Source organism: Dromiciops gliroides, chromosome 4, assembly GCF_019393635.1.
Source record: "Dromiciops gliroides isolate mDroGli1 chromosome 4, mDroGli1.pri, whole genome shotgun sequence".
NCBI lineage: Eukaryota > Metazoa > Chordata > Mammalia > Microbiotheria > Microbiotheriidae > Dromiciops > Dromiciops gliroides.
The window spans coordinates 453591560-453663648 of record NC_057864.1 but is presented as its reverse complement, the minus strand read 5'-3'; the positions used below and the strand labels follow the sequence as shown (position 1 = coordinate 453663648).

The 72089-nt window shown below is 41.4% G+C and overlaps 2 protein-coding genes across 3 annotated transcripts; both read left to right on the top strand.

The window, feature by feature from the left end:
* The first annotated feature begins 26484 nt into the window (after positions 1-26484).
* Positions 26485-37215, top strand: TCHH (trichohyalin). Of its 2 annotated transcripts, XM_043999788.1 has the most exons (5): positions 26485-26527; positions 28868-29030; positions 30848-32700; positions 32941-33258; positions 33379-37215. In XM_043999788.1, exons 2-5 carry the CDS (start codon positions 28893-28895, stop codon positions 36101-36103), a joined length of 5034 nt encoding a protein of 1677 aa, XP_043855723.1. In that variant the 5' UTR covers positions 26485-26527; positions 28868-28892; the 3' UTR covers positions 36104-37215. The 2 variants fall into 2 exon arrangements, with proteins under 2 accessions (XP_043855723.1, XP_043855722.1); XM_043999787.1 differs by having other exon boundaries at positions 30848-33258.
* Positions 37216-63214: 25999 nt separating this feature from the next.
* On the top strand, positions 63215-66626 carry TCHHL1 (trichohyalin like 1). Its single transcript, XM_044003575.1, has 2 exons — positions 63215-63352; positions 64206-66626. The coding sequence occupies exons 1-2, from the start codon at positions 63215-63217 to the stop codon at positions 66624-66626; spliced, it is 2559 nt and encodes an 852-aa protein (XP_043859510.1).
* The last annotated feature ends 5463 nt before the right edge of the window (positions 66627-72089 follow it).

Here is a 72089-nt window from a genome sequence, read left to right as displayed (position 1 = left end):
AGAGGGATCACTAATGTTACTACAATACTCAGTGCCTAACTCTTACCTGTTCAACTATTTTATCAATGAGTTAGATGAAGACACATACAATGGAAGGTCTGACACAAGCCTAGGCCATCTCAAATGGCATCTCTCCAGGTGGAGGACACTAGAGTAACTGCTTCTGAAAGAATATTAATGACATGCAAGAGACTGTAGGTGTAAACATTCTGTAACTGGGTCTGGCAGTCAGTTGACCATGTGTTAAAGAAGAGGCTCTTTGATTGGTTTTTGAAGGCACCCAAATAAGTTTGTCAACTTCAACTACTATTGTTTTGCCTCATTCACCTGGGTGGGATTTCAGTGGCTCCTTCACTCATAGCATCTGGTGAAAGGAGTTTAGACTCCAATCTTGAGAGTTTCAAAACATTGGGAGAATGGGGCAGCTAGATGGTGCAGTGGATAGAGCACCGGCCCTGGAGTTCAAATCCGACCTCTGACACTTAACACTTACTAGCTGTGTAACCCTGTGGAAGTCACTTAACCCCAATTGCCTCACTTAAAATAAAAAAATTTTAAAAATTAAAAAACATTGGGAGAGCAATCCACAGGAAATTGGAAGTCAAAGCCCAAGCAGTTTCTCATTCAGAGAAGCATTGATGCCCTAGGGATCAAGAACCAATTTTCAGGAATAAAAGGACTCTGGCCCAGCAAAAGTATTCATCTGGTAGTCATGCTGCATCTGGAAATAAATGTGGTTGGATTGATGCTATGTAAAATTGAGCTCAGTGTTGAGATACTCTCCACAGAGACTGAGAGACTGAGGTAGTTTAGGGAGAGTACATCCCAGAGACATTGAGAGAAATGTTTGTACATTTGTTCTTGCTATATTTTTAATTAGTATCCCTTCATCAAAGCTAATTCAATGTTAAGTAGTTAAGTATAACTGGGGTGCTAGTCATTGCCCCCAACAAGTGAGGGGAACACAGCCAATAGAAGCTTAATCTAGGGGCAGCTAGGTGGCGCAGCGGATAAAGCATCGACCTTGGATTCAGGAGTACCTGAGTTCAAATCCAGCCTCAGACACTTGACACTTACTAGCTGTGTGACCCTGGGCAAGTCACTTAACCCCCATTGCCCCGCAAAAAAAAAAAAAAAAAAAAAGAAGCTTAATCTAATGGTAGAGAAAGAGAGGTCTCCAACCCCTACAGGTTAATCTAGAACCAGAACTCTGAGTAGAGTCAGAATATAATCATTTTTCTCATGGAAGACACGCTTTTTTTAGTTGTCACAAAGCTAGTAGAGATATGTAATACTCTGTGGGCTGCTAGATGGCACAGTGGTTAAAGCACTGGCCCTGGATTCAGGAGTACCTGAGTTCAAATCCAGCCTCAGACACTTGACACTTATTAGCTGTGTGACCCTGGGCAAGTCACTTAACCCCCATTGCCTAAAAAAAAAAAAAGTTATATTGATGCCTTTGGGACTTCTTTATGCTACAATAATTTCCCTATATACCCCACCAGAGGAGACTCCATTATAACAAAGAAAATATAGCCAAATTGCCCTACATAGCAATTGTTGACACAACATTCCAAATGCAAAGTAACCCATTTCTGTCCAAAAAGAAGGAAAATGTGTTTCCTCATTTATCCTCTGGGACCAAAATTGGTCATTTATATTTTGGATGACAGAATTAAATTCCAAAAGATCTTAATTGGCTAGAAGGATATGCCAAGTTTAACTAAATGAAATTGAATGAGTACAAATGTAAAATACTGAACTTAGGTTCAAAAACTCAACCACATAGTACAGAGTGATGGACATGTAACATGTTGGTCATTCATATGAAAAAAAGACTTTCAGGTTACTTCAAGTTCAGTGTGAGTCAACAGTATGACACTGCATGCAAGGAAGTTAAAGAAATCCTAGGCTATTTAATTGAAGTGTAATGTCAAGAACAAAGAAGGTAACAGTCTCACTGGAGGCTGCATTGGTCAGGCAACATCAAAAATAATAATTTGTGGTGCCACACTTTAAGAATGGTATTAAAAACCAGAGGAGATACAAAGGAGAGAAACCAGAGAAACTTAATGGAGATATGAAAGCTATCCATGAACTTTGAAAGATAGTTCTGAGACCAAGGAATTGGATATATCCTTACTAGACTAAGTTTAGCTCAGATGAACAGGTGGGCAGAGGAACAGGAACAAGGAGTTAAAGGGAGTAAATTCCAGAGTCTGACCATGTTGAACCAAGAGTTTGGGGAAACAGCAATAAGGGATGTTATAGAAAATATTTCCATCCTTAGTTGGATTAATTCCCTTCCAAAACTGTGCTAGTGTTCTAATGACTGATCTGATATCAGAAAACTGAGGCACAGGGGCAGATAGGTGGTACAGTGGATAAATCACTGGCCCTGGATTCAGGAGGACCTGAGTTCAAATCCAGCCTCAGACACTTGACACTTACTAGCTGTATGACCCTGAGCAAGTCACTTAACCCTCATTGCCCTGTCCCCCCCCAAAAACAAACAAAAAAACCCCTGAGGTACATTAATATTATTATTGTTATTATCACCACCACCATCATCATCATTACTATCTTTTGAAGCAACATAGAATAATTTTTCCCTCTTATGGATAAAAACATGATTCCCAGTCCAGTGCACTGATCAGACAATATCTGAAGCATTCCGTCCCACTCTTGGCACTATGTTTTAAAAGGAATATTTAGAAACTAGGACACATGCAGTGAAGAGCAATATGGAAGGTTTATCTATTAAATGTTGTGCTCACATACACGTATAAGTAGAATATAAGCTTATTGAGGGCAGGGACTATTTTTTCCTTTTGACTTTGTATCCCTAGGACAGCACCTTGCACATAGTAATTGCTTAATAAATATTTATTGAATTGAAGATGTTTAATCTGAATAAGAAACGACTTTATGACAATGTCTTAAAACATCTGAAAGCTTTCACGCACAAGAGGAAGAAATGTATTCTGTGTTGCAAAAAAGAGGAAATAATAATAATAATAACTAATCAAATTTAAGATGATGTCTTTAAACATCTAAAAGCTTTCATGCATGAGAGGAAAAAAATTATTCTATGTTGCTCCAAAAGAAAGGTTAGTAATAATAATAATAATAAATAATAATAATGTAACATTCTTTGCATAGCTAATAAGTCCCAGTCACAATTCACATCTCACCCCATTTTCTTGCCATCCACACTGCTGCCACTTGCCTATTTACTCCCTCCTGCCCATCACACTCCACCTCTACTTTCCAGCTCTAGAAATAATATTGCCATTCTTTGGGGGGGGGGGGGAAGCATGTCAATCAATTCCCCTGTAACTTCACTCACCATCACTATGATTTCTCCTATCAAAACACCTGCCTTGGCCACCATCCCTTAAATGTGCCATCTCTCCATATTGGAATGTAAGCTTCTTATGGATAAAAACTGTCTCACTTTTTTATTTTTATCTCCAGAAATTAGTGCTTCACAAATCCTTTCTAACTGATTCATTTGTAGTTTCCAAAGTACTTTCACATAACACTATTACTTGAATATCACAACAACCCAATGAAATGAGCAGGTATTATTATCACAGAGACCCATAGATAGAAAGGAATTTTAGAGGGCCTCTAGTCCAATGCATGCCTGAAAAAAAAATCTCTTCTACAACATAACTAAAAACGATCATCCAGTCTCTACTTGAAGACTTCCAATTATGGGAAGCTCACTACCTCCTGAGACAGGCCTTTCACTTTTGGAAGGCTCTGTTTGTGAAGATTGTTTTTTCCTGATATCAAGTATAAATGTAGCTCTTTGTGTTTTCCATCCATTTCTCCCACTTCTGCCCTCTAAAGACAAAGATTACAAGTTTAATCCCTCTTGCAGGTAATAGCTCTTCAAATACTTAAAACAGCTGTCATTATTTCTGTTTCAAAGACAAAGAAATGGAAACATGAGGGTCTGTGTTTGGCCCAAGGTCACACATTTATCAAGGGATAGGACCAGAATCTTCTAGCACCAGATTCAGCACTGTCTTCTTAGACCATGATTCTACCAGTGAGTGGCAATTAAAAGGAGGCTGAATAGAAAGAATTCTCTGAGAGCTGTCCCAAAATGGAATACCTCCTCTTGTTAGGTAGTAAGGTGGTTGTCACTTGAAGTATTCAAGAAGAGGTTAAATTACTATATGACAAAGAAATTGTCCTTTGGATAAAAGGATTAACTGGGCAAACCCAAAGCCATCCTCTTACTCTTAAATTCTGTGATTCTGCAAAGTCTTCTAAAATGCAATATGGCATACTGGTTAAAGGACCAACCTTTTAGTCAGGAAAATCTGGGTTCAAGTCCTGCCCAAGACACATTATCCATGTGACCATGAGCAAGCCACACACTTCCAGTGCCCCAGGCAACCTTCTAAGACTCTGAGTCACAGAAGAGTTGACTGTTTCCATCCTGATAGTACCCTATTTCAATGAAAAGATACAGGAACCTCACACACACACACACACACACACACACACACATAGTTCTACTTTCTATACAAGTTGGCCCAAATGTCTTAGTGCCATTAAAAGTCTTTTAAGTTATTAAAACTTAAAACTTCACTAAGAAAAAATAATTTTAATAAAAAATACTGCACTAAGACTTGTGGGACACCTTATATTATGCAGGAATAATTTCCAACTATCCCTAACAAATTATATCCTAAGTTCTGCTAGAAGCACATTTACATAATGAAAGTCTTGCATTTACACATCCATTTGACCTTTCTTACAACATAGATTTGCTCTATCCCATCCATCACAGATGAGGGAGGTGGGGTTAATAAGGCTTATCAAATTTGGCAATAACATAAAGCTAAGAATAACTGACATGTTGGATAACAGAGGATCGAAAAGCATTGGATTTTCATCTGTAATTTACAACAAACAAATGCAAAGTCTTACCCTTGGCTTAAAGAAATCAACTTGTTTGGTATTTAAACTGAGATTTGTTTTGGGTTTTTTTTAGTGAGGCAATTGAGGTTAAGTGACTTGCCTAAGATCACACAGCTAGTAAGTGTTAAGTGTCTGAGGCCAGATTTGAACCCAGGTATTCCTGACTCCAGGGCCAGTGCTCTATCCACTGCACCACCTAGCTGCCCCTGAACTGAGATTTGAATCTTGGTTCTGCCACTTACCATCTATGTTACCTTGAGTGAGTCATTTAGTCTCTTTGAGCCTCAGTTTTCTCATCTCAAATGTAAGAAGTTTGGAATAGATAACCTCTTGCTATTCAAAATCTAGAATTCTATGTTTCTATGAAGTATAAAAAAGATGGGAGAAATGTGGCAAGACAATAATTCATTTGAAAACAAGTTGGAAGCTTCGGTGGAATGAAGCCTCCATGTAAGACAGATAATACTAGAATTGAAAGCAAAAACAAATAAATAAACAAAACTTAATAGTGTATTTGGCTCCCAAGAACCATTAAAAACTTTTTGTAACAAAGGCATAGGGCAGAGGAAGACGTGCTCCCCCATGTGGCCTGATGGGAGAAGTTCCTAGACAATGTCATTCCCAAACCCCAGCTTCCTAGTTAGAGAAGAGAAGGGGGAGAATTTCATAGATAGCACTCACCCCAAGAGTTGCCTATCAGGTAATTCCACATTCATTCAAGATTCTGGCCTTCTATCAAGAGAAGGGAGGCGAAGGGTTCTCACCTGGAATTTTTGACATTTCAATATTCTATTAGCTCCAACTTTTGCTACTCTAATAAGAGTAGGTCACCAAAAAAATTCAACAAACCTTTATTTTTTATCATAAAAGTATTTTATTATTTTCCAGTTACATGTAAAGATAGTTTTCAACATTTATTTTCATAAGATTTTCAGTTCCAAATTTTTCTCCCTCCCTTCCCTCCCCTGTCTCCAAGACAAAAAGCAATCTTATATAGGTTATATATGTACAATCACATTAAACATATTTCTGCATTAGTCATGCTGTGAAAGAAAAATCAGAACACAGGGGGAAAACCACAAAAAAGAAAAAAATGTAAGAACAGTATGGTTCAATCTGCATTCAGAATCCATGGTTCTTTTTTCTGGATGTGGAGCATATTTTCCATCATGAGTTCTTTAGAATTGTCTTGGATCATTGCACTGCTGAGAAGAGCCAAGTCTATTACAGTTGATCATCACACAGTGTTGCTGTTACTGTGTACAATGTTCTCCTGGTTCTGCTCACTTCACTCAGCATCAGTCCACTTAAGCCTTTCCAGGATTTGCTGAAATCTTCCTGCTCATTATTTCTTACAGCACAATAGTATTCCATTACATTCATATACAACGATTTGTTCAGACATTCTCCAATTGATGAGCATTCCCTCGATTTCCAATTATTTGCCACCACAAAGAAAGCTGCTATATTTGTACATGTGGGTCCTTTTCCCTTGTTTATGATCTCTTTGGGATACAGACCTAGTAGTGGTATTACTGGGTCAAAGGGTATGTACAGTCCCACAGCCCTTTGGGCATAGTTCCAAATTGTTTGCCAGAATGGTTGGATCAGCTCACAACTCCACCAACAATGCATTTGTGTTCCAATTTTTCCACAGCTTCTCCAACATTTATTATTTTTTGTCATATTAGCCAATCCGATAGGTTTGAGGTGGTACCACAGAGTTGTTTTAATTTGTATTTCTCTAATCAGTAGTGATTTAGAGCATTTTTTTCATATGGCCATAGATAGCTTTGATTTCTTCATCTAAAAATTGCCTGTTCATATCCTTTGACCATTTCTCATTTGGGGAATGACTTGAATTCTTATAAATTTGATTTAGTTCCCTATATATTTTAGAAATGAGGCCTTTATCAGAAACACTGTCTGTAAATATTGTTTCCTGGCTTTCTGCTTCCCTTCTAATTTTGGTTGCATTGCTTCTGTTTGTACAAAACCTTTTGAATTTAATGTAATCAAAATCATCCATTTTGAATTTAATAATATTCTCTATCTCTTGTTTGATCATAAATTGTTCTCCTCTCCATAGATCTGAGAGGTAAACTATTCCTTCCTCTCCTAATTTACCTATGGTATCACCCTTTATGTCTAAATCATGTACCCATTTTGACCTTATTTTAGTATACATTGTAAGATGAACAAACCTGTATTAATTACCTACTATGTATCAGGCACTGGAGTTTAAAAGATTTTTTTTCTTTCTTTTTTTTTTCAGGGCAATGGGGGTTAAGTGACTTGCCCAGGGTCACACAGCTAGTAAGTGTCTGAGGCTGGATTTGAACTCAGGTCCTCCTGAATCCAAGGCTGGTGTCTTATCCACTTCGCCACCTAGCCGCCCCAAAAGATTTTTTTTTAAAGTTGTCTTTGTCTTCACAGGGCCAATTTCCAACTAGGGGTAATATATATATATATATACAAGATAATTAGAAGAGGGAGTAAGCATTTATACCTGAAGTGATCCAGTTATATGAACTTCCCATAGCAAATGGTATCTGAGCTATTAACCTTGAAGGAAACTCAGGATTCTAAGGGGCAGAAGAAAGGAAGAGGTACATTCCAGGCATGGGAGATAGCCTGTGCAGAAACAGAGACAGGAAATAGAATTCAACATATTAGAAACAATAACAAAAAAAAAGAGAGGTTAGTTTGGATGAATTGAAAAGTATGTGGAGGGGAGAAATATTCAATCTATCTGAAAAGGTAGGTTGGAGCCAGATTCTGAAGGACCAAAGAGAGGAGTTTATATTTTATCCTAGAGGCAAAAGAAAGCCACTGGAAGGTGGTATGTAGGGGACTAACATGATCTGACTTGTGTTTGAGTAATATAAATTTGGCAGCTGTGGGAAGGATGAAGTGAAGAGTGGAGTAACTAGAATCAAGGAGACCAATTAGAAGGTTTTTGCAATATCCTATGCAAGAGCTGATGAGGACCAAAACTGGAGTGATGGCTATATGAGTGTAGAGAAGGTAAAATGTTTGAAAGATATTGTGGAAGTAAAATCACCAAGACTTGGCAAAGGATTTTATGTGGGTGTAGGAAGGTAAAGAAGAGGAGGGTTGAGTATGACTCTGAAGTTTCAAAGCCAAGCGATTGGGAAGATGGTGGTAGCCTCAACAGAATAAGAAAGGAGTATGTTTAAGGAGGGAGTTAGAGTTCCACTTGGGATATATTTTATTTGAGATGCTAATATGATTTTAGGTGAAGATGGGCGGCCCACAATCAGTAATACAGAATAAGAGGTTAGAAGAGAGATTATGGCTGGATGTATTAAGATTATATTGGGGCAGTTAGATGGAGCAGTGGTTAAAGCACCAGCCCTGGATTCAGGAGTACCTGAGTTCAAATCTGGCCTCAGACACTTGATACTTACTAGCTGTGTGACCCTGGGCAAGTCACTTAACCCCCATTGCCGGAAAAAAAAAAAGATTATATTAGGGCTGGGTGCCATCTGCCTAGATGGGAGCTGATGGAATCAGCAAGATAAAGAGTATAAAGAAAAAGGGGAAGAAGGCCTACAACAGAGCTGGGAGGACACAGGTCTAGTGATAAGAAATGGCTGATGAGGGGGCAGCTAGGTGGCACAGTGGATAGAGCACTGGCCCTGGAGTCAGGAGGACCTGAGTTCAAATCCAGCCTCAGACACTTGACACTTACTAGCTGTGTGACCCTGGGCAAGTCACTTAACCCCAACTGCCTCACCAAAAAAAAGAAAGAAAGAAAGAAAGAAAGAAAAAAGAAAGAAAAAAGAAAGAAAGAAAAAAGAAATGGCTGACGATCCAGTGGAAAAAAGGAGAATCAAAAGAAAATAATGGCACAGAAAACAAGGAAAAAACATCTGGGCTATCAGACATAACAAGTTAGATATCCCAGGACAGCTTGGAAAGAGTGATTTCAGGAGAGTGTCAGGATTGGCAGCTAGTTCGACAGGGTTTGAGAAATGAAGGGGAGGTGGCAAAATGGAAGCAATGAGTGTAAGTGACTCTTTCTTGGAGTTGGATCATGAAAGCATAAATATAGAATAATAGTTTGAGGGAATATCAGCATTAACCAAAAGCTTTTCTAAGATGGGAAAGGGTAGGCATGTTTGAAGGCAACAGAGAGGAGCTAGTAGATAAGGAGAGGCTAAAGAGAGAGACAATGAGAATGATTGGAAGGATCACCTCCAGAAGGAGAAAGAGAAGATGGGATCAAGGGTAGAAGAAGTTAGGCTTCAGGAGAACTAGGCTCAATTTGGAGGGGGGGGGGAGTTATTTTCCTATGAAATGCAGGAAATGCAGGCTCAGATCCCTTTAAAGGAAACAAAGGGAGGGCAACTACTGACCTTGGATTCAGGAGGACCTGAGTTCAAATCCAGCCTCAGATACTCGACACTTACTAGCTGTGTGACCTTGGGCAAGGCATTTAACCCTCATTGTCCCAAAAAAAATTTTTCAAAATTAAAGGAAACAAAGGGAAAGAGAAATGAATTCTTCATAAAGTGGTTTATTGTAGATCTCTTATAAGTTGAGGATGTCCCTTGAGCTCCAGGTAAGACTTCACCTAGGAAAGATCAGTGAAGCTGTGGTGACCCAGTTCTACCCCCCACCCCCCAGAGAAGCAACGATGAAGTTGAAGAAGCAAAATACATTCACATGCAGCCACTACAGAGCTATATGCTGACAGGTGCAAAATAATGTTTTACTATTTACACAAAAGCTCAGTAAAAGAGTGATCGGGATGAGACGTATAAACCAGAGAAAGCTTCTTGGAGGAAATTCAGGAAGGAGCATTCTCCAGGGTGGGAAATAGTATTTAAGAGATTATTCTGACAGTACAGACCAAGTGATGAACTGTATATATGTGATCCTAGAACCAGTCAGGTTGTCCATAGGGTGATGAATTTTCTCACCTAGATATATCTTTTTTTTTTTTTTTTTTGGTGAGGCAATGGGGGCTAAGTGACTTGCCCAGGGTCACACAGCTAGTAAGTGTTAAGTGTCTGAGGCCAGATTTGAACTCAGGTCCTCCTGAATCCAGGGCTGGTGCTCTATCCACTGTGCCACCTAGCTGCCCCCCCCCAAAAAAAAACATATCTTTCTGTCCATGTCTCTCTGGCTCTGGCTTTGTCTGTCTCTGTCTCTGTCTCTATCTCTCTCTTTCTCTATATCTTTCTTTGCCTCTCTGTTTCTGTCCCTGTCTCTATCTCTGTTTCTCTCTTTTCAACATTTCCCTAATATTTAATCTTCTTTAAAAGGTGGAGGGGGCATCAGTTAAGGCCATTATAGAGTAGGACAATAGGCAGGAAACTTGATAGCCAGCTGAAATACTTGGAGTCATGATGCCCTAATTGATACATGAATTTTATTGAAAACCAATAACAAATGAGACAAGAAAAAGAATAGAACTGGCCTGGTGCTTGAGTGCTGGACAAATCTATCCACAGTGGCTGGTTGAAAAACATATGGTTTGATAGCTAGATCAGGGGAAAAGAATCTTGTACTCCCAAGTTTCCTTCCCTGTGCCCATGAGTCACTGCTTAAGGCCTGGGGCAAGTTCTTTACACCTGTCTCAGTTTCATCCTACAGAAAATGGACATCCTCCTTACCTAACCACGAAGAGAGGCATCGGCAGCATGGTGTTCTGACTGGGAAGGTACTAGATCCTCACTGTTAGGAGACAGATAATTTACTCTATAGTCTTAGATTTCTTAGATATTTGGCAAGAAATGGCCCATAAAGAGAAGAGGGGTTTTTTTGCTTATTTTCACTAAAGTGAGTTTTGTCAGGTAGGTGTTTTACAGGGTTACATGTGGAGACTTCACCCCAAACCCTGACACATAGTAGGAAGGAGATCTCTCGTAAATATGAAACAATTACACCCAATGAGTATTCCATAATAACAGAAGCTAATAAACATTTGCTAAACTAAGAAGAGATAAGAAAACTAAATGAAATTTTATATGATGACTTTAAGGAAGAATCCTCACAGCTGGTCTCTATCACCCTCATTTAAAGCCTCCCTCATGAAATGATATCAATACAGTTGCAATTCACTCTAATATTTTCTGACCTCACTTCTCTACTTCTACAACTCTTCCTCTTCCATCTTACTTTAATTGCCAAGGAATGAAAACTGTAATGGGGATGAAGGCACCTTCTACATCTTTCCCACCTTGCCTCCAAAGAGCTCAAGGCACCTTACATCCATGATCTCATTTGTTCTACAAACAACATCCTCAGGAGGAAGGGAGGGAGGGGATAGCAATCATTATGCCCATTTTACAGATACGGAGCTGGGGCCCCAAGTGATTAAGTGACTCACCCAAGAACTTTATTATCCAAGATAGAACTGTTGTATAGCCCTCCCCATATCCAAATTCAGGACTTCATCTGCAAGATTCCTTTAAATCATTCTCATGGTGGGTATTTGTTCCAATAAAGATTCACACTTAAAATCTATCTCTTCCCACAAAAGATCTGCACCCACAGAAGTCATAAGGAAATTGGAGGGGACCATTTCACATTATTTATTATGTTATACATATTATGTTGAATTATATTTTACCTATAGCAATTATTTGTATTATGTGTTATGTTATATATGTATAAATTTCCAGTAATATGCCTAGTATTCTAGTCTAGGATTGCCAAGCTTGAAAGACTATCCAGCTGTATCCTGGAGGTGATCCCAGACATACAGCTGCTTGTAACTGGGGTGATGGTGGTTTTTTTTTTTTGCGGGGCAATGGGGCTTAAGTGACTTGCCCAGGGTCACACAGCTAGTAAGTATCAAGTGTCTGAGGCCGCATTTGAACTCAGGTCCTCCTGAATCCAGGGCCAGTGCTTTACCCACTGAGACACCTAGCTTCCCCTCAATGCTATTCTTAAATGGATTCTATTGGACAGAAGAAAGAAGGAGGTATATTCCAGGCACCACCCATTTAAGACTCCCCAGGTATTTCAAGCTCAACATGTCCCAAATAGAACACTTTATCTTTTCCCCAAAACCCATCCCATTTTGCAAATGCCCTTACTTCTGTCAAAGGCATCACCATTCTTGCTCCTCACTCACTCCAGTCACTTGCCAGATCTTGCCATTCTTAGCTCTGTGACATCTGTCATCACATCTATACCCTTCCCTCTCTACCCACACAGCCATCACCTTGTCTCCTCTCTTCTAGGCTATAGGAACAGCCTCCTGTTTTGGCTCTCTTCCTCAAGTCCCTCCCTACTCTAATCCATTCTCCACCAAGCCACCAAAGTGATCTGGCGCCTTCACAACTTGACCCTAAACCATTTCCAGTGTGACTATACAACCCTCTCCTTCACATAGTCTACAGTCAATCCAAACCAGCCTTCTAGCTGTTTCCCACATGATACTCTATCTTCTATCTCCATACCTCTGCTTGAAATATACTTTCCCCCTCAGCTTGGCCTCTTAGAATTCTTTATTTTCTTCAAAATTCAACTCAAGCCCTCCCTTCTACATAAAACCTTTCTTGATTCCCTCCCTCTGACTGTTGGAGCTTCCTTTCCTCTCCTTGTCCCCCATTATCTTTCATTGATTTCTGTATGTATTTTGTATATATTTATATCTATACATGCTGCTGCCCCCAGTAGAATGTAAGTTCCTTGAAGGCAGGAATTGCTTCATTTTTTTTTGCAGGGCAATAAGGGTTAAGTGACTTGCCCAGGGTCACATAGCTAGTAAGTGTTTGAGAACATATTTGAACTTAGGTCTTCCTGACTCCAGACCCAGTACTCTATCTATTTAACCATCTAGCTGCCTTGTCTGGAACATAATAGGCACTTAAAATTATTGTTTATTGATCAATTGATTGATTAATAGGTCCAAACAGTAGGTATTCCCCAGATCTGGTCCTTGTTCTCTAAGAATTCACATTCTTCACTGGGTCCTTGCTCTCCACCCCTTAAGAGAGACCTTAAGACTGACTCCTGGGGGCAGCTATGTGGCACAGTGTATAAAGCACTGGCCCTGGATTCAGGAGAATCTGAGTTCAAATGTGGCCTCAGTCACTTGATACTTACTAGTTGTGTGACCCTGGGCAAGTCACTTAACCCCCATTGCCCCGCAAAAAAAAAAAAAAAGACTGACTCCTTAAATGTGAGCATTCCCTCATCTCTCCTCTTTCTTTCTAAGATTTCTCTGTCTTATTAACAATCTCAGTCCCATACTTTCAACCATCAACTCTATGCAGATGACCCTAAAATCTGTATTTCTTGCCCTGGCCTTTCTCCAACTGCCTAAAAGACATTGTTACCTATATGTTCTACCAGCACCATAAGCCCAACAAATTCCCAAACCAATACATTATCTCCTAACCTTTTCCTCCTTCTGACTTCACTATTTCCATCAGTGGCAGTACCAATTTTCCCATATTCAAAGTCTTGCTATTATCTTTGACTCTTTCCTTTATACTTCTCATATCCAATCAGTTACCAAGTTGTGTTGATTTTTCTCCTGCTATATCTTTCCCATCCCATCTTCTCAATTCTGTCTGTCATTACTCTACTATAGCTCTTCATTACAACCTGCCCAGACTACTTCAATGACCTCATAACCGGTCTTCCCACCTCCACTCTACCATCCACCCTGAAAACTAATGCCAGATTTGTCCTCACATCTTCTGTATCTACTCTAGTCTCCCACCTCAGTGTTTTGATTTATTCTATCCCTGGAATGCCCTTTCCACACCATCTGCTAAACTACTACTATTCTTTATTTTGTTTTGTTTTGTTTTGTCTTTTGGTGAGGCAATTGGGGTTAAGTGACTTGCCCAGGGTCACACAGCTAGTAAGAGTCAAGTGTCTGAGGTTGGATTTGAACTCAGGTCCTCCTGAATCCAGGGCAGATGTTCTATCCACTGCACCACCTCGCTGCCCCCTACTATTCTTTAAAGTGCAACTCAGATACCATCTCCTTCAACCAATCAACAAGTATTTATTAAGTACCTGGTGTGTACCATAAACTGGACAAAACAATGGAAATACAGAGACAAAGTAAAATACTACCTGCCCTCAAAGAGCTTATATTCTAAGGGAAGAATTACTTCTTCCAGGAAATCTTCCTTGATTCTACAGGCAGTGATAACTTTTCTCCAATCTCTGACTTCCTGTAATCCTTTGTTTGTACTTCTATTATAAGTTTATCGCGTGTCATTTTTCTGTAATTTCTATAAATGCTGTCTCTCCATACTAGACTGTAAATTCCATGAGAGTTGGGATTACAAGTGCCTAGCACAGTGTCTTATGTACAGTAGGTTCTTAGTACCTATATGTTCAATTTAATTGAACCCAGGGGCAGCTAGGTGGCACAGTGGATAAAGCACCAGCCCTGGATTCAGGAGTACCTGAGTTCAAATGCGGCCTCAGACACTTGATACTTACTAGCTGTGTGACCCTGGGCGAATCACTTAACCCCCATTGCCTTGCAAAAAAAAAAAAATTGATTGAACCCAAACCCTATCAGAAAAGGGCTGCTCATTAATGCTTTACAAACGGCTTAATGTGACCTGACAAAAATAATTCAATTGAAAGGATAACCAATCCAAATATCTTTCAGGGGGCAGCTAGGTGGCTCAATGGATAAAGCACAAGCCCTAGATTCAGGAGGACCTGAGCACAAATCCGACCTCAGACACTTGACACTTACTAGCTGTGTGACACTGGACAAGTCACTTAACCCTCATTGCCTCGCCAAAGATAAACAAACAATAAATATCTTTCAGGAAGTGGGGAGAGGGGGGAAGGTTAGAATTCAGTAAAGCTGAAAAGAGAAATCCCCTGAAGGTTAATAGAACAAGGAGGAAGATGCATCCATCTTTATCACAAGAAAGGATACTGCGGGGAGTTCTCTCCCCTTCAGGACTCCAGGAGGCACATTGGTAGATCCTGATAAACCAGAAAAAAAGAGAAAATGCCTGAACTTCTCTTGTTGGAAAGTGGCCACTCAGTGGAAATGTAGATTAAAAATAACAGCTCATGTTTATATAATGCTTTAAGGTTTGCAAAAATCTTAGCACAGAGCTCATTAGAGAGATAACTCAAGAGGTCTTCAAAAGGTAAGAGAAAAAAAATTAGAAAAGAGACAAAGCCTTGCTAATGACATCTCTAAGCAAGATAAAAGCACCAGTCTTGTGGTTCTCATATGGTCAGTGATCAGCAAAATTACCACCCACTACCTGAACTTTTTTCAAGATGCCGGAGACTCTGAGTGACTCATCCAAGACAGACCTGCTCCTCCTCTGACAAAAGGCAGAAGTGTGTATGTAGGTATATGGAAGGTTGGTGGAAGGTGGACAAGGAGTGAATGTGCAATGGGGTGAAGAAAGGTGGGCATGGCAGATAGAGATTTTGAAGGGGGATATAGTGCTCATCTCTTCCTAGCCCCTTTTTGCTGTCCAAATATTTGACCACCAAAGGCAATACTCACCTATGAATTTCAGCAGTTCTAAAGCACCAAGATCCCTCCATCAACAAACTGGCTCAATAGGCCAGACAACAGACAGACTCAGTCAGTAAATGTGAATCTTAATTCAACCACTGGGTGACCTGTGACAAGCAATTTGACCTCTCGGTGGCCCTGTTTCAACATCGTGGAAAATGGAGGCGGCAGATCCTTCCATCACAGGGTGGCTGAATGAGGAACAACTAATAAAAAGAAGATTGTTAAACCCTTTGCAATAGACTCAGTGTTATATAAAAACTTAATCATTATAATCAAGCCAGGGATAGAAGTCTCCACATTCCACATTCAGCACTTGGCAGTTATTGAGCTGGTATCTGATAACAGCTACAAACACCAAGAACCTATCTTCTTTGCTGCCATCACTCACCTGAGCAAACTGGTCCAGCCCAATTCTTACTTATTTACACAAAGTTCAAAAGGTGGATGAAATTATCCACTTCAGGTTGTCTTGCTCTAACCCCTGACCTCAATCATAAGCCACGGAATCTCCATGGGTGAGAAATTCTGAGTTTCTGGTCAGGAACCATAAAATTGATCTCCAGGCATTCTGTGCCATCATTGCCACCCTATTATAGATGACCCAGCATAAATAAAGATGAAAATAATAATAATAATCTCATATATGGATGTGCTCGTAAATATTTAAGAACCGACTCTCCCCAAAGGAAAATTATGTGTGACACATTTCAAAGTTTAATCTGCAATATTACCATTTTCTCCATCACTTTCTTAAGGCTAAACAATCACCAGAAAAGAATACATCAAATCCGGCTTTGTAGCATTTGCTTATTTTCAAGGTGTAAGTGCTCACACTAACAATTTAACATCAGCTCACAGGAACCTGTCTATACAGGCTCCAGCACACCCTTGATACGTTTCTTTAAGGTTTGTAAATCATTTCACACACATCTTATTTGATCTTCACAAAAACTCTATAAGTGCTGTTACTATCCCCACTTACAGAGTAGGAAACTGAGGTTAAGCAATGTGTTTAGGGACAAGATTTGGACTTAGGTTTTCCTGACTCCAAGTGAAGCTGTCTATCTAACATACTAGAAAGGATGTATATGGTCTAACCCTAAAGGTAAAGACAACATGACAGGATTAGGAGAGAAAGCTCTCTTCAATGACATTTTTTGAATTAAAAGTCTCATCACTAGGAAAATCAGTGATATAGGGGAAAGAGCACTGGATCTGTCCAGAAGACCTGGGTATGAATCCCCTCTGTGTCACTTACTTGCTAGATGACCTTGGAAAAGTAATTTAACCTCTCTGTCACTCAGTTTCCTCCCCTATGAACTGGATGATTTCTAAGTTCCTTACAATTCTAAAATCCAATGCTTCTGTGGTCTTCTAAGGACATAGAAAAGATCCCAAGGGGAATTATCAACAAAGCAGGGGATTCTACCAATGTTTCATAGCCAAATGCTATCCCTCCACTTCTCTCTTCCGTGGAATTCTGGATTCAGTCAGTTAATAAACATTTACTAAGCACCTACCTTGAGTTAGGCACTGTGCTAAGCACTAGGGATACAAAGAAAGGTAAACTGCTTTCAAACAGCTCAGTCTAATGGGGGAGACAATATACAAACAACTATGTACAAACAAGATAAAGAAAGGATAAATTAGAAAAAATCAGGAGACAGAAGGCACTAGAATTAAGAGGGATCAGAAAAGACTTTCTTGAGAAGGTGAAATTTTAGGAGGGACTTAGAGGAAGCTAAGGTTAGTAAGAGGCAGAGATGAGAAGAAAGAGTATTCCAGGCATGAGGAACAGCTAATGAAATGAGAGATGTATAGGATAGTGATCAAAAGGTTCTCCCTTGTCCACCTATTGCCCTAACATGGGCAAAAGTAGTCACTCCAGCTTTGTTTTGCCTATGGCAATAGGAAGCTTTCCTCACTATGCCAAATTTTGCTTATTCAAGATCTCTCATTCGAATAATAACAACAGCTCAGACTAAGCTCAGGTGATGCTTTTGAAACTGCAGTCCAAGGACAGATATGGAATCAGCCTCATGACAGGTGGAGTTTTTTGCCTCAACTCTTGTTTTAATCTCAAGAAGACAGGTCTGACCTGGTCACTGCAGCAGCAATTGCCCAGACCTCTCTCCATCTCTCTCTATCTCTCTGTCTCTCTGTCTCTCTGTCTCTTTCTATGTTTCTCTGTGTCTCTCTGTCTTTCTCCGTGTGTCTCTATTTCTGTGTGTCTGTATCTCTCTGTGTGTCTGTGTCTGTGTCTGTCTGTCTGTCTGTCTGTCTGTCTGTCTCTCTTCACCCCCCCCTCCCACCTCCAAGGCTTAACATGGCTACACTCCTCAATAAAAGTTTGCTCCTTGATTGAGGACACTGCCTCCCAATTGGTGCTACTATTCATGATAACTCTCCCTATAGCATATATATATATATGTATATATATATATGTATATAAATCCTTCCTTCTCTTGAAGGAACAGGAAAATGTCCCTGATCACTCCAGAGCCTATGGTGGGCCTCATTAGTTCTCCTACCTTGGACAAATCACTTACTCTTTCTAGACCCCAGTTTCTTCCTCTGTAAAATAAGGGTGTTAGGTGACTTTCATCTCTAAATCCTTGATCAGAGAAGATTTGCTTGCAAGTCAGTTGTTTGGAACTTGGAACATAGGCTAGTACAATAGAAAGACCTGCATTTGGAGTCAAAAGACCTGAGTTCCAATTTCAACTCTTCCCCTTAATACACATGTGACCTTGGACAGATCATTTAACCTCTTTGGACCTCAGTTTCTTTGTCTGTAAAATAAGACCTCTCTGAGGGCCCTCCCAGATCTAAATCAATGAGTGTTTCTTCCCATACAAACATTGTTCTAAATGGTGGTCAGCGTCCCAAGTTTGCTCACAAATGTTTCTTCAACTAATCAATCAGCAAGGATGAATTTAGCACCCGTTTTGTGCCAGGTATCAGGTATGGTGTGAAGTACTGGGGATATGGAGCCAGACAAATATTAAATAGCCCTTACTCCCAAGGAGTTTACATGGTCATGGTTGTACCTACACTAATAGTATTATAAGATCTAGTCAATCCTAAGACTTCCAAAGTCAATTAATCCAAACTCTTCATTTTACAGAGGAGGAAACCGAGGCAAGGAAAGGGACGTTACATAGCTTGTGAATGGCAGAACCAGTGTTTGAAACCCAGCTCCCCTCACTCTAAATGCAGAGTGCTGCTCCTTCACTTCATATCATCCACAACACATAGAAATGGTCACCCCCGGATCTCACCAGTACCCATATATGTTCCCCGTCCTTAATTAAAAACTTTGACATTATTCTAGAAGACCGTAATCAATCATTATCTATTTCCTTATGCCTCACTCCTAATAAAATCATTCCTTACCCTCAATAATACCTCCAATCTCTCTTCCCCTCAGTATTTCTCAGTCCATTACCCCTACTCTGACTTTCTTCCCTTTTCAAAGATATTCTTTAGTTAACCCAATCAACTCTACACTATCCTACTCTCAAATCTCTTTCCTCCTTGTCCGATCATCACTCATTCTTGGCCAAACTTATCCCTGGATTACCTCCTCCACACTCACATGCTGCAAATAGAAGTGGAGGAAATCATATAACTCTGCTGACTGAGTACATTATAAGCTCTTAAATTTTATGAATTGGTTCAATGGTTGGTTAACCATTGGCTCAGTGATTAACCAATTGATTAACCAACCAATAATAGGATTGCACAAGGCAATCTTATTATTTTTCCCTACTTGATTACCTAACTCATTTCCCACAACAGCTTTTTTTCTTCTCTCCTCAAGTCTCTCCCACACCTTCCTCTTACCCCTCTCTCAGCTGAGGTCCTCACCTCTTACTGAACTGAGAAATTTGAGACTATTGACCTGAACTTCCTCTTCTCCCCTTCTCTTCATCTAAATCACCCTGACACCACCACCACACACACACACACACACACACACACACACACACACACTCTACTCCTTTCTCTTAGTCTCTGGCAATAAAGCTACCCTTCTCTTTGCCAAGGCCAACCCCTTTACATACACATTTCATCCCAAACCATCCTATCTTTTACAGAAGATTGCAACCACAATAATCACCTCTCTGTGGGTCTCTGTCCCACTATATTTATCTCTGTGTCTGCATTTGTCTCTTTTTTTCTCTCTTCAACTCCCCTACTTCCTTCAAATATTCAAAGTCCCACCCATCCTTAAAAAACCTTGCCATCACCTCAAGATAACATTATGTATCTTTCCTCCCTTTCCCAAATGAACTCTTAGAAAAAACTGTCTGCACTCCTCCCTTCAATTCCACATTCCTTGGTTCCTCGAGTCATTCATCCCTTTGTAATCTGGCTTCCAACCTCATCACTACAGTGAAACTTTTCTGTCCAAAGTTACCACTGTGCTCTCAACTGCCCAATTGGATGGTCTTTTTAGTCTTTTTTTTAACCTATCTGCTGCATTTGACACTGCTGATCAACCCTCTTCTTGAAATTCTCTCCTCTCTGAGTTTTCATGACTACTCTCTCCAGGTTTTCTCCCTACATGTCTAAGTGCTTTGCTGCTTCATCATCAATGTCATAGTCTCTAAATAAGGATATTCTCTCTAAGATTATGTCCTAGGCCCCCTCCTCTCTTCTTTGTCTTCTTCTTCTTCTTCTTCTTCTTCTTCTTCTTCTTCTTCTTCTTCTTCTTCTTCTTCTTCTTCTCCTCTTCTTCCTCCTCATTCTTTTTCTTCTCCTCCTCCTCCAGCTCCTCCTCCTTCTTCTTCCTCTTCTTCTTCTTCTTCTTCTTCTTCTTCTTCTCCTTCTTCTTCTTCTTCTTCTTCTTCTTCTTCTTCTTCTTCTTCTTCTTCTTCTTCTTCTTCTTCTTCTCCTCCTCCTCCTCCTCCTCCTTCTCTCCGTCTCTCTTTCTCTGTGTCTCTCTCAATGACCTCATCATTTCTCATAGGTTTTATCACCATCTCTAAGCAGATGACTCAAGTCTCATTCTTTCCCCTGAGCTTCAAACCCACATCACCATTGTCTATTAGACATTTCAAACTGAATGTCCCCCAAACATCTTAAACTCAATGTGTCAAAAACAGAACTCATTCTTTTCCTCACAATCCTTCCCTCTTTTGAATTTTTGTTCAAAAGCCAAATGGCGTTTAGTCTTCAGCCATTTTTCCAGTTTCCCAAATTCATAACTTTGGCATCATCCTGGATTTCTCACTCTCCCTCACCATAGAAGCAGAAAGGAGCCAGAAAGGCTAGAAGAGCAGAGGTGGAAATGATGATCTCGGGTCATTTTATTACCTCAGGAGTAGGGAAGAATAAAAGTCATCCTCATCTGTAAAATCAGAGATCTGGTCTAGTTGATCACTACGCTCCCTTCCAGCTCCAAATCATAAAATCCGATGACTAGCAAGGATTGGCGCACAGCGCCGCCCCCCCCCCCCCAAGTCCCACTTCAAGCACTGAGCTTGTTTCAAAAGGCCAAAATGACCTTGGCATTTTAAGAAATGTGGAACTCAACAAATAACTATTGAACTCCGAGGTGACTCCAGAATGTCTGGGATAAAAAATCCTAAATCATATCCATGTCAGCACAGCCAAAGGTTACCCTGCTGATGGAATTCTTTCCTAAAAGTAGATTGTGGCAGCTTTCCTTCCCTAATCCTGACTGCTTAGTCAAAGCCAAGCCTCAACTTCCCAGACCTTTCTAGTACAGAGTTAGTTTTAAGGCATGCAGTTGGGATAATGCTTCAAATGCTCTGATGGCTCCTCTCTCAATCTCAACAGGGATGATACTTTTTCTTTCTAAGGGACAAGAAGTAAAAGAAAAAGATAGGCTATACTTCTGACTTTAAAGAGATGACTCCCTTCATAGGGCGATGGCATCTTTCAGAAGAAGAATTCTCTGGGAAATCTCAGCAACCCAGTAGAACTTTGCTTTGCTTTTTCCTTTGCTCAGGTATTAGTCATCCTACAGGAATTGAATTCATTTATCCAATTAAATGTGCCTTGGAATAAGGTTCTGTGACACAGAAAAACTGCTAGATTTGGGGAAAGGCGTGTTATAGGAAAGGACAAGAATCTTTTAAACCTTTGACCAGGGTAAGAGTGAAAAGGAAGTAGGAGGCTCAGCTACTCTGGATGTTGGATGAAACATGTGAGAGGGCCCTTGACAATGGCCCAGCTCTGGGACCTGGTACCCAGTCAGCAGGCACTTCACTTCTTCTTATGACAAGCTTCTTCTCTTCTTCCATGACGTAGGATTAAAGCATCTGCTGACTCTTAGAGGTGTAATTACCACTAGGGTGGGGGTGCAATTAACATGAAGATAATTCGCCTCGAAAGAAGATAAAAATTAAGAATTATTAATGATCACAATAATTAGCTCTTTCATATCTAAGAATCACAAAATGCTTTATAAGTCATAATTATCACAACTCCCCTCTGAGGGAGGGATTCTTGTTTTCCAACTGCTCATCTGACAGAGTGGTGACCTGATGCTTACGGGGGTAAGATGAGGTCCCCAGAGTCACCTGTCTGGGTAGTTGCCAGCCAGGAAAGAGAACTCGGAAATTTTAGCTTCTCGTTTTGGTTCATCCTCCCATCTACAGTACCATTTGTAAACCAACAACTTCATCCCTGATGAAAATGCCTACTTAGCTCAGAGCTGCTGACTATTTAAATTGTTATAATAAAATTATTTCTAGTCAATGACTATCAAACAATTGCTGGGAGCCCAGAACTGTTCTGGGTCATGGAAGGGGATGAAGAAGCAGTGAAAGACAGAAGAATCCTGGGCTTTCATGAACTTACAATTCATTTATGGAACACAAGAAAATCATGTGAAACAACCAGAGAATGCAAAATCCCACAATTGTGTGTTGTCAATAATGGACTGATAGAGGGGAAAGTTCCTAGATAAAAGTTAGTAGGTCTTGAACCTAAGAGAATGTAGGTTTGGGATTGTTGGGGAAGAGAAACAGAAAGGTAGAAACAGCACAAGCAAAATTATGGAAATCAGAATGAGCTATCTACATAAGGAAAGAATTTTTTAAAAAACTGAAACGAAAGTTTAGTGTGTAAGAGCTCAAAGAAATAGCTGCCTTTGTTTCTCTGTCAAGGTTTTAGAGTGGCTCAGAAAAAAAGAATGTCTTCCTTCCCACAATGATTTCCTTCAAGTCACCTGACTTTGCACTGATTGATGTTTCCTTCAGTATTTCCAAGAACAAGGCTCCTTCAGAGTTCATCTTCAAACTTAAGATCCAAAGAAGTTCAATGCTCAAAAGAAACCAAACGAGTTGTCTCCATTTAGTTTCATGGTTTGGAATGCAGATTCAGCACCTAACTGTAATGGGATCCAATGGAATCTTGGATCTGGTGTCTTCTTTTGTTGGATAGAAGAAGGGTAATATGGGATAATGGGATAAAGACCAGAAAACCTCAGTTTAGATGATGATTGGTTTTTAATGCAAAAACACAAAACCAACACATTCCTGCTTACCCTTTAAGAATCACAGATATAGAGTTAGAAGGAACCTTTCGAGGTCAACCGGCCCAAACCCTTCATTTTACAGATTAAAAAAAATCTGAGGTGCATAAAGTTTGTAACTTGCCTAAGGTAATCCAGGTAGTACGTGGTAAAGTCAACCTTTGATTTAAAAAACCCAGTACTTTTTTCATTGCCTTTATCTAAAGATTCTGGAAATATCAGATTCTGGTGTGGCTAAGAAATATGGGGCATTTTAGGTGGTCCAAATTTCATTTCCTCTTTTTAGCATCTCTAAAATAATTTGGGGGGGTTGGGTTTTTTTGTGAGGCAATTGGGGTTAAGTGACTTGCCCAGGGTCACACAGTTAGTAAGTGTTAAGTGTCTGAGGCCGGATCTGAACTCAGGTCCTCCTGACTCCAGGGCCGGTACTCTATCCACTGCACCACGGAGCTGCCCTTGGGATTGGTTTTTTAAAAATTATTTTAGAGGGGGCAGCTCCGTGGTGCAGTGGATAGAGTACTGGCCCTGGAGTCAGGAGGACCTGAGTTCAGATCCAGCCTCAGATACTTAACACTTACTAACTGTGTGACCCTGGGCAAGTCACTTAACCCCAATTGCCTCACACACACACACACACACACACACACACAACTGATTCCCTTTGTGCTATGGACATGATAGCCTCTGGCTCTTAGTTTGGGAGACAGTTCATACACACCTGGAGGCTAAGGTACTTGGATTTCATTCCTTTTCCCAAGACCAGAATGTTCTCTGACCTCCTGGTGCCTCCATCTCCCATTGTATCAAAACAAGGATAAATGAGATGTGTTTGATAATAAAAAAATGTGGAGATATGTTGATAAAAATCTCCATTATTTGTTGACAAACCAAGATGGGTCTAAACTAAGTGAGTCTAAGGATTGCCAATCACCCTTACATAAGAATATACTGAACCAATTTGTCCTTGCTTGACAATTTCCCATAATCCAAAGACTTCCCAGGGAGCTGGAAAACAATCAATATTATCTCTGTTTTCAAATCTTACTGCAGGCCTTCCTTTTAAAAGGATGCCTTTCCTTAATAATTATACCATGTTAAGTAGGTATTTAGTTTATGAAACTATTAGGGCTGCTTTATTAGAAAATATCTGACCTTGTTTTAGAAAATAAAACTCCAAAGAATTTGAAAGTACTACTGAAGCAGGGGAGGGAAAAAAGGAGGGAGAGTAATATTTTGCTGTTTGTGCAGGTTTTCATTAGAAGCCTTGCTGCTGAACCCATGATGAACTTGGTTTCTTAAATTTAAATAATCATAAAAATGTCCATCAAGGGGCATAAGATCTGTGATTATTTTGGAATAACAAACATGAGGTCTCCATGTTAAAGCCAATGCCATTTCAGACACTATCCTATATGTTGTTCAAAAGCACAATTGTGCTTTTATCTGCCCTGTATTTCTGTAGCTTCATCAACAATCACTTAAGTATAACAAATGATATCATGCCATTCAGAGAACCCATATACTGTCCAGTTCTTTGGAGGGTATACTAACCACAGGATCACAAGGAGACCAAGTCAGTTCATAGCATTCTGGTCACAGAACCAGAAATGAAACCCAAGTATCAAGCCTTCAGTTGAGTTTGGAATCCCCAACAGGTCAGCATACAAATGGATAGAATTAAAAGCAGACCCAATGCCAGAACCTGAAGTAGGTCCTAATGAAGTATGTGCAACTTAGAAGACAAAAATCTGCTCCTACCTAAGGGAACTCAGTGTTCAAGTTGATGTTGTAAGAAAGCCTGAAGAACAGTCCCCATGTCTATTGGATTCATGGCTTGTCAAGGGATTGATGCCAAGGGGTGCCAAAGCAAAAGGCATAGTTGCTGTTCCTAAGACTAAATATACACTGTATTCCACAGGTAAACTGATAACTAGTCATCCTGGGCCCTCCAAGAAATCCCTAAGGTCACAGAGCTCAGGGCAGAAGGAAGCAACTGCTGCCCATGTTCACTATCCAGCTACCCCTGGTAGAATCCTACTTCCTCCTCTCATTCCCATTTGACTTTGGGCTTTATTATTCAGTTGGGCTGATGCTGAATAAGCCAGCAACCAAAACTAAATTCTGTATCATTCTGACCACCTTGCACATACACACAAAAACTACATTTCAAGTCCCGAGATATTGCATCCCCAAAGCCCACTCTCTCCAAGGTGCCATTGAAATCCTCAAACCTTTACAAAGTTAATGTCTTGTCCAGGACAAAGGGAAAAACTGATCTGTAGCACCACCGCTGAATCACGTAATGGTCTCCATAAACCTCTCCTGCCCTGCTGCTTCAGCCATTCTGAAATGCAGGGGCAGGAGGTACTGACCAACAAAAAGAAAATGCATTTCTTTACAATAAAAGAGCATTTCAAATTGCAAATCTCAGCCCGTGTTGAGAAATGGATATAATGGGAAAGAATGACCTATTACCTTAATGAGTCTTAGGAGAGCAGCAGACTAAAGTGCTTAGGTGTTATGACCATTAGCAACTTATGTCCAGGATGATGACTATCTCTGCAGCAATGCATTACACCAAGTTTGTTCCCCCAGAGGCATTCATATGCTAATTAGATAAGAAAAACTAAACTTTGATGTGGTATTTCCAAAACTGGTATTCCCCAATTTCTAGTTCTCTTTATGAATGTTTTAGGAAAAATAATAATAATAACAACAACAACACCTCCAAAATAGCTTGTCATTGCTATGAGAAGTCTATCACCTATATAAAACCCTATTTCAATCCAGTTCAATAAGCATTTCTTTTGGGAAAGAATGCATGAAGGTGTTCTATGCACATGTGTGTATACACATGTATATGCCTTTGTGTCTGTGTGATGTGTGCCTGTACTTGTCATACATGTACAGAAAACTCGCTCCTCATCTCCTGTGCTTGAGATAAAATCATTGCAGTGTAGTGATCATGTGCAGATTCCCACTGACTGTGGGAATCTTTAGGTAGGGAAATCAAGTTGTGCTATTCAGTCTTATGGCAAAGTATAAGATAAACTTTCATCACTTCCTCTAATGATCTGGCTAACATGAAGTTCAGTGTCTTGTAGGTTACTGATTTAGAATGTATCTCTTCAGGCAACTAAACCAAGATATAGAAATTACTCCCAACTAAAGAAAATCAGAATTTTTGCCAAGTGTCTCTCAACCCCCAACACACACACACACACACACACACACACACACACACACACACACACACACACACACACACACACACATGAACATGCTCAAGGTTAGGTGGAGCCAGCACCCAGAGTGCCAGGCAGCAGCTATTCACCCCATGCTAAACAGCTACGTGCGCATATGGTGAGATAAACACACTATTCATGGAGATAGAGGTGGAGCTGGGCTTGGTTGGGAATGAATCAGGCCATCCCACAGAGTGGGTGTCTCCTTCCTAAGTGGCTCTCTAGGGCACAATTAAAACCCCTATAAAAGGCCCTGCTCTCATATGCTCAGTACCCTTGCCAGCCTCGTCAACGAACACTTGACTTTTTCCTCTGGTGAAGTGGGTAAGTCCCATACTATGGGATCTTGTTCTTCCTACTGATGCTTTGCTTTGAGCCGTGGGAGATGTTTGCAGGGACCTATGCATTTGGACAGGTCTTGTGGGAGTCTGGGAAATTTATCAATTTTCAGCTCTTAAGTTTTGTCTTTGCATCATTTGGAAGTTAGGGTATTTGAGATCTAGGTCCTAGAGAGCATTCTATTTTCGTTCTGTCTTTTTCAAGGCTGTTACAGTGTCCTTAAAAGTCTTGGGGAAGCTTTAGCCTTAAAATCTGCTCTAAGATTTTTTGGACACCCTGTACAATAGTGGCATCTTGTGCTGTCTTTGTTCTCTATGTGTTTCCCTGTTTTCTTTAGTTGAAATGCAGTGACTGTCAGCTTATGGGTTTCAGAGGTTGAACATGACAACGAGAATAAACCAAGGCAAAATATATAGCCAATAGATTGGCTGAAGGATTGTTTTAACAGAGCCCTGCTTCTGCCTAAGCTTTGCCAGGCTCATTTTGGGGAGAGGGTGATTCTGCTACATTGGTGAGATTTAAGTGACTTATTTGTTTTGTAATAAACGTTAACCAAAAGGTCAGTTCCATTTAAAGTATCTTGTCCGTCCTGATAATGTTGCCCTCCCAGGGATGGTCTCTCAAATGCTTTTCACAGATGTTATGTGTAGGAGAGCTGAGTTAACTTGTATCACATTCTTTCTTCATTTGAAAGTGGGATATCTTGAGCTGAATGTATACCTAGCAACAGTAACATTAGGTTCTGACTTTCACATTTGAAAGGAACAGTATTTAACGGTGGTATTATGGGGTTGGAATTGGTGACTTGCAGGTTTGACTTCTGGATTCTCTGTGGATTGGTTGTATAACCTGGGGGAAGTCAGATGCCTATTTCATTGCTCTAATTGCTAATATGCATATATATAAGTATATATCATGCGTGTAACATGTGCATATGTTATAAAGGCATGTGTGTGTTGTATATGTGTGTGTACAGTTGCCTTTAAGGTGTGACTATGTGAAAGTTTCTAACCACTTCATCAATAGCTTTTGCCTTCCTCCTTTGCTCACTTTTAGAGAGAACTAGTTATGAGCAACAGGGGGGCGCTGATTTAACCTTTCTTCCATAGAATCACAGATTTAGGGATGGAAAGAATTTTAGGGGTTATTGGATCCAACTGCCTCATTTTACAGATTAGAAAACTGAGACCCAAAGAAGCTAGGTCTTATTTCTTTGTCTGCTCTTTTAAATTATACTACTGGAGGGTGTGTTATGCAAATTTCTCCAAATTGGGACAACTACAGATTAACTTGAAGCTGATTCATAGATTCAATGGATTTAGACCTAGAAGGTACCTCAGTGATCATTCAGTCCAACCCCCTTATTTGCCAGATAAGGAAATTGAGTCCCAGAGAGATGAGGTGATTTGTCCAAGGTCAAGTGGAAAGTCAGTGGCAAAGCCAGGATTTTATCCGACATCTTTTGACTCAGAATCCAGTGTTCTTCCTATCATCCTGCTCTTTTTGGCCACACTTTTGCTATTTCCCAGGATGTATTCACAGTGTTCCATAAATTCTCTGGTTTGGGGGTTTTTTGTTGTTGTTTTGGGGGTGTTTTTTGTTTTTTAGTGGGGCAATTGGGGTTAAGTGACTTGGCCAGGGTCACACAGCTAGTAAGTATTAAGTGTCTGAGACCAGATTTGAACTCAGGTACTCCTGACTCCAGGGCTGGTGCTCTATCCACTGCGCCACCTAGCCGCCCCATTCCATAAGTTTTTAAAGTGCTCTATAAATAACATGGGGTAATAGATTTAGAGCCGGAAAAGTTGAGGAAACTGAAACGTAGCTAGTAAGCATCTGAGGCAGGATTTCAACCTAGGTCTTCTTGCCTTCAAGTCCAGTACTTTTTCCACTATTCCATACTTCCTCTTATAACACTTTTTATAACTATTTCTGCTTTCTTTTCTAAAGACAATATTCATAGATGAAATTCTTTTGAATACCATAGTGGAAAACTAGTTCCTTGTGCACAAATAGATATAATTATTCAGAGGGGAAAAGTTACTCCTAGAATGAACACTATCTGCCCAGAACAGTGTAGTTGAAACCTGATCAAGAGTAGAGAAACAGGGGGCAGCTAGGTGGCGCAGTGGATAAAGCACCAGCCTTGGATTCAGGAGGACCTGAGTTCAAATCCAGCCTCAGACACTTGACACTAGCTGTGTGACCCTGGGCAAGTCACTCAACCCTCATTGCCCTGGGGGGAAAAAGGGGGGCGGGGGAGTAAAGAAACAGACTTTGATTCAAGCCCAGTGATTCCATGATTGCCCTATTTTGTTCTTCCAGGTTTACTTAAATTTGCAAGGAAAAGATGCCTCAGCTACTGAAAAGCATCATTGATATCATCCAAGTTTATGAACAATATGCAAAAAGTGATTGCGATGGAACAGCACTGACCAAAAAAGCCCTGAAGAATCTCCTACAGAGAGAGTTTGGAGATATTCTCCGGGTAAGAACTGACAAAGGAAAGGGAGAAGGGATTCTTCCTCGATACTAAGAAATGTGCTTTCTTCTTGGATAGCTCAAGGAAATCATAAAGGAATATCTTGTAATTTTGCTGTGGCATAGGTCTAGACTAATTCAGGCATTTTGTTTTCTGGGGTTAACTCAATCATATTCAGCAAGGCAGTCAAGATCCCCCCCCCCCCCAAAAAAAAGTATTCAAAGGTATGAAAAACTGACAGGAGAGGAAGTTTACCTGTGATTCCATGACATTAGGAACTCCCAGGTAAGTTAACTCTCTCCACTAATGCAGATCTTCACCTTTTCTGCAACTACAAGTTCCCTAGAATACTGAGAATTAAGTGATTAACTCAAGGCCATATAGCCAATATGTATCAGAGATGGAACTTGAACTTTTAGTCTTCCTAACTTGGAGGCAGGTTTTATATCCATTACCCTATATTACCTCTCTTGACTATAATGCAAATCTTTTATAAGAAGTTGAGAATATCACTACCAAAGATACCAAAACAAAGTTGATTGTAGAAGGAATTTTTAAGTCTACTTCCTAACTTTTTAGCTAATCTGTGTTTGTTTTCTAGCATAACTGCCATGATAAGTGTTTTATTTTATATCAAAATGTGATATTTTTTTAAATTATGAAAAATAACCTTTTTCTGGTCTGTGTCTAAGTATGGGTCTTACTATACCAGGCATATGCAGCAACTGCAAACTTTTTCACAAATAGTCCCCAAGTTGTCCATGAAGATGAATGCAAATTTTTTCTCAACATCAATAAATAGAGTTTCTTGGGTCTGAAATCACTCCCAAGGGAATCTACAAAAATCAGTAAGTAAGGGGGCAGCTAGGTGACACAGTGGATAAAGCACCAGCCCTGGCTTCAGGAGGACCTGAGTTCAAATTCAGCCTCAGACACTTGACACTTACTAGCTGTGTGACCCTGGGCAAGTCACCTAACCCTCATTGCTCCACCAAAAAATAAAATAAAATAAAATAAGTAGGCAAATAGATAGAGGATAGGTAGACAGACATACAGGTGAGTGGATGGATGCTAGACATAACAATTGGAGACAGCTAAGTGGTCCAGTGGATAGAGCACTGGGCTTGGAATAAGGAAGACTCACTCATCTTCAGACAGCTGTGTTTCCCTGGGCAAGCCACTTAATCCTGTTTGTCTCAGTTTCCTCATCTGTAAAATGAGCTGGAGGATATGGCAAACCACTCCAATATCTTTGCCAAGAAAACCCTAAATGGGGTCATGAAGAGTCAGAAACGACTGAAAAACAACAAGAAGAAATGACAAATCCCAATGTCTATGACCTTTAAAATCAAATGTCCTCTTTACAAAGGAACAACAAGACTTACAATATTGAATCACGGAGCTAGAGCTGGAAGGGGTCTCAGAGACCATCGGGCCAATCCCATCATTTTAGAGTTGAGAAAACAGGTTCAGAATTTAAGCGACTTGTCCAAGGTCATATAGTTAATAAGCGGCAGGAGTAGGGTTACATCGGATCATAGATCTAGATCTATAAAGGATGTCAAAAGCCATGTGGTCCAACTGGGACTTTTCTTACCGCGGAGACTAAATGACTTGCCCACGGCCACACAAGTTGTAAGCATCAAAGGTGGGATTTGAACCAAGGTATTCTGGGTGATTTTCGTATTACTTGAAGAAGAATCTCTTAGATGATAAGACCTCGAAAAACATACACGGGTGGCTAAAAGCTGCCATGCTGTTCTTGGGCTCCAAAGCCCTGCATTAAATTGTCAAAATGTTCTTTTTCCTTTATTTTCCTACAGAGACCACATGACCCCCAGACCGTGGACCTGGTCCTGCAGCTTCTAGATCGCGATTGTAATGGGGCTGTTGATTTCAACGAGTTTCTCTTACTACTGTTCAAAGTAGCTCAAGCTTGTTATTACGCGCTTAGCCAGGCCACAGGAAACGAAGAGAAGAGGAGAGTTAAGCTAGAGGAAAAAAGGTCACAAGACAGCCTTGGAGAGGAAAATCAGAGGAGGCGCGACGCCCGGGAGAGGCAACTCCAAGAGGAAGAAGAGCTGCAGCGAGCGGAGCAGGAACGCGAGAGGCAGCGTAGCGAAGGGCGCCAGCAGCTGGAGAGACGGCGCCAGGAGCGGGAGAGGCAGAGCGTCTCCAAGGAAGAGCAGCTGCAGCGACCAGAGCAAGAAAGGAGACTCCAGGAGCGCGAAAGGCAGCGCTTGGAGGACGAGCAGCTGCAAAGACCCGGGAGGGAAAGACAGAGAGACAGACAGATCCGGGAAGCAGAGCAGAAAGAGAGGCAGGAGCTAGAACAAGAGCGTCGCCGCGAACAGAGACAGGAGAGCGCAGAAGAAGGCTACAGAAGACAGGAGCAGGAGAGGCAGCAAAGGGAGCGGCAGAGAGAGCGCCAGGAAGAAAGGCGGCAGGAGCGCGCCGTGCAGAACTTGGAGGAAGAGCATCAGCAGCTGAGACGTCAAGAAGAAAGGCAGGCCCGCGAGCAGGGGGAGAGCCGCGGCCTCCGCCTGCAGTGGCAACTAGAGAGGGAAGTTGAAGGTCGGCAGAACAAACTGTACTCCAAGCCCCGCAGGCAAGTGGATGGCCAATTCCTGGAGGAAGAGCCCCGACGCCGACAGCAGAGAGAGGAAGAAAGACAGCGGCGTCAGGAGCAGGAGAGGCAGCTGCGCGAGGAAGAGACATTGCAGCGTCAGGACCGGTTCGGTCAGCTGCGGGATGAGGACCTGGACGACCGCTACCAGGAGGAGCAGGAAAGACTAAGCCGCCAAGAGGAGCAGGAAAGACGGCGACAGATACGCGACCGGCAGCTGCGAGAGGAGGAGCGGCGCCGCGACCTCAAAATCCAGTGGCTGCCCGAAGAAGAAGCCGAGAGACGCCGTAACCTGCTCTACTCCAAGCCCTCTGAGCAGGGACCTCGGGCGCAACGCGAGAGGCAGCTGAGAGAGGAAGCGGAGCGCGAACTTCAGCAGCGAGAGAGGAGGAGGCTCCAGGAGCAGCGGGAGCAGCTATATCGCGAGGAAGAGCGGCTCCAGCAGGAGGAAGAGCAGCTCCGACGGCGCCAGGAGAGAGAGGATAAACGGCGACGTCAGGAGCGAGAGAGGCAACTGCGCGAGGAAGCGGCATTGCAGCGTCAGGACAGGTTCGTTCAGCTGAGAGATGCGGACATCGAGGACCGCTACCAGGAGGAGCAGCTTCGACGGCAACAGATACGCGACCGGCAGCTGCGAGAGGAGGAGCGGCGCCAGGACCTCAAAATCCGCTGGCTGCCCGAAGAAGAAGTCGAGAGACGCAGAAATCGACTCTACTCTAAGCCTTCTGAGCAGGAACGCGAGCGGGAACGTCGGGAGCAGCTGAGAACAGAACAGCTCCAGGAGGAGGAAGAGCAACTCCAACGCCTGGAACAGGAGGTAGAAAAGAGACGAGAGGAGTTAGAGAAGAGGAGGCGCCAGGAGGAGGAAGAGCAGCTGCAACGCCTGGAACAAGAGGTAGAAAAGAGACGTGAGGAGTTAGAGAAGAGGAGGCGCCAGGAGCAGAGAGATGGACAGTACCGGGAGGGAGAGAAGCTCCAGGAAGAGGAAGAGCAGCTCCAGCGCCTGGAACAGGAGGTAGAAAAGAGACGAGAGGAGTTAGAGAAGAGGAGGCGCCAGGAGCAGAGAGATGGACAGTACCGGGAGGGAGAGAAGCTCCAGGAAGAGGAAGAGCAACTCCAGCGCTTAGAACAAGAGGTAGAAAAGAGACGAGAGGAGTTAGAGAAGAGGAGGCGCCAGGAGCAGAGAGAGAGACAGTACCGGGAGGGAGAACAGCTCCAGGAGGAGGAAGAGCAGCTCCAGCGCCTGGAACAGGAGGTAGAAAAGAGACGAGAGGAGTTAGAGAAGAGAAGGCGCCAGGAGGAAGCAGAACAGCTCCAGCGTCTGGAGCAGGAGGTAGAAAAGAGACGTGAGGAGTTAGAGAAGAGGAGGCGCCAGGAGCAGAGAGATGGACAGTACCAGGAGGGAGAGAAGCTGCAGGAAGAGGAAGAGCAACTCCAGCGCCTGGAACAGGAGGTAGAAAAGAGACGAGAGGAGTTAGAGAAGAGGAGGCGCCAGGAGCAGAGAGATGGACAGTACCGGGAGGGAGAGAAGCTCCAGGAAGAGGAAGAGCAGCTCCAGCGCTTAGAACAAGAGGTAGAAAAGAGACGAGAGGAGTTAGAGAAGAGGAGGCGCCAGGAGCAGAGAGAGAGACAGTACCGGGAGGAAGAACAGCTGCAGGAGGAGGAAGAGCAGCTCCAGCGCCTGGAACAGGAGGTAGAAAAGAGACGAGAGGAGTTAGAGAAGAGAAGGCGCCAGGAGGAAGCAGAACAGCTCCAGCGTCTGGAGCAGGAGGTAGAAAAGAGACGAGAGGAGTTAGAGAAGAGGAGGCGCCAGGAGCAGAGAGATGGACAGTACCGGGAGGGAGAGAAGCTCCAGGAAGAGGAAGAGCAACTCCAGCGTCTGGAACAGGAGGTAGAAAAAAGGCGTGAGGCATTGGAGAAGAGGAGGCGCCAAGAGCAGCGGGACAGAAAGTACCGGGAGGAAGAACAGCTGCAGGAGGAGGAAGAGCAGATCCAGCGCCTGGAACGGGAGGAGAAGAGGAGGCGCCAGGAGCAGCGGGACAGAAAGTACCCGGAGGAAGAACAGCTCCAGGAGGAGGAAGAGCAGCTCCAGCGCCTGGAACAGGAGGTAGAAAAGAGACGAGAGGAGTTGGAGAAGAGGAGGCGCCAGGAGCAGCGGGACAGAAAGTACCGAGAGGAAGAACAGCTCCAAGAGGAGGAAGAGCAGCTCCAGCGCCTGGAACAGGAGGTAGAAAAGAGACGTGAGGAGTTGGAGAAGAGGAGGCGTCCGGAGCAGAGAGACAGAAAGTACCGGGAGGAAGAACAGCTCCAGGAGGAAGAAGAACAGTTCCAGCGCCTGGAAAGGGAGGAGAAGAGGAGGCGCCAGGAGCAGCGGGACAGAAAGTACCGGGAAGAACAGCTCCAAGAGGAGGAAGAGCAGCTCCAGCGCCTGGAACAGGAGGTAGAAAAGAGACGTGAAGCTTTGGAGAAGAGGAGGCGCCAGAGGCGGCGGGACAGACAGTACCGGAAAGAAGAACAGCTCCAGGAGGAGGAAGAAAAGAGACGTGAAGAACGAGCGGGGAAAAGGCTGCGGCTGCAGCAGCGAGACCGGCAATACCGGGAGGAGGAGGAGTTCCTAAGTCAGGAGAGAGACGGACAATATCCCGAGAACGACGAGTTCCAAGAACAGGAGAGTGACCTTCAATTCCGTGAGGAAGCCCAGAGCCGACGCTTGAAATGGCAGTGGCAACCCCACAAGGAAAACGAAGCACGGAACAGAAGGCTTTACTCCAAACGTAGGGAGGATGAACAGAGGGACTGGGAGCAAGAAGATTCTCAAGTCCGAGACTGGCCCGCAGGTGATGACGACAAGTATGGTCGTGGAGATCTGGACAGACCGTTCAGATCCGAGAAATCCCGGCGGGTGCAGGACAGACAGCTCTATCGGGACGAGCAAGAAGAACAGAGATACAGGCAAGAACGAGAGGCCGAGAAACAGCGTCGCCAAGAAAGAGGCAGGATATCTCAGGAAGAAGAGCAAAGGCTCCGACAAGAAAGAGAGCAAGAAAGGAGACGCCGCCAGGAGCGAGAAGGGAAATTCTTGGATGAAGAACCGTTGTACCGAGAGGAACAAGAAGAGTATGAAGAAGCGAAAAGGCGTCGTCAGAGCAGAGACAGGAAGTTTCGTGAGGAGCAGGAGTTTCGCACGCAGGACCAAGAGAGAAGGGAAAGACTCCAGGCCCGAGACCGACAGCTCCAAGAGGGAGAGGAGATCTACCTTCAGGAACGAGACAGACAATACCGTCAGGAACGGCGCTCCCAGGAGTCCCGGGACAGGCAATTCCGAGAGGAAGAGACCGTGCTCCGTCAGCAACGAGAGGAACAAAGACGCAGACGAGAACAAAAGGAAGAGCAGCTCTTCAGAAAGGAACGAGAGCAAGAACTGAGACAACGTCAAGAACGAGACAGAAAATTTCGCGAGGAAGAGCAACTCCGTCGCCAGGAACGAGAACAAGAGCTGAGGCGCCGTCAAGAACGAGACGGGGCATTCCCCAGGGAAGAGCAGCTGAGGGAGGAAGAACTAGAGCAGAAACAGAGACGCAGGCAGGAACGCGACAGCAAATTCCGAGAGCAAGAGCAAAGCCTCCAGCAAGCGGTAGAAGAGGAGAGGAGACGCCGTCTGGAACAAGATAGAAAGTTCCGTGAGGAAGAACAGCTTTACAGAGAGGAGCAGGAGCAAAGACGTCGCCAGGAGCCAGCCAGAAGATTCCGCGAGGAAGAACAGCTCCGCCAGCAGGAAGAAGAGGAAGAACAGAGGCGCCGTCAAGAACGGGAGAAGTCCAGGGACCAGGAACAGTTCCTCAGTCAAGAGCGCGAGAGGAAATTCCGCGAAGAAGAGCAGTTCCGCAGACAGGAGCTAGAGCAGGAGCAGAGGCGCCAGGAGCGAGAGAGAAAATTCCGAGAAGAAGAAGAACTCCGGAGACAGGAGCTAGAGCAGGAGCAGAGGCGCCGTCAGGAGCGGGAGAGGAAATTCCGAGAAGAAGAGCAGTTCGGCAGACAGGAGCTAGAGCAGGAGCAGAGGCGCCAGGAGCGAGAGAGAAAATTCCGGGAAGAAGAACAACTCCGCAGACAGGAACTAGAGCAGGAGCAGAGGCGCCGTCAGGAGCGGGAGAGGAAATTCCGAGAAGAAGAGCAGTTCGGCAGACAGGAGCTAGAGCAGGAGCAGAGGCGCCAGGAGCGGGAAAGGAAATTCCGCGACGAGCAGCAGCGCAGACAGGAGCGAGAAGGTCAGCGGTACCGTCAAGAGTTCGACTCGCAAACGCGGGGCCAGCTCCGAGACAGGCAGTCCAGGGAGGAAGACAAGAGTCGCAGGCAGGCCCAGGAATTTAGCTCACGTCAAATTTCTAAACCAATTGTCCGTTCTAGCCCACTGTATGAATATATTCAAGAACAAAGGTCCCAATATCGTCCGTAGGAAAAGCTATCAGAGTCCTATCACTTACCAAAGTTTAGACAACAGGAAATGGAAAACACCGTGTACCAAGTGATTGATCAAGCACAAGTTCTTTTCGGTTATGGGAAAAAATCTTTTCTGTCTAAATAAGTGGGGAGTTTTTCTCCACCAAAAAAAAAAACAAAAACCTTAAGCTACTTTTATTTCTTTCTTCAGTCTTGTGGTTCTTTACTACAAACTGTCTTTATTCATTGATGCAGATGTGGTGTTCATTAAGGAACAATAGTTTGATTTAAGGAACTTGAGGGGGGGCACTCGCTGGTTCATCAATTGTCAGAGCCAACTCAAGAATCAAGATCTTCAGTTCCTCCTTTGATGACGCAATTGGGCTTGAAGAGATGTCATTTTCCAAAGCATGTGCAAGTTGAGATTTTTCTGAAAACAAATATAATTCAGCTTTACCTCAACCCAGATTCTCTCTTGAGTGGCAGTCACCCCCACTGTAGCCCTAAGGCTTTATTTTTGCTATTTCACAATTATATTGTCACAGCCTTTTAATGAGGAGGCCATTTTAGACAGTCTACTTGTGAAGGCAGCCCAAAATTGGAATAAATGTTTAAAATCTGCAATTAACCTGAACTCTGATAATTTAAGAACAAAGAAGATTTGGATTTAGGACTGTTCCTCCAAAATAAAGTTTTAAAAACCCAAGAGACTACAAACAAGCTCATGAAGAAAAATCAAAATGTTTCTTTAAAAGCTCCACAGCTCAAATTTTTAAAAGAATAAATAAATGTAGATGTCTAGTATAGTCTGTAGTACTTAGTTCTTTCCCCTAGTCCTTGATAGGGTTGTAGATCTTTACACCTCTGTGAATTTCAGCTGGATATGAAACCAACTCAGAGAATTTTGAAGATCTGCCTTAGTGATTGGTACCTGGAACCTGCCAGAGTTAATTGGGGGAGTGTGTTAGGAAAGGAGAATGTGTACTGGAAAATGTGTGTATGGCTGTGCAGGTACCCATAGGCCCTAGGACAAGACCCTTCAACCCATAACCCTTTGAGGCTAATTGATACTATCTTGGGGACATTCTTGTTGAAATGATTGGACTATGGAAATCAATTAATAAATGGTTGGCAATTACTTTTTTTTCCTGTTTCATCTCTTCGTCTTCACAGCACAAGGAATGGAAACTGACATAAACTCCTCACACACATACATACCCAAATCACTAAGCTTTTATTATATTTGACAAGATGTTAAGAACCCTTTTTCATAAAAAGTGCAAAAGAAATTACCAAAGGAGAGTTCTGGTCAGGCCAGACTGTCGTGGACAGCTGAAATTAAGTTCACAATGTGAGAAAGCAATAGCATCTTCCCGACCTGTGCAAAAGGGAGCAACAATGAAAAAGGGATCGTCCCTTCACATTCACCAAGATTTTTTTAATGATCAAGAGTAAAAAACAATGTAAGGATTTTTTTTACATCTATTCACTGTGAACTGAGCTTGATTTGGTTTCAGGCTTGGTGCCTTCAGCCTCAGTTGGCCTTCAAATGAGTGTCTGTCATCTGCAATCATAGGTGCATATTGATACAAAACTATATTATGGTGTTATCAAAATTGCATTCCAGCTGTGTTCATTTAGAAAAGAATAGAAACTTGACCTGTGACTTAATTGATACAGGGAACTTTGGGGTGTTGAAACACCCACTACTAATGCAGGGTGGCACCTTTTCTGCAATTTATAGTCTTAGTAACTTGCCCAGGTCTTATAGACACTATGTGTCACAGATAGGATTTGAACTAAGTTCTTTCTGGTTCCAAGGCCAGCTTTCTCTATCCACTACACTCAGGTGCCTCTTTAAATGAATATGTTAGAAGTTTCTACTGAGGATCACTAAAGGCTACATCTTCCTCAACTCTGGACTAGGCATTTGATCTTAGAAAAAAAATGAAACACAGGTCCAAAGATTTTTAACCCTCTATTTTCCTTCCCAACCTATTTATCTATATAAGGTTAACCTTTTCTTAGCTTCATATGCTGGGCTTTCCAACTAACCATTCTGTAGGATTTCTTGGAGTCTCTATATTCTTATTCACCACAGACTGATCTGGCTCCTCTCTTGCCCTGCATTACTCTTGCTGTTATACTTATTGACACTTGCTAAAAGTTTAACATATTTCTAAACATTTGTCTCCTTAATCAGTAGCAAGGAAATGGTTAAAAGGCACATTTCTAGGGTTGTCGGCTTTCCTACTGAATTAAACAATGATCATTGATCTAAATGGTATTCTAACCAAGCATAGTGGTTTTTAGAGTGTTAATGATGATGATGATGATGGTAATAACAGTAATAACTATCATTTATATAGTACTTTAGGATTAACAAAGCACTTTACATGTTTTTTCATTTGATCCTCACAAAAACCCAAAGGTGGATGTTATCATTATCCCCATTTTATAGATAAGGAAACTGGTGCTGAGAGATTGTGACTTGGCCAAGATCCACAGCTAGTAATCATCTGAGGCAGGATTCAAACAGAGATCTTCTTTGACTCCAAGTCCGACCCTCCACTGAGCCACCTGTTGGCAAATATATTTGATATTGGTGCATCGTGTACTTGGTACATTGGGAGAACCAAGCTGAGGCTATCGTAAAGGCATCAAATAGTTAGGGTGGAGGAAGGCTGAATACCCCAAAGCTACAGTCATTAAGCATTATAATACCAATGCAAAGAAAGGAACTTGGCGCAGCTCACAAATCTACTAAGAGCATCAGTCTCTGAGCATTGCCTTTTTTAAGTGAAGAGATGATGTAGAAAGGATCTAGTTTCTGATTCTGCCTAAACTGCCTACCTACATGTATGTCCGGAGACATGTTACTTTTACTACTCTGAGCCATTATTTTTGCTAATCAATAAAAAGGGGGGTGAACCAGGTGGTCTCTAAAAACCCTGCTAACTCTAAAATTCTATGACCTTTTCCTCCAAGGGATACTTCGACTTCCTCTCTTGCTGATTCAACTTAATGTAACTAATTGGTAGAGTCTGAGATCTCCCATATAACTGACCCTTCTTCTGTCACTAACTACTTGCTTGGCATTGGACAAGTTCTTTTTCTTCTCTAGGATTCAGTTTCCTTATCTATAAAATGAAGTAGTTGGAAGAGTTCCTTTCCAGCTCTAAATCATGCCTTTTGCTCAAGGTTTCTAACTGAGAAATTGATTCCTCCTCAGTATATTGCCCATGTCTTTAAGTATTGTTGTTGTTCAGTGGTTTTGGCCTTTTCTGACTCTTCCTGATCCCATTTGGGGTTTTCTTGGCAAAAATACTGAAGTCGTTTGCCATTTCCTTCTCCAGCTCATTTTATAGATGAGGATACTGAGGCAAACAGGGTGAAATGACTTGCCCGGGGGGGGGGGGGAATTAGGTGGTGCAGTGGATAAAGCACTGGCCTTGGATTCAGGAGGACCGGAGTTCAAATCCAGCCTCAGACACTTGACAAATAATAGCTGTGTGATCTTGGACAAGTCACTTAACCCTCATTGCCCCACCCCACCCCACCCCCCCAAAAAAACAGAACAAAAATAAAGTGACTTGCCCAGGGTCACACAGCTAGTAAGTGTCTGGGGCTGAATTTGAACTCAGGTTTTCCTGACTCCAGGTCCAGCTCTCTCTCTACTGTGCCACCTAGCCACCCATGTCCTTAAGTATTAAAAGATTCCTCTATATCTAGAACTCCCCCAGGTCCCTCTCAAATGGGCACTTTTCTGAAAATTTTCTTATAATACTCAGCCCTAGCATACTTTTAGCTGTATGCTTGCTAGCTAGTTTCCAACTGGCACAGCTAAAAAACAACCACAGCATTTATTGCAGTCTTCTTGTAACACTTTATTAGAAGAGGAGTCAAATTCCAAAGAGTAATTCAACACAATTATAATAACACATAGTAAAAACATGTGTCATCCGGTCCATGCCCTCTGGGTTGTCCTTTTAGGGTGCTGGCATGAGAATCAAAGACCAGCCCTACTCATTCTTCTTTCGAACAACGTGAGCATGAGCCAGGAGTGGTTCAGTAACTAGGAGCTTAACTGTAAATTCGGATTTGGAGTTCTATAGACTCCATTCTCCCTGGCTATGGTTAGAATGTGAGTGACATAGTGTAATTGGAGAGGTTGGTCTGGACATAGTATGAATTCATTTCCTGAAAGGTGTGTCTAGATGAGTCTCAGGGTCTGCCCAAGATCGCAGAGCATGCACCCAGAGGATGTGGCCAATCTCATCTATCAGATTTGTCCTTCAGAGACTGGCTAAATGAACTACAGGGACTTGTCCCTGAATGAGAAAATAGAAAGGAAAAACCCCAATTCTAAGTAAATAATTGGTTATTAATAAAATAGAAGAACAATCACTTCTCACAACAAAAAAAATTGGGGTGGGGCGGAAGGAAGGAAAGAAAAAGACCCTGCTGCTCTCTAACTGGAGAGTCAGAACAGAGATCTGATTGCAAAGGTCATTACCCTCTACCCAACCTACCTTACCTCTCCCTCAACTCACATTCAAATGGCTTCTCTAGTACTCCCTGAAATTAGTCTGGGTTTGTGCTCTTAGGGAAAAGATTGGAACCCTACCATACTTCCTGTGACTCTAGCGCAACCACAGATCATTACGCTTAAGGTGATAGGTACTGTATTAAATCAACTTCACTGATACATTCATCTTCAATTTTTGGAGGGGATAGAAAATAAAGTATACAAGGAGCAGCTAGGTAGCACAGAAGATAAAGCACCAGCCCTGGATTCAGGAAAACCTGAGTTCAAATCCAACCTCAGTCACTTGACACTTACTAGTTGTGTGACCCTGGGCAAGTCATTTAACCCTCATTGCCCCACACACACAAAAAAAAGAAAGAAAGAAAAGGAAGTATACAGAAGGCAGGTGATTGTTCCAAATAGGACCAAAAGTTAGTGGTTGACCTCAATGTGGTACCTTGGCAGTGTGGCTTCTCATTTCTTACTTTGATATACACTCATTATAATAGTAATTATCCAACACTACCAATATATGATCAGCATAATAGTAATTATGAGTTTTCTCAACAAGGGCACAAGACTGTAATCTGGGGCAGATTCTCATCTATGTAACAGATAATAAGCAGATGTTCCATTTGCTAGTAAGAAGCTGACAGCCAGAGATATGATCATTCAAGACAAAAATCCAAAGGTGGAGTTCTGAGTTCTGACCTTTCAAGATCCCAGTGACACTGATTCTGCAGCCTCAAAGAAACCCTTGATACTCTTTCATTGTGTCACTTCCCTGTTCAAGGACCTTCAAAAGGCCTCTTCATTTAATAATAGCTAACATTTCTATATCACTTTAAAGTCTTCAAAATGTTTTACCTATATTCTTTCATTTCTGAGAGGGAGGTATTATTGTTTATGCCTATTTTTCAGGTGAGGAAAATGAGGATGAGAAAAGCTAAGTGACTTGCCTGAGGTCACAGGTAGTAAATGTCTGTGGCAAGATTTGAACTCAGGTCTTCTAAATGCAAGAGTCTAGCATTCACAACCTAGCCCAATCTAGCTCCCTCTAACAATGCTAGCTTACTTGTATGTATTTATGTATGTATATATGTAGGTTTATTTAGATACATATATGTATGTACAGACACATACATGTGTGTATAAACATACACACATAAAATATTATATAGTATTTTATATAAATTTATGATATACGAATATATACTCGTAATTTTGTATGAGTATACATACGTCTATGCTCATATATGCATATCTATACCTATCTTTAAGGTTTGCAAAGCACTTTACATGGGATCTCCTTTAATCCTCACAATAGCCCTTCAAAATAGGTGTTTTTATTATCCCCATTTTACACTTGAAAATTTCGGAAATTTTAAGTTATCCATCCAGAAAAGTAAGCTCGTTTACTTGCTCTTAACATCAGGACATGGGACATGACTGTCAAAGAAAGTGAGCTGCCATTTTCCCCAAGGAGCACTCACCTCTCTTGCCGAGCCAGCAGATCACTCAGACAAAGCCTTTTAACTTCCCTGATGTAATCTAAACAACAGACCTCTTTCTCAAGGTTACCAAGTAAGAAACTGATTCCTTCTGAAAACAAACATATGGCCTTAACTGAAAAACTTCATGTGAACTGAAAAACTAATACAACTTTTTTTAATGCTGCTATGCCTGGGAAACCTGGGACCAGCTCCCTCTCCCATTTCACTAAGGGTCCAATCTAATCTGTACCCATCCATGTGGTCCTGAGGAAGCTTGTCCTCTAATGAAAGGGTATTGGCTCCCTCTTATCACACTGTTTAGCTTGTGAAACCTCCATCCTGGAGCCCCAGAGAAGAATTATTTTTTAGCTTGAATTTTGGCACATGTCTAAAGTCTCCTTAAAAAGGGGTAGTAGAAAGGCACTCAATATATAAAGAGAATCAGTAATAGTACACAAAAAAGAAATGCTAAAAGACACAAGAAAGTCACCATTTAGATGGACAAGATTTAAGCAATCAATGACTTGAAACTTTTAACTACTCATAATCTGCTGATAAAGCCATTGTGTAGATTGCAGGGCTGCCAATTAGGCATTTTATATTTTACCTCTTTTCTGTATTGTCACCCTCAAAGTCTATATTTTCTGAAAAGTCAGGCCTTTTCTGGTCAGTGGTAGCCTCTTCAATTCAGGAATTTTCCCTTCTACCAGTCAACTCCACCTAACAGTCCCAGAACCTCTCAACCTCTTGAACTTACAAGGTCATCTCCATGCCTGAACACATCCACCTCAAGATCAATGCTTGGTCACTACTGTAGGCCAGATCTGACTCAGAGTGATCAAGTAATTCAGGTTCAAAACTGGAATGAAATAAGGTACTCAGAGACCACCTAAGACTTAATCAAAGGCTGTCTTCTCTTAGCCATAGCATGGAAAGGATACACTGCAAGTATCTTTAGCCACTGTATGAAAAGAATATTCAACTAACACTGGTTAAGATAAACTAAGCAAAAAAAAAAAAAAAGATAGACTAAGCACCCCCTAGTTCCATATAGAAATGTGTCTGATCAGCAGGATATGGTGACTCACATAGCAGTGACTAAACCCACGCCTTATACTCTAATGCCAGTCAACTTTTGCTGGCATTAATAATAACAATACACATAATAACAACTCACATTTATACCATGCTTTATGGTTTACAAATTGCTTTCCTCATAATGCCACTTGCTTATACCAGACTCTACCTAACAATACTGTGTCTCTGTCTGCTTCTGAGATACCCACTGGCTGCCCAATATAGGATCTCCCTGATGCTAATTCCTTGCCATTTTCAAATTCTACCAGTAACCAATCTCCCCTAACAGCTCACCTATATGTGCAGATCTACTCCTAGATAGGATAATCCCAGATTGTCTGGGCCATCCCAGTAAGGCTGTCTAATCTCCAGATCCTGAGCACCCTTGGCCTGATGAATCCAGTCATTCAAACTCCAATACTGACCTAGATTATTCATTGCTTCAGGATGCATCATGGTCACTGTCACACCTTTGCACATGTCCTTCTCCCCATCTAAAACACCCACTTCCCTCTAAACTTTGCCTGCCACATTATGTATTCTTTACTTCTTCTGACCATACCTAAGTATGGTCCTATTGACAGAATGTTTATCTATTCAATTGGATTGAATTGGGCAAGCATTTGTTAAGTTCCTACTATGTATTAGATACTAGAGGAACAGAGACAAAACAAAACATGCTCTGTCCTCAAGGAGTTTGCAATATGCTAGATGATAAGGACATATGAACAGGTATAAAAATGTTAAATATATACAATGTAAATACCAAGAAACTTCTGTTGGTGAGGTAGCACCAACTACTGGGGATGGGTATAAGGTGTATTTCAGGAATGACCTCAAGTTGAATGTAACAGTTGGTATAGTGATTGGTATAGTTATTAATAATCAAAGTACTCATTGGTATAGTTATTGGTGTAGTTGTTATAGTTATCAACTTTACCAAGTTATTGATATAGTTAATAATAATTGGTACAGTTATTCATAATCTGTATATGACTTGAAGATAGCTAAGGATGCCAAGAGGCAGAGGGAAGGAAAGAAAGCATGTGATCCCTTAGGGGACAACTTGTGCAAAGAGATACAAATTAACAAGTAGGTCATTTTGGTTGGAGAGTAACAAATCTAGAAAGATTTACTAGACCCTGATTGGGAAGAGTTAAATGCCAGATAAATGTGTATTTTATCCCGGAAGCAATAGGGGACCACTAAAGCTTCTTGAGTAGGGGAATGATTTATCTATCATCCAAAAACCAGTCTCAATTCAGAGAGGTTCTACACCAGGGCGGCTACAGAGGGATAAATTTTTTTGATCACTGCAACTTTTGAAGATGTTGGGAATATAGTACCAAAGGGATACTATAGGATCTCTGTATATTGGGATCTCTGGAGGAAGAAAGTATATCGCTATGGAAAAAAAAAATCTCGTGGATCCTTGAAGTCTTCAAATATAAGTAGGAAAATACACTAATTAGCCTGCCTTTTGATCTTCCTGAGATAGTCAAATTGTTTTAGAGCTGCTATTTGTCATTTAGTCTATTCCCTTCATTTTTCAGATGAAAAAAAACTGAGGCCAAGAAAAATTCAAGGATTTATCCAAGATCACCCAGCTAATGAATAGCAGGGCTACAATTACAGACCCACACTTCCTGATTTCTAGCTCTAATGCTATTTTTCCTAAAATATATTCCTTCCTTTGACCCAGAATATATAGTCGTAAAGGTGCCATATACTGATCATACAAATGAGCCCAATGTACTACAGACCACATATGTACAGTTCTACTATATCATAAATATGGTCTTTCTAAAATGAAGATTCTTGGCATGCCTGTTAATTGTCTTATTAATTTTCATTAAAGAACACTGAACCAGGAGACAGGAGACCTGGGTTATAGTCCCAGCTCTGACACTAGCTATCTGTGTGAACATGAGTAAATCATTTTATTTGTTTGAATCTTAGCTTTCTCATCTGCAAATGGCAGGGAGGGGAGAAATGTTACACTAAATTACCTTGAAAGCTTGTTATGATTCTGTGGCTGCATTAACAAACATTTTGTTTGCCTTCTCCAAATTTAGAATTGCTTTTGAGCAGAAGTGTAAATAGCAATTTCCTCCCTAGGGTAAGTGGCATAAATTCAACTAATGGGGGTGGGGAGTGGATGGAGGTGGAAAGAAGCGGGGAAGAAACCCAGCAGTGGAGACTTGTGACACCTTGAGGCTGATACTGGGGAAATCAAAGACCTGGGAAGGGAGTTAAGACCACAGAGTAGTTTAGCTAGAGTTTGGCCACTGGGGGGAGGAAGCATACCATCTGGTAGCCTCATATTTTAATTATTATCTTTGTTAATGATGCTAAGCTCAGATGTTTCTACATTGCTAAAGAACTTGGTACAGCACTTTTTGGAGCCTGAAGATCCAGGTTCAAATATTGTCTCTGACACTACTTTCAAGACCATGGGCCAGACACTTGATGTATCTCACCCTCGATGTCCTTGTCTTCAAGATGAGGGGGATGGACTAAATGACCTCTAAGATTCTTTTTAGCCTTAAAGCTACACTCCTATCATTGTAAGTAGTGAGTGACCTCTAGGCTTCAAGAGCCTGAACTCTTCCTAGTAATGTCTCTGCTTTGGAAGGTGGCTAAGATAGACAATGTCTCTTAAAACTATCCAAGAACATTTGAATCTGGGCCATCTTTTCTTTTCTTTCTTTCTTTTTTTCTTTTCTTTTCTTTTCTTTTTTTTTAGTGAGGCAATTGGGGTTAAGTGACTTGCTCAGGGTCACACAACTAGAAAGTGTTAAGTGTCTGAGACCGGATTTGAACTCAGGTACTCCTGACTCCAGGGCCAGTGCTCTATCCACTGCGCCACCTAGCTGCCCCCTTTCTTTCTTCCTTCCTTCCTTTCTTTCTTTTTGTGGGGCAATGAGGGTCGTGACTTGCCCAGAGTCACACAGCTAGTAAGTGTCAAGTGTCTGAGGCTAGATTTGAACTCAGGTCCTCCTGAATCCAGGGCCAGTGTTTTATCCACTTTGCCACCTAGCTGCCCCTCTACACCTTTTCCCTTGATAAATTTTACTATTACCTTTAGAGTCACTCCTCTGGTCATTCTATCCAAAAACAGCCACTTGGGTTCACATTTCAAGGCAAAACTGAGCGCTTTAGTTGTGAAGATTTGGAGAACAATCTTTTTTTTTTTTTTTTAGTTTGGTCATTCTTTTTTTTTTTCAGGGCAATGGGAGTTAAGTGACTTGTCCAGGGTCACACAGCTAGTAAGTGTCAAGTGTCTGAGGCTGGATCTGAACTCAGGTCCTCCTGAATCCAGGGCCAGTGCTTTATCCACTGCGCCACCTAGCTGCCCCACTGGTCATTCTTTAAAATCTCCATTTCACTGTTTTCTCCCAGTCCCATCAAACCAACATCAAGAACATCTTGAGAGGGGAAACACCACGAGAAGTTTTAATTCCAGAAAATTCCATTTTGTCACCCATAAATATTTATTTTGTAATAAATTCAGTGTTTTAATTGTGAAGAATCAAAACCTTGGATGGACAATAAACCAAAAGGGAGATAATTTTCAGATTTTGCCAAAGGCACAAAAACACCAAGTTCTCTTTCTGACCCAGGTGATGTTTTCTTATAGATTGAGTATATATAAGCCTCAGGATATTTTTTTTTAATTTAAAAATAGCTACTGAAGAATCATTCTTCTTCCCTGTGTCCCTCCCTAACCACTACCTCCCTGAGTCACTGAGCACATGGGACTAAGTGGTCTGATCACAGGATCATTGGATTGATAGCCAAAAGGAACATTAGAGATAATTATATACATTCCTCTCATTTGACATTTAAGGAAACTGGGTCCAGATGGAAGAAATGACTTTTGTTATTATATTCTTATTGTCCAAGGTCACCTAACTAGTGTCAAAGAAAGGATTCAAACTGAGACCTTGAATCTATATGTTATGCTCTTGGAAAGTAATTTGATGTGATGAAAAGAGCACTGGATTTGGAGAATACTCTGGTTCTGAATTAGAACCCAAGTTCAGGGTACAGGCTAAGAAATAGAGTGGTAAATCAATGGAATAGGTTAGGCACAAGAGACACATAGTAAATAACTATAGTAATCTACTGTTAGATAAACCCAAAGACTCCAGCTTCTAGGATTAAAACTCATTATTTGACAAAAACTGCTGGGAAAATTAGAAGATAGTTTGGCAGAAACTAGGCATAGACCAACATCTTAAACCATATACCAAAATAAGGTCAAAATGAGTACATGATTTAGACATAAAGGGTGATATCACAGGTAGCTTAGGAAAGGAAGGAATAGTTTACCTCTCAGATCTATGGAGAGGGAAAGAATTCATGACCAAACAGTTAGAGAATATTATGAAATGCAAAGCGGATGATTTTGATTACGTTAAATTTAAAAGTGTTTGTACAAACAGAAGCAATGCAGCCAAATTTTTACAGCCAGTATTTCTGATGAAGATCTCATTTCTAAAATATATGGGGGGGGGGCAACTAGGTGGCACAATGGATAAAGCACCGGCCCTGGATTCAGGAGGACCTGAGTTCAGATCCAGCCTCAGATACTTGACACTTACTAGCTTTGTGACCCTGGGCGAGTCACCTAACCTTCATTGCCCCACAAAATAATAAAATAAAATATATAGGGAATTAAATCAAATTTGTAATAATGCAAGTCATTCCCCAATTAAGATATGGTCAAATGATATGAACAGACAATTTTCAGATAAAGAAATCAAAGCTATCTATGGCCATATGAAAAAATGTTCCAAATCACTATTGATTAGGGAAATTCAAATTAAAACAACCCTGAGGTACCACCTCACACTTATCATATTGACTTATATGACAAAAAAGGAAATTAATAAATGTTGGAGAAGCTGTGGAAAAATTGGAGCACTAATGCATTATTGGTGGACCTATGAACTGATCCAACCATTCTGGAGAACAATTTGAAACTATCACCAAAGGGTTATAAAATTGTGCATACCCTTTGACACAGCAATGCCACTATTAGTTCTTTATCCCAAAAAGATCATAAAAAAGGGAAAAGGACCCACATGTACAAAAATATTTATAGCTGCTCTTTTTGTGGTGGCAAAGAATTGGAAATTGAGGAGATACCCATCAAATGGGGAATGGCTAAACAAGTTGTGGAATATGAATGTAATGGAATATTATTGTGCTGTAAGAAATGATGAGCAGGCAGATTTCAGGAAAACCTGGAAAGACTTATATAAACTGAGGCTGAACAAAGTGAGCAGAACCAGGAGAACATTATATATAGTGTCAACAGAATTGAGTGATGATCAACTGTGATAGACTTGACTCTTCTCAGCAATACAATGATCCAGGATAATTCTGGAGGACTCGTGATGAAAAGTGCTTTCCACATTCAGAAGAAAGAACTGTGGAATCTGGATGCAGATTGAACCATGCTGTTTCTACTTTTTTTGGTTTTGTTTTTCCTTTTTGTTCTAATTCTTCTTTCATGGCACAACTAATGCAGAAATCTGTTTAATGTGATTGAACATGTATAACATATCAGATTGCTTGCTGTCTTGGGGAGGGGGGAAGGAAGGAAGGGAGGAAGAAGAATTTGGAACTAGAAATCTTATAGAGGCAAATGTTGAAAACTATCTCTCCCAGGTTCAGCTTCTTACTTACTGTATGATTTTGCAATAGCTCAAAAGAAATTTGAGGTGCACGAATTTAGAGACATCTCCACTTCAAACCTTCATATGGACTATTTGTGCCCAATCTGTAGCAGAGCTTCTGAGCACATATTGGTCTGATCAGCCACAGTCAGATACACTATACTTTGACTCCAACACAATGGTGTCATTTTGCTCCTCTTCAGACATGAAGGACACCAACTTTGGGCACACTACTGAACTTCCTTAAACTTCATTTTCCTCAACTGCAACATGAGGTGGTTGGAAGAGAGATGGAAGCAAACTCAGAAGTCATCTATACCAACCTCCTACCCTAAACAGGGTCTGTCCATTACCAAATAGAATCCAAAGTTAAGGCAGTTAATGGGAGCAGTATCAGAAGCTCCAAAGCTGAAGGGAGCCCTCTGTTGGGTTCTAGTAGCCATCACTTTCTCTATTCACTGGGTACTTCTGATCCCAACTGGTAACAGGGAAGGACTTGGCTTCTTCCTCAATAACCCCTTCTTTCCCCTAATCCTCTAAAGTTAACTCTGTCCCTCTGTCCTCTCAGGTGCTTTTCTTTTCTTTTCTTTTTTTGGCAGGGCAGTGAAGGTTAAGTGACTTGCCTAGGGTCACACAGCTAGTAAATGTCAAGTGTCTGGGGCTGGATTTGAACTCAGGTCCTCCTGAATTCAGGGCCAGTGCTTTATCAACTGAGCCACCTAACTGCCCCTTCTCTCAGGTGCTTTTAAAGGAGGGTTTCTTAACCTTTTTTTGGTCACGGATCCCTTTGGCAGTCTGATAAAACCTATGAATCCCTTCTCAGAATAATATTTGTTGCCTACATTCATAACTGAAGGAAATGATACAACTTTTAGTGAGAAGTTAGTGAAAATAAAGATTTTTTTCCTATCCAAGTCCACAGAGAACCTGAAATCTATTCATGAATTCCTTGGCCAGGTAGGGAGTAGGGGGCGGGGCATAATCCACCATTTTAGGAATCCCTGTTTTAAAGGAGTTTAAAAGTGACAAATACTATAGGGTAAACATGGAGAGGTTCATAGGCAAAAAGATAAAGTTTATAATTTAATCTGGACCCAAAATGTCAACAACAAAGGTTTAAACCTTGTGCTTCCTTAGCTCCCTGACCTCCTTCTGCCAAAGTAGTTCAGCTCACCATCACTGAGCCTGGGAAGGGGTCACACAGGCACTGGGTTTGGAGGACTCCTTTTCCCAGAACCTAAAGCCTCAGAAGTGTTACCCATTGGACTCTGCACTATGTCACCACAACATCCTTAGTCCTCTGTTACCAGGAAGCACCCAGGAAGGTGGGAGCCTCCACCTACCAAAGCTGATACCCCTATACCTACTCCTCTTTTTTATACTCAAGTCAACAAGTATTTATTAAGCCTCTGCTATGAGCCAGGCACAGCATCTCTGAGAATATAACAAATAGCAAAAACAGACCCTGCTCTGAAGGAGCCCAGTATCTAAAGGAGGAGACAATGTGTGATTCATTGTGTACAAAGGTATATACAGGGTAAATTGGAGATGATCTCAGAAGGAAATGACTAAGATTAAGGAAGATTGGGATAGGTTCTTGAAGAAGGAGATAATTTACCTGAGATCTGAAGGCAGCCAGGGGATTTGGGAGGCAGAGATGAGGAAGGAGAGAGTTCTAGGTATGGTGGACAGCCAGTGAAAATGTATTTAGTTGATGGGGCAGCTAGGTAGCGCAGTGGATAAAGCACCAACCTTGGATTCAGGAGTACCTGAGTTCAAATCCAGCCTCAGACACTTGAAACTTACTAGCTGTGTGACCCTGCGCAAGTTACTTAACCCTCATTGCCCCACCCCAAAAAAGTATTTAGTTGAGAGATAAAGTGTTGTGTGAGAAGGGCACTCAAAGTGAGTGTCACTTGATCAAAGAGTGGTGGTGGAGGGAGGGGAAGAGAAGGAGTCAGGTTACAAAGGGTTTTAGAAAGCGGATCATTTTATATTTGATCCTGGAGGCAATGGGGAACCACTGGAATAGATTGAATGGGGGAGGGGTGACATGGTCAAACATTCACTTTTGAAAGATCACTTTGTCAGCTGAGTAGAAAATTACCTGAAATGTGGATATTTTATTCAAAGAGACCAACTAGATTATTGCAATAGTCTAGGCATCAGGTATTGAGGGCCTGGTAGTGTCAGAAGACAGAAAAGGAGCTCAAGATGTTATGAAGGTAGAAATGATAGGACTTGGCAACCAGTTGAATATAGGGAGATGGGGTATGAGAGAGCATGCATCAAGGCTGACACTTAGGTTTTGAGCCTGAGCGAGTTAGAGACTAGTAGTATCCTTTTTTCCCTTTTTCCACTGCTGTGATCTTTTTTTTATAATAAACATTTTTATTTATAGTTTTGAGTTCCAAATTTTATCCCTCCTTCCCTCTCTCCCCTTCCCCTTCCCTGAGGTGGTAAGCAATCAGATATAGGTTATAAATGTGCAATTATGTAAAATATTACCATATTAGTCATTTTGTATAAAAAATTTTACAAAGAAAAAAATGAAATAAAGTGAAAAATAGCATGCTTCAGTCTGTGTTCAATCGATATCAGTTCTTTCTTTGGAGTTGAATAATATGCTTTATCATGAGTCCTTTGGGATTGTTTTGGATCATTGTATTGCTCAGAATAGTTAAGTCATTCACAATTCTTCATCAAACAATATTTCTGTCATGGCCAGCTAGGTGATGCAGTGGATAAAACACTGGCCCTGGATTCAGAAGGATCTAAGTTCAAATCCAGCCTCAGACACTTGACACTTACTAGCTGTGTGACCTTGGGCAAGTCACTTAACCCTCATTGCCCCGAAAAAACAATATTGCTCTCTCTCTACACGGTGTTTTCTTGGTTCTATTCCCTTTACTATACATCAGTTCATACAAGTCTTTCCAGGCCTTTCTGAAATCATCCTGCTTGTCATTTCTTATAGCACAATAATATTCCATCACCACAATATACCACAGCTTATTTAGCCATTCTCCAATTCATGGGCAGTCTCTTGATTTACAATTTTAGCCACCACAGAAAGAGCTGCTATAAATATTTTTGTACAAACAGGTCTTTTTCTCTTTGGGGGGATGTCTTTGGGATATAAACCAAGTAGTGGTACTGCTGGATCAAAGGGTATGCAGAGTTCTATAGCCCTTTGGGCATATTTCCAAACTGAAAAGTGGTGTCCTTTAAACAAATATGAAAGTTAGGAACAGGGGAGGTTTGGGGAGAAAGATAATGAGTTCTGTTTTCTACATTTTGAGTTTAACATGTCTATAGGCATCCAGTTGAAGATGTCCAGTAGGTGGTTGGAGGCATGAAAGTGGAGGTCAAAGAGTTTAGGGCTGGCCAAATAGATAATTGTCTCAGAGATAATTATTTGAATCCATGGAAACCAATAAGAGAACCAAGTGAAATAGTATAGAGGAAAAAGAGAAAAGGATCAAAGACAGAGACTTGAGGGACACCCATAATTACCAGGTGTGCCCTGAATGAAGATTCAGCAAAGGAGACTGAAAAGGAGCAGTCAGGCAGGTCAGGGAAGAACCCAGAAAGAGCAGTGTTGTGAAAACCTAGAGAGAAGAGAATACATATCAAGGAGAAGAGGATGAATGACAGTGTTGAAGGCTGCAGAGAAGTCAAGAAGGGTGAGGAATGAGAAAAGGCCATCGGATCTGGCAAATAAAAGCTATTGGTAATTTTGGAGGAAGTAGACCCAGTTGAATAGTGAAGTTGTAAGCCAGTCTGAAGAGTTAAGAAGTGAGTGAGAGGAAGAGAAAGGAAGCAGAAGTGATGATTATAGATAACCTTCTGAGGAAAATTAGTCACAAAAGGGAGGAGACATGTGGGATGATAGTTACTGGCACTGACATAGTCCACTCTCCAATCCAGGATTTGGAAGTTTTCCTTCTCTGGAAACTACTGCCATATGTAGAGGCATCTGAGAGAAGCAGCAGTGCCTCCCCCTTAAATAACCACGGAGTACCCAGATACTAGGACTCTTGTTGCCAAGACCTGGTGTAGGATCAAGTCTGGTGTAGTTCAAGTCTGGCCAGGAATCAAATATATCTTGAGTGTGTGTCACCTCCCCCACCACCACAACCATTCTGGAATGAACCTTAGAGCACATAAGATACTCTATAGCCCTTTGGTTCTGAGGTCTCAGAGATCAGGAACTGAGCGCGTAGGTCATGTGTAAGGTATCTCCTAAATATATCTTACACCCTGCCATCTTGGAATGAGGCACCAGAACCTGGGAAGGTTGTGAGTTCAACTAAGAGACATAATCCACCTTATTCTTCCTCCAACACCAAGGTCTCTCAGCTCTAAGAATTCTAGGCCCACTGTTCAATCACTGTAAGACTTTTTGGAGAAGGTGCTACTCTATCATCAGTCGCTCCTCATCTTATGGAGAAAAAATTTCATATGCTGTTCCCCTTATCTTTATGCCTCAGAGTTAATGTTGAGAGGAAAATTTCCATCCTCTCCACTATCTGTACTCTTATTCCTATCCAGTTAAACCCCTCCACAGTTCATATCTTTCTCCACCATCCAGTTCCATTGGAATCCTCATATATTTGCTAATAAATTTGCCTTTATCCTAGATGTCTTTACTTCACACACTTGCCATCTTTTTAAACCAAGGGTAGTACTACATCCCTAGCTACTGTCTCTAATATTGGGGGTAAAATTTCTCTTGATCCAGAAGAAAGAGTAAGTGTATATACCACTTTCAGACTGACCCTTTGCCACCTTCATGATCTCCCTTTGAAGTTCATTCCATACATTTTTATAACCCAGGTCAATTTCTTGCCGCTATCATCATCCATCCTCCTTTCTCAAGCAGTATCTAAATGATTGTCTTCCTCCTCATCCTAATTCCTGTCATCATGCCTGGAGACTCCAATATATATATATTGATGTCCCCCCAGAACAATTAATTTCACTATCAACAAATATTTATTAATCTCCCATTGTGTGCCAGGCATTGTCCTAGCCCCTAGAGAAAGAAAGACATAAATGAAATAATCCCAGTTTTAAAGGAATTTAATTCTTTATGGGGTTTGGGAAAGTGAGGAATTTGTCAGGAAACTTTTTGGGGGGGGGGCAGGGCAATGAGGGTTAAGTGACTTGCCAAGGGTCACACAGCTAGTAAGTGTCAAGGGTCTGATGCCAGATTTGAACTCAGGTCCTCCTGAATCCAGGGCCAGTGCTTTATCCACTGCGCCACCTAGCTGCCCCCCACTTTTGACCAACTGATTTTCGTCCCAGTTGGATTCAATCTCAGAGGTGGCAGGTTATATGATTTTAATGTTTTAAAAGAATCCCAAAGATCCTATTCCCTATTTCCCTTTTATGACTTATAAAGAAATTTTCCCAATGGAATTGGAGCCATTGGCTGGCCAGTCTCTCAAGACTGTTCATGCCCCAGATGGCCTTCAAAAGGCTAGCTTATCAACCTGAAGTCATAGTTTTGGTGGAAACAGTTCCATATGACCCCTGGCAGCAGAGAAGAGAGCCAACTATGGATTAAAAAGAGAATTAACACTGGCAGCTTAGAGTCAAGCTGTATAAAGGACCAGGCTCAGGGAGTTCACTTGAGTGACCTGTAGAGCAGAAAATCTATATCCAAGGGAGAGCAGCATGAGGTCACCATAAGGGGGAAAAAAGGACACTGAGGCTCTTCAGTGCTGGAGGTGTGAGTTTCCTTGGTCACATGCATTCCCTACATTTTTGCCACATTACCAGTGTATTCTCTGTTTATCTACACTCTTTCCACTGATGCTGTATGTATTTGGGGATACTCTCCCCCATGTTCATAGAGATAAAATTTTGTAACTATTCTTTTCATGGCATCTTAGTCTTTGCTTTAAGAAAATGTAATTGTGTCTACCATATGACTATTGAAGGTAAGCACTTGAGTGGGGGCTCAGCTATGATATTAGAAGTGAAAACCAATAGAATATACTTGAACTTGGAGTAGTAAGTCCCCTGAGGACTGAAACTGTCTCCTTTGAGTGCTCAGTTTTAAAGAGATAGTGCAGAGGAGGTATTACATATAAACAACACAATAACCTCCCAGTTAATCAGCCTCATAAGCTGCCATAAACTCCATTTTAGTCATATACAATTACAATCAGCCATATACAGGAATAGTTATACCCTAAAATTATGGACCGTAGTCCATAATTATTTAACTATCAGATCCAGAATTTTGAAATTCCTCTATTCAACCACAACCTCCTATCCTTTAATTTCTTTTCCTGCCTCTCTCCTTCTAAACCTATTCCTTGCTCATCATGACCTTCTGTCCCTCCCCCACTCCAACCCTGCCCTGGTCTCCCTTCCTTCTTTCATAATCCGGATCCTTTGATTCACCAGTTACACTATCAACTATACTTGGACGCCTTGACCTTTTTGTCCAGTATCTAGGCATTCCTTTCAAACCCCAATCCTGAGTTACCATAATAGTTCTCCCTTACTTCTCCATTGTTCCTATATCCAATAAAGATGTCAGCCTTCTTGATCAAACTAATCTGTCCACCTTGTGTTCTTGATCTCATCTCTTTCTGTCCCAGGAACTTGCTGATTTAATCTTTCCCTCTCTTTATTTCATCTTCAGTCTCTCCAAATCCACTGACTCTTTCTCTATTGCCTACAAAGAGGCCCAAGTCTTTCCCATCCTAAAAAGCACACACACACAAAAACCCACCTTTGTTTGGTCTTGCCATTGCCTCAACTATCCAGCTCTCTTTTCTTTATGTCTTACCTAATCATCTCCTTCTTTTGGCTCTCTTCTTTTCTCAGCCAAACTCCTAAAAAGGATGGCCTCCATTTCCTCACCTTCCATTCATTTCTAAATACCTTGTAATCTGACCTCCAACTCAATCACTAGACAAAACCTGCCCTCTATAGGATACCAATGATACCTCAATGATTAAATCCAATGACCTTTTTTCAATCCATGGACTTCCCAACAGTCAAATTTATTGACTCTGTTGAACACACTCTTCTCCTAGATATACATTCTCCTTCCTTAGCTTCTGTGACACTGCTCTTTCTTGATGATCTTCTTAGCTTTCTCTCCACTCCTTTTCAGTCTCCTCTGCCAGATTATTATCCTCCTCTAACCCACTAATTATAGCTCTCTCCCAAGGTCCTGTCTTCTTCTCTAATCCTCATCATGTTTTCAGGTCCCAGGAGTTCAACAAGAGTTCCTAGATCTATTTATCCAATCCCAATCTCTGTCCTGAGCTTTAGTCCCACAACATCTGGTCCCACATTTTCCAAATGTATGGCAATGAAAATGCAATCTGTCCAAATGCATTATGTTTCCCCAAAAACTCATCCCTCCTCCAAACTTTACCATTTCTACTAGGGACAACACCATCCTTATCGTCCAGGTTCACAACCTCGGGTCATCCTTGATTACCATTCAACCTTCCCTCCCCCATATCCAATAATGTGCTAAGTTTGTTGATTCTACTTCCACAACATATTCCACACCTATAACAAAGGCACCACTTTAATTCAGGTTTTCATCCCCTCTCACTGGGCATTACAATAGCCTCTTAATTTATCTCCTTGCTTATAGTGTCTCAGTGTTCCAACTCATCGTACACATCGAAGTAAAATTCACATTTTTCAAATACTAGTCTGACTATGTCACTCCCTCATTAAAGAATCTTCAGTGACTTCTTTCTCTTCTTTCACTGGACCATTGACTTAGAGCTAGAGGTAATCTTACAACCCATCATGGCCTCATTTTAAAGATAAAGAAACTGAGACTATGAGAAGTTAAATAAATCACCAAGGTCATACAACTAGTGAACATAAGAGGCAAGATTTCAACTCGTGTCTTCCTGACTTTAAGTTCAGAGATAAAAAATCCCTTGTACCATAGTTTTGACCCTATTATTGACCTGTTCAACCATGCAACATCAGCTATCTTAGAATTCTATGACCCTTTTGCCTCTCAGGTAAAATACAAACTCATTTCAAAAATATATTTAAAGCAGGGGCAGCTAGGTGGCACAGTGGATAAAGCACTGGCCCTGGATTCTGGAGGACCTGAGTTCAAATGTGAACTCAAGACACTTGACACTTACTAGGTGTGTGACCCTGGGAGAGTCACTTAACCCCAATTGCCTCACCAAAAAAAACAAAAACAAACAAAAAATACATATATATATATATATATATATATATTTAAAGCCCTTCACAATCTGTTTCCTGCTTATATGGTCAGGATTATTTCATATTGCTCCCTATCGTGTACTTTTACATCCTTGTTCATGTATTCTATGTTAGATTCACACTATCTTTGTTGTTCTCAGTGTGTGCGCCATTTCTGTGCCTTTGCTAAGGGTATCCCTTACCCATGGAATACTCTCCTTCCTTCCCTCATATCCTGGAGACTCAGCTCAGGTACCACCTTCCAAATGAGGTGTTTCCTGAAGTCCCCAGTTGTTAATATTCCACCCCCCCAACTCTAACACATTGAAATTACTTATGCTTATGATTACACTTATTTTATTACACTTACTATAATTAGAAATTATTATTATATAAACAATTATTATCCTTATTATAATTATAAATTACTTTTAATGTATTTTTACTTACTCATCTGTGTTATATCCTCCCTATAAAATGTAAGCCCCTGAAGAGCAGGGACTATCTTATTTTTCTCTTTGTGAGGTGGAGCAAGGTCTGACATGGATGTACTGATACTTAAAATGGCTACCTCAAAGGTTGGTTGTGAGTTTCAAATGAGTTAATGTTCATAGAGTGCTTTACAAATGTCCAAAGTCCTTGTAAATGTTAGTTACTATCTCCTCCAACCATTTCCTTTTACTTGTGAGTAAGCTGAGGTCCAAAAAGCTAAAGGGATGTGTCTAGTCATGCAAATAATGCCTTGCCAACCATGGATTCAAACATGGGTGCTCGAACTGAAAGCCCAGTGTCCTTTTCAACTTCATCATTTTTACAAGCAAAAAGTGCATAGGCACACAATATATTCTCGTATAAGTAGCGCACGCTAACCAATTGCACCACTGGAGCTTCTTCACACAATATATTCTCAAACTTTCTCCCATGACCCCCATAATCAGTGATGGTCATAGCACCATAGAGATCGTTCTTAATATTTGAAGGATATAATATATGCACTGAATCTTCTCTTCTTAAGGATAAACATCTTGCCTCCTTTGAGCAGTCTTCATGTGATTATATTACAAGGAATTGACCTAAAATCCCATTCCAGGATCTGGCAAAAGGGTCTCCCCACTCCCTTTTTTTGTAATGCCCAGAAATGGTCTATATTCTAGAGCAATTGATACAGGATTTCTCCCCTACACTCACCACTCAGTACTCTCATGCTGAGTCTCCTGGCTTATGCTCTCTAATAGAAGGAACTTGTTTCTGGAGCTTCCAAAGAGCACTGGCAACAAAGCACCTTGACATCTCCTTCATTCTTCCCTCTCCTTCAGCCTCTTCCCTGTCTCATTAATGACGCAGGTTTCAGTCTTTCTCTTTGCTTCTCTCCAAAATGGAATCAATAACCTGGGCAATTAATTTCTAAGATTTATAATTTTATATTTATCATATAATATCAATATTTGTATATGTATAACATAACTTATTTATCATTTATAAATGTGGTATCATAGATAGAAAGCTAACCTCAAACCCAGGAAGATCTGAGTTCAAGTCCCATCTCTGAAATTCTGGCTATGTCACCCTAGGAAAGTCAGTATTCCACTGAGGTGGGGGGCAGTAATAAGAAGGGGAGGGAATGAGCATTTACATAGCACCTACTATGTACTGGGCACCACGTTAAGTGCTTTTCAAATATATCATTTGATACTCACAATTCTGTGAGGTAGGTACAGTTATTACCCTGATTTTACAGTTGAGGTAACTGAGTGACTTGTCACTAAGGTCACAAAGCTAGTAAGTGTCTGAGGCTGGAATCGAACTCCGGTCTTCCTGACCTGGCACTCTAGTCACTGTGCCACCTAGCTGCTTATCAGTTGATCATCTCATGAGCTCCCATTGGTTCAATTATCATCCCTATACAGATGATTGTCAGATCTATATAACCAGTTCTCAGATCTATATTCTCAGAGCTAATCACATTTCTCCAACTGCCTCCTAGGCATCTTAAAAGGATCTCCTGTAGGCATCTCAAACTAAACATGACAAAAATCTTTCTCCCAAAACTGTCTCCTCCTCCCAAATATCTCATTACTAGCAATGGTACCAATTTCCTTCCCTAGGCTTGAAATCTCAGTATCATCCTTAGCTTTTCACACTCACCCTATACATCCAATCCCTTTCCAAGTCTTGCTGTTTCCACTATCAGAAGGTCTACCATTTAAGTCCCCTTCCCTCCATTCATACAACCACAGCCTCCTTGCCTGGACTATTGCAACAGCCTTCTAACTGGTCTCCATGACTTGTCTGCCCCACTCTTCTCCATCCTCCACTCACTTGCAAAGGTGATTTTTTTTTCCTAAGGCATTGGTCTGAATAGGTCATCATTGTACTCAATGACCCCCCTAATGTCTCCCTATTTCCTCCAGGTTCAAATATAAAATCCTCTATTTGATACCCATTACCTACCTTTTCAGTCTTCTTACACCTTGGTTGCCTCCATGCACTCTACAATACCTCCACACACGCCTACTTGCCATTCCTTTTTTTTTTAATAGAATTTTAATTTTTTTAATAGAATTTTATTTTCCAAAATATACATAAAAACTAATTTTAACATCAATTTTTTTAAAAAATTGTTCTACTTGCCATTCCTTAAAACAATACCTTTTCCATGCTTTTGGATTGGAAGCCCCCCACCCCCCATGCTTGGAAAGCTTCAACTCCCTCACTTGCATCTCTCAATTTCACTGGCTTCATTCAAGGCTCAACTCAAGTCCCATCTTCTGTGGGAAGCTTTTCCCAGTCCCTCTAGCTGCTAATGCCCTCCATTTTCAGATTACCTTCCATTTGCATTACTTCCATCTCTATATCTTATATGTCCCTAGTTATTGACATGTTGTTTTCTTGATTACAATGTATTCTCCTCAAGGGAAGTCATTGTTTTCTGCCTTTCCTTGTATCCCCAGTGCTTACCCCAGTGTCTTGAACAAACTAAAGAGTTAATGAATACTTGTTGACTGACTGACTAACTGACCTACTGATGACCTCTCAGTTCTCTAGGGAGTTCTCTGAGACTATAAATTTAGAGAAACTCCTGATCCAAATGGGTAGAAAGAATTTCATCTTCCAGATAATTTCAATATTAATGAAATCACAGGTCCAGTTTCTATCCCCATCCTTGGACTGTAAAATGTCTAAGGAAAATAATTCTAAACCATATAAACAAACACAACACAGCAAGAACGAGGCAGGTTCTCTGCAATTATTAACAGGTTGGTTTATTTTTTCCCCCTAAATCCACCTCTGGGTAGGAAAATAGCCACGTTTAGCTCTCACACCTGAAAGAACTGGTATCTCCACTTTGTCACATGGCAAAGTGGGCCCTTTATTTGAAACACATGATTGACACCCTTCTATTGGGGCTGGGTCAGTTGTGCCATCCTGGAGGCAGAGGGAGAGATCAGATGACCTCTAAGGTCCCCAATTGTCCTATGACTTGGCAAATAGAAATGCAGTTGGATCCTTGGTTTAAATTAATAGTAGTTAACACCTTACCCTGCCCCAAAGCCCACAACTATAATCCTCAGCCTCTAGCAACATCGAACCCAAGATTGATTGGTGCTGCTGGTATTTCTCTGGATAAGGCTCATGCCTGAGTCTAACTGAAGCATCACAGAAAAGGAAATGGGAAACTAGACAGCTTGGCTGCAGGAAAGGAAGGGGAGGGAGGAGGGCTGGGCTTGGCTGGTGATGAATCAGGTCATCAGACCCAGAGGGGTGTCTCCTTCCTATCTCCCATGTGCAATTAGTGACTGAATAAAAGGTTACAGGTGCCCAGCTATCAGTCCACCAACGGCTGCCCCACACACCACTTCCTCCTGTTGGTGAAGGAGGTGAGTTTCAACCCTTTTCTACTGGGGGTAGAGGGAAGAGGGCACCTTTAATATCCCAGGTAGTACATTGCTTTTCTGTAAAAAAAAAATTGTGGGAAAAACCTAAGGAAACATTAGTACATGCCTTTATTACTGATACTAAGCTGGGGAGTTCAACGGTTGAAGTATATACAATAATAGTTGTAGTAAAAAATAGTGACAATGATGAGATATGTTATATTTATTTAGCTTCTTATAGTCAGAATGTTTTAGATACATTATTACTTCATTTGGTCTTTGTAACAACCCTGTAAGGTAAGTGATATAATTATTATCTCTATTTCATAAATAAGGAAACTGAGGGTAGGGAGAGGAAGAGATCTGCCCAAGGTCCCCCATGCTTCATCAATGACATTTCCAGATCTCAGACTCAGGTCTTCTGATTCTAAGCCCACTGCTCTTTCCAGTACTCCTTTAGGACTTTTAATTTTTTTTTAATTATTTTGAACTCTTTGGCTGACACAGGTACAAATATTTAGCAGAACAAGTTGAACAACTTTGTTTCACATACAGATAAAAATTGTTAGATTAAAACCATTTAAGTGATGGTTGGAGACAGGCTAGAATGACTCAGGGACTAGGATTGGCCCCATTTGATCAGCCTGTGATTTATCAGGACTTCTTGGAAAAACATTCAGGTGCTGTCTGAAACAACAGCCTCAAACCATTTGTTTGATGTTCCCTTTCACCTGTCTTTTCTCTGGACACATGGGAGGCTTGGATTACTGGTGCTAAAATTCAAGTTTTTCTAGGCATATTCAGGAAGTGTCTTTTCTTGGGAAAGCTGACTGTTCCCGGAAGCTAGGAGGTCCTTTGTGCAGGAAGTCTCAGCTGGGAGAAGAATCTTTATTCTTCTCCTAAATCATCCCCAATCTAGTCAGTCACATGCAAAAGCATGTTATGAACCTTGAAGTATAAATGTGAGCTATTAGTAATCTTGACATTGAAGAGGCCTCCTGATACCGCAGAGGTTGAATACAAGGCCTGAAAGCCTCATGTGACCTACAACACTCTTGAGTGTGACCTGAAACAGATTAAAATGTAACTGGGAAATATTTAACAAAAGATTTTAAAATACAATAAAACATAGATAATATTACACTTAAAAACTAAATCCATATAGAGCCTACTAAATCCATATAGATAATATTACACTTAAAAACTAAATCCATATAGATAATATTACACTTAAAAACTAAATCCATATAGAGGGATACTTATGGACTGTTTAGGGGCCCTTGTCACTGTTTGAGTTTGATACCACTTGTGTAGGGGATCAAGAGCTGGGCCTACATGGGGGAGAACTGAGTTGGAATCCTGCCTCTGCCACTGTGAGAGCAAAGGCACTCTGAGACTTCGAGCCTCAGTTTCCACATCTGTAAAAATGGTGATCATAATACCTGTAGCTCATATTTAAGGATAGCTAGGTAGCACAGAGGATAGAATGCCAGGCCTAGAGTTAGGAAGCCTCATCTTCCTGAGTTCATACATCCTCAGACATTTACTAGCTGTGTCACCCTGGGCAAGTCACTTCACCCTATTTGCCTCAGTTTCCTCATCTATAAAATGAGCTGGAGAAGAAAATAGCAAACCACTCCAGACAGACAGGACAGAAACAGCTCAACAACAAAAAGAAGCATCTATCTCACAGGACTATTATGAGAATAAAATGAGATGCCATATCCATAGTCTCTGTGGGAGGGAATATTGAAGCTGGGATTACACACCCTACACATTGTCCCACATATCTTAGTGAAGCTTTAGTCATTTTAATAAAAACTTTTGGGACACCCTATATGAATTTCATCTATCATAGTTAATCTTACCCCCAATGTCTCATACAAAAAAATGGACAGTGAGTTCAGTTAGTGTGTTTGTACCTATTTACAAGCAGAGTGGAAAAGGGAAGTGTGAGAGTGGGTAGGGAAGGAAGGAGGAAGAGAAACAACAATTTTGGCATCTATTTTTTTTTTTTTTAGTGAGGCAATTGGGGTTAAGTGACTTGCCCAGGGTCACACAGCTAGTAAGTGTTAAGTGTCTGAGGCCGGATTTGAACTCAGGTCCTCCTGACTCCAGGACCGGTGCTCTATCCACTGCGCCATCTAACTGCCCCAATTTTAGCATCTCTTAAGGAATCTAATCTGAAGACCAGCTTTTGTTTGATCTCTCTCTCTCTCTTTCTCATTCTCAGCTTGTCTTAAACTGGTGAAGATGCCTCAGCTCCTACAAAGTGTCATCTGTGTCATCGAGACTTTCCAAAAATATGCAAGAAAGGAGGGTGATTGTTGGACACTAAGCCCAGGACAGCTAAAGCAGCTCCTCCTGGGGGAGATTGGAGATTTTCTGAAGGTGAGCACTATTAAGAGCTCTTTCTTCTTGTCCTGTGCCATGGTAAGCACTCATTTAAGAACACATGAGTGATTCCTTCCTCATTCTACTCCTCTTTGCCAATTGCCTATTCTTATTGAATCTGAAACAATTTTTGTCAAACCAGTTTTACCTAGGACTTACTTTGTTGATCATGTAAATTAAAAAAAAAATAACCAATAACCTGCTCTCCTAGACTGTTTATTGTTTCAGGAAGTCAGGTACCTTCACAGGGGGCCGTTGAGTGTCTTTGGTCCAAAACAATCTCTCCACGGGGGCAGCTAGGTGGCGCAGTGGATAAAGCATCAGCCCTGGATTCAGGAGTACCTGAGTTCAAATCTGGCCTCAGACACTTAACACTTACTAGCTGTGTGACCCTGGGCAAGTCACTTAACCCCCATTGCCCCGCAAAACAAACAAAAACAAAACAATCTATCCAACTTAACATATAGTATAAAAGATTCTATTTAGCTGTAATCCTATTTAGGGTCCTGGATTTGGAACTGGAAGGGAATCAAAACATCATCTAGTCTGACCCCCTCATTTTATAAATGAAGAAACCAAGACCGTGAGAGACTGAAGGTCTCTGAGACTGAAGGTGACCAAGGTCACCAGAGCAAAGTAACTGGTACAGGATTTGAACTAGGATCCTCTCGTTCCAAATTCCAGGCTTTTTGCATGTTGCCATTCAATGCGAAATGCCAGTTGGAACCAGAGGATTCTAAACACTCAGGGAAATTCTGGATATTTCCAAGTACTCGTGTTCACCTAAGAATTGTGCAGGACATGTGACTACACGTTAATAAATTTTTTTCTTGCCTTTTTCCCCCTGTAGCCATTCAATATTCTTACTGCAGGAACCAACTTGAATCTTCTGGATAAAGTCGGCAATGAGACCATCAGCTTCGATGAATTTATTCTCCTGGTCTTTGAGTTGTTGAATATATGTTACCAGGACATGCAGTCTTTCTTAAATACGGAATCTAAACCAGCATCTAATGCAGAGGAAGAGTTGTCAGAAGGCATGGAAACATGGGAAACCAGTGGGGACTACCAAGAAGAAGCAGGACTAGGGCAATATGAGCAAAGACTGACGGGAACTGAATCTACATCTCTGGTCAGCCCCATAGAAAAAGTACCTGACACACTGACCAAGGAGGAGCATCAGGATGACCTTGAGACTCCCAGATTACTGGGAAGAGAAGTTGAACACAACCACCCCAAGAGTCCATCCCAAGGTGAAGAAGATGGCCATAGCCAAGAAAGAACCCAACAAATTCAAACAACAGGAAGTGATGGAGTCCCACCAGAAGAAATAAAGCCACCAAAGGAATTTGTGAAGAGAGCCTGTTCTCAAAAGGGTGAAAAGATAGTAAATGAGGGACATGAAGTGCCCAGAGAGCTAGGTGGCACAGACACAAGAGATCACCCATCAGACCAGGAAAGGGAACAAAATATGGAGATTCAGAGTGTACACACAGAAGAAAGGGCACAGAGAACATCTGAGAGTCAGGGAGGGACCATTATTAAGGAGTCTGGGGAGCACATTGAGACACAAGGACCATCATCCCAAGAAAATTGTGAGAATGAATCAGAGACAGATGACCTGCCAACAGAGAGGACTGAGGAAAAACTACCTGAAACTGAGAGATTACTGGAATACAGGGATGAAGATGGAACTGCAGATATCCAAGAACCACTAGTACAAGGAAGAGAAAATGAAACTCAAGACATGCTAGCCAAAGGTGATGACTGTAGAGTCCAAGAGATAGAAGTACTTATTGATGAGAGGAAGGTGAAGAGAAAATTTGAAAAGTCAGACACAGTTGGGCAAAAGGAAAATGAGAAAAACAATCAGAAGGAAACCTTCACAGAACAAGAGCCTGATGGGAAGGAAAAGCAGCTTGAAGGACTAGCAGAAGAAGGGGACATTAGGAAAGACCCTGGAACCCCAGACTTAAAATCTGGAGATGATCAGAACCACCCTGAAGACAAAGGACCAGCAGCCTCAAAGGAGGAGGTTACAGTTTCTGAAAAAAGTGAACCAGAATTCCCAGGAGATGATAGGAGTGCCTCTGTGGCAGAGAGGACACCAGAAACAAAAGGCAGGGTGCAAGGATCAGTACCACAGGATGACCAGTCTGAAGGAAAAGATGAGACTCGGACTCTGGACCAACCAATTGAACAATATAGTGGACACCAGCTAAAGAATCAGAATGATGGGACACTCTCTGAAACATCCAATAATCCGGAAGATGATGATAGTGTCTCAGAGCCAAGAGATCTACCTGCACAAAGAAACTCCCAGAGTCAAATGGATGCCCAGGAACAACCTGAGCAAGGAGATGGCAGGAATACTCAGGAATCCCCAGTACTAGGTGACAAAAGTAGAACCCCAGAGACAGAGGTGCCAATAGATAGAGAAGACAATGAGAATATCACAGAAGAACAAGAACAGCTGGCCCGAGAAAAGAAGAAATCATCAGGAGTTAAAACACCAGCCACAACCGAGGAGCCTGATAGTCAGCCAGGGTCTCAGGGATCCATGAAACAAAAGGTAACAGCAACATCCCCAAAGACAGAGGTCATAGATCCCACAGATGATGATGATGATGGGCAGCAAGCAGAGAAAGACCACAGGAAAGGACTAGAGGCTCATGGCCCAGATTCAAAAGAAGAAGAGGAAGAGTCTGAGAGCCAAGAGGCCCTATTAGAAGGTCAAGACCCAGAAACACAAGGTCTCACCCTGGATGCAAGTTCTGATGCCCTGAATCCAGTAACAAAGGGAGACAAAAGCTCCCAGAAGTCAGTAGGAGAAGGAAATGAACAACATGTGGCCAATAAAGAGGATGACTCTTCATCAGGGCTCTCAGAGCTCGTAGAAAGGAAAACTTCTTCATCCTCAGGAGATGAGGTACATTCCAACCCAATATATGAAGATTTGCAGAAGACACCTGCACAGTCTGACCTCCCAGCCCCAGAAGAGCACTTAGATCAGAGTGATTCATCTCAGGCATCTGGTCCGAAGTTGAGGGTCAAGAAAGAACCTCAGAAGAGTGAAACCTCTGACTGCCCAGCCCTGCTCAATCCACTCTGTGACTACAGACCAAAGCCAAGGCATCAAGTAGGAGACCCTGAGCCTGATGAAGAATATGGCAACCAACAAGAGACCCTAGCATCTCACTCACAGGAAGATGGCCAGTCTCAGCAAAAAGACCAACGACAACAAAGGGATGGCCACCCCCAAAAATGCTGATTATCATCAGGAACAATCAGTACCTTTGCCTATCAAAAGCTCACCCACCACACACACACACACACACACCACAGCAAAGTATTTAGCATTGGGAGTTACCATCAAGGAAACAACTTCTAACCAAGTAAATAGAGTCAGTACAAAAAAAAAATCTAGAATATGACACAGTGGTCCACAATAGACTCTGGTCACTTGTGCATCTTCTTATCTGGAGATTTCTTTCACCTAAAAATTTTGAGCTTCTCGTCTCCTGCACTTTCCCTTTTTCTTTTTACATCAGACATCAGTTTCTTCAAATCATATATTTTCAAGTAATTGAATCAGAGGGTTTTTAATGATGGCAATGGGGAAGCAGTCCTGAACTATTATTTCACAACTGAAGTATACTATTCATTCATAGGCACTGATAAGTTATTCTTCTAATAGAGTTTCCAAATTCATTCTAAAATTCCATAACTCAGTGGAAAGGGCCCTGATTTTGCAGTCAGATAACCTAGGTTTGAATCTCAGCTCTGCTACTAACTGACTTTAGTCAAGTTATTTAACCTCTCTGGACTTTAGTTTCCTCATCTGAAAAGTGGGTAGGGTAATTAACATCCCTTCTAACTTTAAATCTACTCTCCTACCTATCCCAGATATTTGTGCTAAGTAGGACATTTCATCATTCTCCATCACCAGATTAATTGGTTAATGACATTGCTCTTAGCTTTTGGGGGCTGGTACAACAGGTTTCCCTAGTAACCTACTTCAAAGGCATTGGGTCAAAAAATCAGATTGTGAGGGAAATTACAGAATATCTCATGTCTAGAGACTAGCTCTTAAACTGTGTGTTGTGACCCCATATGGGGCCAAGTAACTGAATGTGGGGATAACAAAAAATTTGGCAACAGTAAAAGGTTATGTATACCTATTTTGTGTGCCTATATACCCAGGGTTGCATAAAAATTTCTCTGGCAAAAAGGGGTCAAGAGTAGAAAAAGTTTAAGAAGTCCTGGTCTAGAGGCCTCTTATTAATGCAATCATACATAAAATATTCCCCCTGCTTGTCTTTTTGTCCAGACCTGGGAGCTCCCAATGAGGAAATTCTCTCTACCAACATAGGAACTGTTTTGCAACTTAATACCTTGCCTGGGTCACAGAGGGATTGAGCAGCTTGCCCAAGGTCACACAGTCAGTGTGCATCAGCCTTGAGGCTGGTGTCCTTGCCTCAAAGGCCAGTTCATTGTTCACTATACCACACTCTCTCTACCCATCTTTTAGTCCTGGCTTTTCTTGTTCAGAACTCTGCATGGAAATTAAAAATAAAAACTATCTGTGATCAATCCCCTTTTTTGCATTGGCTTTTCCTTCAGCTTCCTACCTTGAAAGCATCAAGAGAGAAACAATGATTCATGGTTACCAAGAATTATAGATGATTACATTTAAGGATGATGAGCTCTGTCTGAGCTGTTACAATTTAGGGGAAAGATGCTAGGAGCACAGGAACCCTTTTCCCTGTCCTGGTACTTCAATCTGGGTTCCAAAAAAAGCAAGAAGGAAATATACATACATATTGTAACGATTGGAATGATGCCACCTGCTGGAGACTTACTGTAGAAAAGCTCCTCCATGAGGTGAAGGTCTCTGAGGGCAAGACCATGTGTCTTTTCTTTGGTGTCAGGAAGTGATGTTTGTGGGAGGAAGAAGGGGGAGGCTGGCACTCTGACTCTCTCTCTTTCGTGTGGACTCTGGTGGAGAAAGGAGCTACAAATGCACTCTCCCTTTAATAGATAGAGGAATCTAGGCCTTTCTCTCTCTCTTCACAAAATTCTTATTCTCCTTAATAAATGTTTAAAAGTCTAACTCTTGCTAAAGCTTATAATTTATTTAGACAGTATAGCTAGAATTTTAGCCCTTTACAATACATACACATATATATATGTATATATATATACACACATATATTTCCTTCTTGCATACTGGGATGAATTGACATTTCATCAGAAAAGCTGGCAAATACATTCCTCTATACCAGCTATTTTGAAAAAGCATCCTTCTGTCAAAGCAACAAGACTTAATAAGCACTTCCAAGTACCAGACACTTAGAAAAGCACCGGGAATACAAAGAAAGGCAAAAATAAAGCCTGACCTCAAGGAACTCAGCTCTAACATCTTAGAAAACTACTCCAAGTTGACTGGGAGAATTGTGGTGTCATTGCTATAAATGGGGGAAGAGGACATACGTGCTGCGAGAGGCTGAGCAAGCTTTCCCCACAATGCTGTGTTCTATTCTGAGCATTGCTAGGTTGCCTGTATCTCTGGTCACTCATTTCAGCAATTCTGGTATTCTCTATGTAGGACATTACAATGACTCCGTGATCTTGTCAGTGTGGAACCTCCCTCCACCAACCCCTCTCTAACTTGTTTGTCCTTCATTCTCAAAGAGGACCATGACATCTAGAGGTGATATCATGACTTGTACTGAATTAGATTTAAGTGAGGGAGGGCTGTGCAAAGTTACCAACCTTACTCTCTCCTCCAGAGCCATCTAGAGCTGCTGGTAAGATATGTTATCAGGATGACTGGAGATGGCCTTGGATGTTTAAGGCAATTGGGGTTAAGTAACTTGCCCAGGGTCACACAGCTAGTAAGTGTCTGAGGTGATATTTGAACTCAGGTCCTCTTGACTCCAGGGCCAGTGCTGCATTTGAGCCCCCTCTCTAACTTAAGGTATTAGAGAATTGCCTAAAACTAAGAGATCAAATGATTTGCCCATGGTCATATAACAAGTAGGTTTGGGGGGCAGAATTTTAATTCAAGTCTTCCTGAGTTCACATCCAACTCAATACTGGTGATTAGTACTTAGGAATCCTAAAATCACCTTCACAGATTTCTCTGTAACAGTTAGGACCTTACTAAGTGACTGTGTCCCATTTAAGGATATGACATCTTAAAGGGAAGTAGACAAACTAAAGAGAGTGCAGAGAAGGACAATGACAATTATTTTAAAAGTTGGTGTAATATCATGGTTTCACATAAAATCCTCTTTCTTCTTTCTATATCAGATTTTTTGTTACTGGTGAGCAGGTTCATAATTTAAAGAAAAAGACCTTACTTTTAAAAATTGATTTTAAGGAGGCAGCTAGGTGGTGCAATAGATAAAGCACCAGCCCTGGATTCAGGAGGACCTGAGTTCAAATCCGATCTCAGACACTTGACCCTGGGCAAGTCACTTAAGCCTCGTTGCCCCACCCCCCCAAAATTAATTTTTTTAAAACAGATTTCAATTTATTTGAGATGTGGACATTGGCTCTTATAGGAAAAAAATTAATTTTTAAAAAGGAGTTTTTTAAAAATCTGTACAAAATATGGTACTGTTTTACATAATTATACATGTATAACCTATATCTGATTACTTACTGCTTCAGGGAGTGGGGAGGTGAGGGAGAGACGAGGGATAAAAATTGGAACTCAAAACTGTAAATAAAAACATTTATTATAAAAAATTTAAAAATAAAAAGAATGTTTTGACTCCTCGAGTCAAAAAAAAAAAAATTCTGTACACTGAGAAAAGCACCAGACCAGGAGTGAAAAGATCAGGTGGGGGAGGGGGGGTCTAATTCCAGTTTGTAATTTTCTAACTATGTGACTTTGATCAAGTCCCTGTTAGTGTTGAGGTGGGGTGGAGTGTGGGAGGTGCTGAGGAAAGACAAGCACCTTTGCTGTAAGGGCTGCTGAGCCCTTTTCAGGGCTGTTCATCCACCTTTGGTATCCACCTACCACCCAACTCTCACCTGTGGCTCCAAAAAGCTGTAGCATGCACAACGGCCACACCCAGGTAAGACTGTCTCAGTAGACAGGTTAAACCAAGCCGAGGGTATATGACAAGCATCAGACCCCTCAGTGAGTTAGGGGGATGTCTACCCCAAACAGGTGAAGACTTTCCTGGACAGAACAGGCAGGTGAAAACAATTTGTTCCAACCATCATGAAGGCAGCTGAAACACAATGCTGTGGAGCCCTTAGAAGTTGGCCAGACACCAAAAACGCCATGGTCACCCACTGCCTCCCCAGGCCGTAGCCAGTCATCTCGATTTTTGTCTTGCCCCTGGATTTTGATGACTCTGGAAGAAAGAGTGAGGTTACTGACTTTGTACAATGGTGCCTCGCTTAAATCCAATTAATGCGCAAGTCAGGACATCATCCCATGATGTCATTGGTCTCCTTGAAAATGAAAGGTGAACAACTGTCAAGGGCACCACCATCTTCCCAAGCTCACAGCCTAGAGTCCCCACTTGTACTCACACCTAATCTATTGCCAAATCTCATTATCTCCACTTTCTTCTTTTTTCAGGTTAAACATTTTTATTTATATATTTCTGTTCCAATCTCTATCCCTCCTTCCCTCCCTCCCCTTCCCGAGGCAGCAAACAATCCAATATGGCTTATACATATATGACCATGCAAAACATCATCATATTTGTAACTTAATGAAAGAATGTGAAAAATAGCCTGCTTCAGTCAGTTACATCAATATCAGTTCTTTCTCTTGAAGTGGATAGTAAGTTTCATCAATATTCCTTTAGGATTGTCTTGGATCATTGTATTGTTGAGAATAGTCAAGACATTCACAGTTCTTCATCAAACAATACTGTTCTCTTTGTGTACAGTGTTCTCATGGTTCTGCTCACTTCCCAATGCATCATTTCATACATGTCTTTCCAAGCTTTTTTGAAGTCATCCTGTTTGTCATTTCTTACTGCACAGCAATATCCCATTACCATCATATACCGCAGTTTGTTTAGCCATTCCCCAATGGATGGGCATACCCTTGATTTATAATTTTTAGCCACCACAAAAAGAGCTGATATAAATATTTTTGTACAAATAGGTCTTTTTTCTCTTTGGGGGGATATCTTTGGGATATAAACCAAGTAGTGGTATCGCTGGGTCAAAGGGTATGCACAATTCTATAACCCTTTAGGCATAGTTCCAAATTGCTTTCCAGAATGGTTGAATCTTTTCACAACTCCACCAGCAGTGGATTAGCATCCCAGTTTTGCCACAATCCCTGCAACAACCAATATTTTCCATTCTTGTTATATTTGCCATTCTAAAGGTGTAAGGTAATATCTCAGAGTTGTTTTAATTTGTATTTCTCTGATCAATAATGGTGGTGCAGTGGATAAAGCACCCACCCTGGATTCAGGAGGACCTGAATTCAAATCCAACCTCAGACACCTGACACTTACTAGCTGTGTGACTCTGGGCAAGTCACTTAACCCTTATTGCCCTACCAAAAAAAATTATCTAGAGCATTTTTTCATATGATTTTTGATAACTTTGATTTCTTTGTCTGAAAACTGCCTGTTCAAATTCATTTATCAATTGGGGAATGACTTGTATTTTTTAAAATTTGATGGAATTCTTTATATATTTGAGAAATGGGGCCTTTATCAGAGATACTTATTTCAAAAATTCTTTC

Coding starts and splice junctions, on each gene's coding strand:
- TCHH (XM_043999787.1), top strand. CDS start 28,893: ATGCCTCAGCTACTGAAAAGCATCATTGATATCATCCAAGTTTATGAA. Junction 29,031..30,847: donor AGTTTGGAGATATTCTCCGG/GTAAGAACTGAC, acceptor ATTTTCCTACAG/AGACCACATGACCCCCAGAC. Junction 33,259..33,378: donor GAGGAGTTAGAGAAGAGGAG/GCGCCAGGAGCA, acceptor AGAGAAGAGAAG/GCGCCAGGAGGAAGCAGAAC.
- TCHHL1 (XM_044003575.1), top strand. CDS start 63,215: ATGCCTCAGCTCCTACAAAGTGTCATCTGTGTCATCGAGACTTTCCAA. Junction 63,353..64,205: donor AGATTGGAGATTTTCTGAAG/GTGAGCACTATT, acceptor TTCCCCCTGTAG/CCATTCAATATTCTTACTGC.